Genomic DNA, 72,089 nt, shown 5'->3' with positions numbered 1-72,089 from the left:
ACGTGTTATATATTTCATCGAATCTGCAGACACAACTGACGCAGAAAATTTCCTTCCCGATCTCGACAATAACACGTTAGTTGATGACATACTGTATCATAAAACAACACTAACGAATAAACATGAACCCAACCGGTCAGTGTTTCAGCTCGTAGTCCCTATGGACATAATTCCAGAAGATCTACAATTTTTACACATTTCCCCCATTGCCACACACCCTGGCAAGGAGAAATGTGTTACACAAGCAATATTGCACTATTTCTGGTTAACCATGAGGAAGGATATACACTCTCACATTGATTCTTGCCACTCTTGTGCGACTCACGAAGGTCATATCAGCGGTCATGTTCCAAAAATTTGGTTATACTACACTTTGTAAACTTCCGACACAGTTGCTGTTGATCTCCTTAAGTTACCACTTACACACAGCGAAAACCAGTACCTCTTTTTCTATGTCAACTATTTTTTACGATTCCGTATTCTTTCCCCCCTACCAGACAAGACCGCACAACACGTGGCAAAGACCCTTATTGACAAACTCATATACCCCTTCACTACACCCAAAACTCTGATTTCTGACAACGGGACTGAGGGGCGTGGAAATTCAACTTGTTCGAACGCTCTGCCCCGTATTGGCTGTAACTCCTCGCACTATCTACTCACGAACTTTCAGCCATGGCTGTACATATGGGACTTAGTGCAACATTAAATCAATTCATAACAGGTTTATTAGTTTTATGTGATTAACATGTTCATTCACAATGACTCTGAGTGTTTATTTAGTGTCTGATTCACACAGGTACGTGGGTGAGGGTATGGAGGAAGGCGAGTTTGCTGAGGCCAGGGACGACCTGGCTGCTCTCGAGCGGGACTACGAAGAGGTCGCCCAGGACTCCAACCAGGATGACGAGGAGGAGAACGAGTATTAAGGAGTATAAAGATAAAGCTCATTTGGAGGAGGAGGAGGAGGAGGAGGAGGAGGTTGAAGGATAAGTATATATGCCATAAAAGGGAGATGCTATTGGTCAAGGAACTGTGGGGGATCACAACCTCGAGGTCAGAAGTTGTAAGATCCTCGACGAGCTCGTATGTGAGTTCGAGGTAATGGATGACAAGTGGAAGGAACCAAAGGCGATGGAAACTACATCTGTAAAGAACAAGGTGGGAGGGGTGGTGAGGGACCAAACAAGTTAACGAAAACCAAATAGAAACAAAAAACATGAAGAAGAAAAGACAAAAGGTAAATAAAAAGGAGGAGCCATGTGGCTGGGCAGAACAGGAGGTGGAGTGGGGAAAAAATAAGGCTGTGGTACATATATGGGAGACATGATAGTAAGGCAAGTACTGAAATGAAGCCATTGAGAAAGAGAACTGACGACACAAGATCCCCAGAGTTCAGGAGGAACTGCAGCAGCGTACGGGGAGCAAAGGAGGTGCAATGAAAGATAACATATCCTAAGAGTTCGAGGAATGGCATCCCAGGTCAAAAGGGATCTTCAGTATTTAGTCAACTCCCTAAGCCAAAACTTGATGATGATGCTCAGATTTATTTGTGAGGGCCTGGAGGGTCGTCCTCGGAACACTCACGTCCTGAGGAAAGGACCCACCTACCTTCTGCAAGGCATCCCTCCGTCCCCTGAGAAGCTGTGCAAAAGCAGCATGCCACCTGGTGTCTTATAATACTGTAGACTATAAGAGTATTGTGATAATCGTGGTAAAGTTTTGTTGATAATATTAAGGTCGATGTTAATTGCGGAGTTAAGCATCATATGTGTAGATACTAAGTTGTGTTGGGAATGTCACTCTACCATAACAGAATTGTTTTAAGAGTTTGAAACGAGTAAGACATGACACTGATGTAAGATTCAGTTTACAGCGAGATTTTATTATTATTATTACTTTAAGTCCAAAGAATTCCCCCAGATATACAGGGTACAGATGATTACTTGATAGCACACGAGACTTACAGAAATGTAAATCCTCCTATCTACTTTGAACTTTCCCTTTAGAGTAAGACACACACCCCTGTTTGTTTTTTTTAACCAAAGATTAACTACGTCATTAAGAGCAGCCAAAGAGTCCAACGTCTTCCTAGGAATTCTCGTATTCCAGTAGTCATTTTTGACGTTGCAATCTTTAAAATGAAATGCAGTGTTTAGGAATGTCAGCATCTCACTAACACTCGAGAAACTGGGTCTGTATTAAGCTTAGTCCTATCAAACCAAATAAGGTAAACTGTGACCAACACTTGGAGAATCTTATTAATGTTTAGGCTGTAGAGGAACCTAATATTTGTTTAATATTAGCAGACAAGACAAGTCTCAGGTTGCACGTGTGGTCGAGATGTAGGTTTTGACATAGAATGGTGGCAGCAACTTCAGTTCTGCACCAATAGAGAGGTTACAATTTGACAGAGGCTGCCAACACGTAGTCTTGTAGAAAAAAAAATGATAGTTCCTCAGGTGAACAAAGACACAAAGACATTATCAGCAGTGAAGTTTACGTTTGCTTCTTTCCCTGATTGCTACGACTGATATTTATAATCCCTGTATTTTAGGTTTAAGTGCACTTACTGTACTTCTTAGGAAGGGCTTAGACAAAAAAGACTGTCGCTCAACTTTTGAATATCGCACATGACGGAAAGCAGTGTCATCGGAGAATCACTGATTTCTCTAGAGATTAACATTGCTTTGACTTAGTGGTCATCTTCTCTCGGAACAGGATTTACATGTTCGGGCAGTTGTGCAATGGCGCTCGTGCAATGTTGCGTTGAATCGATGAATAGCGAATGACGAATAAATGTCGAACAGACATTGGTTGTTTTATTATCAACATCATTATCATAAATATTATTGTATGTATGTATATATATATATATATATATATATATATATATATATATATATATATATATATTTATATATATATATATGTGACTTGGATGATGGAGAACATAAACACAAGGGAAGGCACGGAACCCTAAACACTCTAACGTTTCGTTCGCGTAGAGTGTTTAACCCTTTCAATACGGTCCCGCTCTCTAAAGATTCTATTCAGGCCAAGAAACAATTTCTTATACATTTGATGACTTGAATTCCGACCTGAATGGGGTTTCAATCGATGAAGATCACTTTCAGTCAAGGGTCCGTCCCCTGAAATAAATAAAATGGCCTTTCCTCAGTCGGAACAAAGTGTTTGAAGTGCGGCACCGTATTGAAGGGGTTAAGGTTCCGTGCCTTCCCCTTTGTTTATGTTCTCCATCATCCAAACCATTTGTCTAAAATACTTATCAATATATATATATATATATATATATATATATATATATATATATATATATATATATATATAGCTGGTCGGGTGCGAATAAATAAATAAAATAAAAGGATTTACAGCATGTTTCTTATAATTCAAGTTTTCTTTCAACAAGTCACCTCTTACAAGCGTCATCCATTATTCTCAGAGAAAAATTGAATTAGTGAACAAAGACAATGAGAAATTATTAGGTTGAGAAATATAAGAAATAAGATAACAGAAAAAAATAACTAACGTATGAACAAATGGTTGATTAAGATGATAGATTGGCGAAGGAATGGGTGTCACATTCAAGGTGATCGGACAGCTGCAGTTGTCCAGATACACAATTATCCTGGACTCAATTGTCCGGGTACGCAACTGTCCGGGACGCAGTTGTCCGGGTATGCAAATGTCCAGGACGCAATTGTCCGGGAACACAATTGTCCAGAAACACAATTGTCCGGGTACGCAATTGTCCGGGATGCAAATGTCCGGGACGCAATTGTCCGGGAACGCAACTGTCCGGGAACACAATTGTCCGGGACGCAATTGTCCAGAACCACAATTGTCCGGGACGCAATTGTCCGGGAACGCAACTGTCCGGGAACACAATTGTCCGGGACGCAATTGTCCAGAACCACAATTGTCCGGGACGCAATTGTCCGGGTACGCAATTGTCCGGGACGCAAGTGTCCGGGACACAATTGTCCGAGACGCAACTGTTCTAGATCCTGCATTCAAGGGAATGTTGTGTCAGCAGCAACCAGCGCTTCCATCCTTGGGGACAATACCACACCGAAGAGGTGGAGTCATAGAGGAGGTAAAGGCAATTTATCAAGGTTAGTAGCAGAACGTAGGGATAATAATAATAATAAAAAAAATGATTGTTTGTTTGATTGATTATTTTATTTATTTATTTAACAATCAATTAATTAATCAATTAATTAATTTGATCTATTGATTTAATTATTTATATCTATTCATTTATCTATATACTTATTCACTTATTTATATATTCATTTATTTTAGATCAATCTCCATTCTGTGGGAAGTGAAATATCTCTCTCACAACGCCTGAACCGTTCTTCTAAATTCTTCCAGCCGTTACAAGCCATATTCGCCCTTTTTTCTAATCGTACAAAACACAAAGAAAAAACAGAAACCAAAAAGTGAATACGAATGATCAAACTCTTACCAATGTCACTTACCAATTATCAAACTCTTACCAATGTCACTCTGCTTTCTTACGTACTCTTAACAGCTGATAGCGGGTTGCCCAAAAAAAAAAAAAAAAAAAAAAAAAAAAAAATATATATATATATATATATATATATATATCTATATATATATCTATATCTATATATATATATATATATATATGTATGTATGTATATATATCGAGACGCGGACGAAAGAAAAAACAATTGTTCTTGAATGCGACGGCGAAAGAAATACTTTGGAATATCTCAGAGGAATGGCGCATAACCATCAAATGAACTAAAGTTTTTTTTTTCTTTATTTCATTTCTTTATTTTTATCTTTCATAAAAATAGAATCATTGTGTAACCCCAAGAATTTTTTCATCTATTTTATAATGTTATTAGAGTTATGGAGTAAAATACTAAAATGTTCATTTCACATCTTGTTCTTTTATAATAATATGCCGCATGTAGCATAGATAAAAAAGGACTAAAAAATATAAAGACCCGGTAAGATTGAAAATAATCATACATATATAATGTACTTATATTCATGGACGGCGAACAGTCCCTGGCGGCAAAACTTCGGCGGCGAAATGTCGGGGGCGAATCGTTACCAACCCATATATATATATATATATATATATATATTTATATATATATTTATATATATATATATATTTATATATATATAATATATATGTGTGTGTGTGTGTGTGTGTGTGTGTGTGTGTGTGTGTGTGTGTGTGTGTGTGTGTGTGTGTGTGTGTGTGTGTGTGTGTGTGTGTGTGTGTAGAAAAAATAAATTGAACACCTGATTCATAAATGTAAAGATCACCACATGGAAAATGAAAGACAGAAAAGTCGAAAGTTCTCGTCCATATTGACATTTTCAATGTACAGATTGAGACAAATTATACACACAGAAGAAGAGGGACGAGGGAAGGAAATGTCATGATCTGACTTCGACAAGCGAAGCTAACGCTGAGATGGAATGTTTGTGTTCGTACACTGACATTTGTCCTAATAAATTAATCTAGCTTATACATCCTAGGAGCCATACTCAAATTACTATTTATAGTAAAGCTAGATTCAATTATGCTCCTATCCACGACAGATTTATTTGTAATAATCTTCGGCGAGTTGTTCCAGCTAATGCATTACATTTTTGGCCCGTCCTAATGCTATACATATGTTCTTTCTTCCTGCACTCCAAAGATTTTCCAGTTTGCCCAACATAATATTTGTTATTATCTATACAAGGAATGGTATACACACAGCTTCCACAACATACAGATGAATTTTGGACAAATGAGTTACTGACTGTGTTGTTATTCTTGAATGCAATATCTATATTAAACAGTTTAAAAATACGAAGAATTTCAGCAAAATTATTATAGTATGGGAGAACAAGAAGATCCTTACTACAAAATTTTTCTTTGTCTTCTTCCCATTGATAGTTTTCTTGGCCATGCAGAAAGATACTTCGATGAAATATTTTGGATATTTCAAGGAGAAAGTTTTTTCATAAATCTTATTAATTTCATCGTCTAAAAACTTAGGGCTACACATTCTCAAAGCTCTAAGAAACATGGACGATAAGACTGATCGTTTTGTTTTGTCATGGGGTGAGGAGTGATAATGAGCATATGATGAAACATCTCCCTTTCGAATGGCATTACAGAATTGTTGGATGTGTTCACAAGGAGAATCAATATGCTGGTACTAACAGTATATCGACTTACAAATACAATAAAAAAGTAGTTTAAGGAGGTAATGCAAAGGTTGTAAGCACTACTACAGAACCTCCCAACTCCTCCCACAAAGGTCAAAACAACAAGTGATTAAAATCTATTGACTATACGCCGGTTTCACAAACCTTGCATTTCTGGAATTCTTTAGCTTCTCTTTGAGATATCCCATTCTTGCAGACTAGCTTTAAATTTCTTTTCTTTTGACACGTCGTGCACACGGCATCATTGAATTAGGAGTTCTGCAGTGAATTGATGTACCTGTTGCGGCAACATCTGTTCATGTTCTTCACAGTTTGTGCTCGCTCTGTTAAGTGTTCTGAAGAAAAACATTGCCCCAGGGAGGTTATTTTATCCAGCAGCTGCTCAGCCGATATCGTCCTAAGCTCCAGATTCATAACAATATACAGTTGTTCCTGGTATCGAAGGTTTGGCTAAAGTAACGCTTAGGTACTAGTTCAATTAGGCCTGCAAAACATTATCAAGCTGACTTATAAGTATGTTTTGTGTAATGCTGGGAGTCCCAGAGATATATGTGATGACCACCGTCCATGATGAGATGGTTCTTAGTAACAGCTTGACCTGGCCTTACGATTTACCCCGTGAAGTAACTGGCGTGCAGATTGATATCTTGACATTACATCAGATAAATAATGATGTTAAAAAAAAAAAACGGCACAGCCAATTAACATGTAGATTGCTATTTGAATCCAAGACCTGGCTTTTAAGTTCTACAAAAAACATTTCTATTGATGATAGTATGCTATCTCAATTGCAAATTTCTATGGCATAACTCCATTTGCTGTAACTCTTACATTTGCTCCTTACCATATGTTTTGCATTAAGTTTCCTCTTCCACCCCTGGTCCCATCCTTAATCTCTTCTAAAACTTCCAGTAGCGGTTTACACTCCTCTTCACTCTTTATTCTGTTCATGATCTTGGCCTCATCAGTGAATAAGGTAGCATAGCTGCTTACTTCATCATTCATTAACATGTAAAGAACATTACAGGTGCCAGCACTGTGCCGTGTGGTACCCGACAAGTCACTTATCCAATGCAGCATGTAATCCTTCACTTATGTTCATAGTCACTTATATCCAACCCGAAATTCATCCTTCACTACTATTTACCCGAGTCAATATATCACTACAGACACGTAATGCATATTAAATAAAACTAGTTTCTATAAAATATAGTGTTTTATTGAATGATAAGAAAAGTGCAAATTCTGTTTTCACTTCTATTTCTAATGTCTGTAGATATGTTGTTTAGGATTTCAATAACAACATATGGAAAAGTGGTAGCTAGAGTGGATTCTTGGAGCGGCTTGGAGGCGAGGTAAACGGCCGTGCGTTTGCTGTGTTTATTATATATCATGCTATCCGAAGAGAGCATTGTCCTTATATACATCAATCGTGGCAAGGTTGCCGACAAGGTAATTATTTACATAATCGCTGTTTCCAGCGAGACTAAACATTGGAATGGGTTTAAATTGATATACAGAATCAAGGAGAAACATAACACATTGCTGTGTAATGTTTATACATATGTGTCCGAATTTGGACAGGTAGAAAAGAACCTTGAGGAATATTTATTATTGAATGGCAATATCTTGGTTAGCCGTTTGGTGAGAGCTGCGTGCGTCCGCGGTCATGACCTCGATAGAGAACAATAGAGTTGACCGCGGCGCTTGACCCTTGGTGTCCCGTGAGGTCTGGAGTGACATCTTACTCTGATGTGGTGCAGGCGTATGGATGTGCATATGTGCACACGTCCTGTGGTGAGAGCCGGTAGATGAAAGGTAGATAGGTAGATAGGTGCGGTGTTCTAGAAGTTCTAGAAGTTGTCCAACAAATCTTGCATCTATATTATGTTTTCAAACATTACTAGAGATACATAGCAAATCATAATAAAGAATCGGGATCAACTTTCTTCTAAAGTAATTGCAATTCACAGCTTCACATTATTTTATAATTAGACTGTACAAAGCGTTTGGATGACATGGAACCTCTATTAACTTTTTTATCTATTATTAATTGAACGATTGATTGATTTGTTTATTTATTCATTCATTTGTCTATTCTATTTTACAGCCACATATTGATCACCAGGTTTCATATAATTTTTTTTTGTATCCAGTTTTATATCATCTTTTTAATAGACTTCTTCGCAATCACTGGTTTTGTAAAGATACTTTTAGAGACGTTCTGGAGAATTATAATGGGAGAATATGGGGCCACAATGGGCCAAAGTTGTTTCATAGAGTCATGGAAGGACATTGTGGAAAGATTGCAGACATCTACAGTTGCCGGGATGTTCAATTACTCGGTAATGCACATACAGCTGTATTCATTTTGTAGGACATCGGGTGTCCTTGTTCCCCGAACAGAGTCCTGAATCTTGATCAGGAGATTTGTGGGCATAGTTAATGGATGTTGTTAACTTTCTAAATATTGTGTAGACCCTATAAAGCAAACTCAGAGAATGTAGGTTGATAATAATAATAATTATTTATTCTACACAGAACCAGCTGTTCTTTACCCTGTACGGATGTGGAAGGTATTCTTTGAACCTGGAAAAGGAAACGACTGGATGAAGAAGAAACCAAAAAACACTTTGGCCATCCACCTATGGAATAGACGTAGTCATAAAAATTACGCTGTGCATGGAGACAACTCAATTTTTGATTTCGTAGCAAAAGAAAATTGTCCTTTAGTTTACGCAGCTGTAAAGAATATATAAATTCAAATAAATCAAAGAGAGAAGGGACCACGCAGAAAGTATGAAATAGATTATTAGATAAATTCTCAATATCATACATATTACCTTTCAACATTCAGCTGAATTAAACACCTAAAACAAAGTATTATTGTGGCCATGGTGACAATTTTTACTGTTGGGTCACTTAATTCATGTGTGGAATTTCAAATTAATTTACCAAGTGTCAATAGGAAAGAAAACTATTTTTTTATGTTTAACCTACTTTGGTATCATAGGAGATCTCTAAGGCAGTAAATATAAAAAGAAATTGACTCTTGAGCTCAAAATGAGAAATGTTTATGACTAATTTGATCTGTAGCGTTTATGATGTTCGGCAGATTATTTGTTGCCATCAACTAATATGAAGCCGCGTGTGACGTGTAGTTATGGTGAATTGCATCTCGTAGATAATTAATATAATCAATTTCCGTGAACGAATGAGGGTTGTGTGCTCTTGGTTTAATCCATAAGATGATTCCCACTCTTGCTTTCTGTTAATCCCTATAATTATGCCTTCCCTTCCGGTCTCCATAATTTAGAATTCATAGACGAGGTGACAAGGGATTGAAGAAAATAATAATAATAATAATAATAGTAATAATAATAATAATAATAATAATAATAATAATAATAATAATAATAATAATAATAATAAGAAGAAGAAGAAGAAGAAGAAGAAGAACAACAACAACAACAACAAGAACAACAACAATAATAATAATAATAATAACAATAATAAAACAAACTTCTGGTGTTTTATTGACAAATTCCCTCTAAACAATACTTCTAAGCAATGTTCCTTCTATTTTAAATTTGCTTGTGCGCTAACTTTGCCCTCTCAGGAAAGTGTGTGCTCACCAATGCGAGTCACCATCTGCAAATACGCACCTCCACCAAAGCAATTATTGGTTTGACGGTTGGCAAGTTACCATATCTTTAGAGAATCTATAAGTTGGTGTTTGGGTGGAAATTCTTTATTGGATTGATTTTAATATAATTTGAAAACTTTGTGTACGCACATTTTTTTCTTTATGTGCGCTATAAAATGGTTGTAAAACATGCGCATGCGCACAGCTTAGAGGCAATGTGCTTCAAGGCTAATCCTATTTTACTCTCCTCTCCAACCCTCAACCCAGCTCTCTACTGGGAAGTACCTGCAGGAATGGAGTTGTTGAAAGCAGGACCTATTCATTCGCTGATTCACCGATGCCATTTTGTGGGAGTTTTCCACAAAATTGTGTCTGAGAAATTTGCTCACATGGGATGTTTTGTGAGCAAATTATATGTTGCAATGAACTTATTTGTGTATATAATAATTCTTTCTTTTTGTGGGGAAAAATGTGGAAATCCAGATTTCCTTGTGGGAATTTTGTGGAAAAAATCTCACTCATTATTTTGTGGGAACTGGCATAGATCACAGTGGCAGCACTGCGCTGTCTGATCTGCGAATGAGGGACAGCGGGCACGCTGGTCACTGCATAACTCATGGTTTTGCGCCCATAGTCCGTATGCCTCTTCCGTCCTTTCTCCCCATGGCAATTCTCACGCCATTCATGGAACGCGGGAAGTTTCCGTTGGGTGGGTGGATGGGGGGATGGGGCAGGTCTGACTGTTCTTCCGTCCTGTCACCAACTTCCTCTTGCACATTTCCATATATAAGATCAATAAAAAAAACTTAACTATTATGAGGATGATGTAGGGGTGCAAAACCAGGCAACCCATTGATGAAGCATGAAACAAAATAATGTCTAATTTCAGAATAATATTTCTTCTAAAATTTCCGTCCTTTACACACACACACACATACACACACACACACACACATACACACACACACACACACACACACACACACACTTAGAAATAAAGAACACCTACTGCTTCAGCCTCATTAGAATCACCCACAACCTCAGTATTATCCATAAGCAACAACTGGCTCACCTCCCACTTTCCTCTTCCTTCACTCTCCAACTTTTGCTAAGCACTTCTTCCACATACCTTCCTTAGCATCCCATCCATATACATATACTGAAATAATGTTGCGACATCACACAACTCTGACACAGCGAAGAGAAAATGTAAAATATAGAAGAGAATGGAGGGTGACAAGGAAAAATAATAGACGATGCTTGGAGGATGTTCTTATCTTTCATAATTAAGCTTGAGTATATATAGAAGAGGGATCGTCATACAGTAAAGCGTTGGCGGTAAAATAATTCCGGCTGTTGGACCCTGGGATGGATGCGTTTGGCTTCACATTTCCGTCGACACAAGCAGCGACGACATGTTTTTATTGACAAATAAAACTCATTGATTTGCTGCAATTGATTACATTTCAAACTAAGACTATGTTCTGGCCATCATTGTCCACTTCTTGGCAAATAAGATATGCCAACTTGCTTGAATTATTCTATTCTGTTTCATCTTACAAACACATAAACATAAATGATATCCTAACATGATAACATCAACCTCAAGCTACACTACATTCACTTCGTCTCGTGCGCGAATGACGATCTTGTCTGTAAACGATTTAGTGTCATCTTGTACCTGTTGGAGTCCCCATACAACAGGCTGTTTAAACTTTCTAATTTGGCCTTCCATTTCCCCCATTATTGTTTTAAGTGGGTTAATCATTGCCAGGCATTGCCTCCTTACGTGATTTGTTTTTCGCACACGCCACGCCCGGTTTCGTAACGACGGCGAATGAAGCACGCCATTCTATGGAGATCCTATTAATCCCACATCTTACACTACTGCTGCAAACTTATCTCTCAAGTCGTAGTTTAAATGATAATACTACTCCGTAGATTCGGGTGAAAGGTTCATCCATGGACTGTTAGTTTACAGACCAAAGTTCTCGCTCCGTAGGTTTTACTTGTAAATGTAACGTTCACAACATGTGAAAACACAAAACTCGAATTCAACACAATTGTTTTACACCACACTACACTATGCTCACAGACAAATAAACACCACTGACAAGATGAAGGGACTTCCACTGGCTTACTAAATTTACTTAACATCACAATTAATTAAATGATCACACTCCGCGAGGAATTTCAAGTGGTTTCTCCAGGCTGAACGTATAGCCTACTTTTGTCTCATACATACCCCGTGCTATACTCGGTGCATCGAAAACTGGCCATTAGGGCGGAGCACGGAGATTCCCCCTGTGTTGCCACATATAATTATCTTATAATTCTATTTTATTTTAAACTTTATTTTATGATTTTATAATGTTGCCACATATAATTATATTATAATTTTTGTCACACACCACCACTGAGGTATAAATCAAAGCACTGTTTTCTATACAAAGGTTTCGTTTCCTCGATTCGTGGACATGGCATATGTGCGGGAGAGAGCGACGTTGCCACTCTATCCCTTCTCTGGCCACGCCCCCACACTGCATTCAGAAAACATTGCATCCACACGCACGTTCTCGCCATGGATAAATATATATATTATATATATATATATATAGATATATATATATATATATATATATATATATATATATATATATATATACAGAGAGAGAGAGAGAGAGAGAGAGAGAGAGAGAGAGAGAGAGAGAGAGAGAGAGAGAGAGAGGGCGGGCGGGTGGGTGGGTGGGCGAGCCGTGCGGGCCGTCTTATCTGTTGAGATGTGGCAATACCGGGAAATTCCCTAACCCCGCCTTAGTGGCCAGTTCTCGTTGCGTCTACTATAGACAATGTGAACGTATATTCGAGGGCAGACGCATGTATATACGCACATAATCACATGGCCCGGTGGCCGCATAGTGACATCGCCTTTTGTAGTATTATTACCATTATTATTATTATTATCATTATTATCATTATTATTATTATTATTATTATTATTATTATTATTATTATTATTATTATTATTATTATTATTATTATTATTATTATTATTATTACTATTATTATCATTATTATTATTATTATTATTATTATTATTATTATTATTATTATTATTATTATTATTATTATTATTACTATTATTATTACTATTATTATCATTATTATCATTATTATTATTATTGTTATTATTATTATTATTATTATTGTTGTTGTTGTTATTATTATTATTATTATTATTATTATTATTATTATTATTATTATTATTAATGCTATTATTATTGTTATTATTGTTATTGTTATTGTTATTGTTATTATTGTCATTGTTGTTGTTATCATTATTATTATTATTATTACTATTATTACTATTATCATTATTTTTATTATTATTGTTATTATTGCTATTATTATTATTATTATTATTATTATTATTATTATCATTATTATTATTATTATTATTATTATTATTACTATTATTATTATTATTATCATTATTGCTACTACTACTATTATTATCATTATTATTATTATTATTATTATTATTATTATTATTATTATTATTATTATTATTATTATTATTATTATTATTATTATTTTTATTATTATTATTATTAATTAATATTATTGCAACGAACCTAGACGTTTGTTGCAATATTGAGGGAGGGATTCGAATTGTTCTTTTTGCATCGCGGACAATTACTCAGGAGGATGGGACCGCGATTAGTACTTTAGTACGGTGTTTGAGCACGTCCTCTGCCGTCACCTGACCGGGTACCTGAGAGCGGAGAACATGCTGAGAGACTGCCAGTTTAGCTTTCGGCTGGAGCACGGTGCAGACCAAGATCTAAGAATAGACCTTGGTGCAGACGACGTTATTTCCACGATCACTCAATGGCTTCAAAGACCGCCAGACGGTCGCACTGGTAAGGCCTTTTTTGGTTTTAAGGATGTGGAAAAGGCATTCGATACCGTCTGGTATGACGGCCTTAAGTACAAATTGTAACGTAACTTCGACTTTGTCTTGCTGTTCATAAGGTAGGGTGGTTGACTAATGGAATAAACTTAGTAACCATGTAGTAATCGCTGAAACTATCAGTTGCTTTAAGAAACGATTAGACAACTTTATGGGTGGGGATGACAAATGGTGATGGATACGGAGCTGCCTATTGTAGGCCTTATGGTCTCTTGCAGTCTCCTTCATTCTTATATTCATATGTTCTAAGGTTGCTCTGCAACTACCTGCGCGGCAAGACAATACGAATAAAGTGGCGGGGCTGTCTGCCCCGAACTTTGTGCCGAAGGCTGGAGTACCGCAAGGTTCAGTCCTTGCCTCCACTCTATACAATCTATTTACGAATGACCTGCCAGAGCCGGCTTACCCATGCAACTAAGCTCTTACTCTCATATACGGACGGCATTAATCACATTAGCAGGTACAAAAAGCTGCAGGGAGCGTTACACGTAATGCAAAACATACTAGAAGGTGCGCACGCGTGGGAGCTACAGTGGCGCGTCAAGACCAGCGCGTCGAAATGCAAAGCTGTATACTTCCGCTGCAAGAACACCAACAGAACAATCACGAACACTCTTAAAAGAAACACAATCGTCCCAGTGAAAGACCATGCCTGTGTGCTGGGTAGCACACTGGATATTGACCTTACCTCGACCCCACACCTCCGCAGACAGGGAGCGAGAGCTAAGGCTGTGTTGGGAAGGCTAAAGCGCTTCGAAACCTGAACACTATCCACCAAACGTCGATTTTACCTAGCCCTAGTCAGACCGATTCTGTCAGCTGACATGTCCCACTAACAACTACGACAATCAGAAGGTTTCAGAATGCCACACTCAACTTCATCACAGGATTACAATGGAGCGACTTCAGAATCGCCGAGTCCCTACACCAAGATTCCAACATCCGTCCACCCAGCAAACACAAACTTCACATGAGACATCTAAAAAGACTGCACGCCAAACACGAATACCTGATACAACACATCACACCTAGATCACACCGTGCAGACTACTTGTTAGCTGCGCCTCTCCCTCTGGCGGTGTACACGAAAAATCGTGTATAGCCACACATATTTACAACGTATCTTTTTACCAGCTTTGACTGATCGTGACCAGACGTGCCGCGATGTGCTGGGTTCTGTCTGACTAAGTACCACGGACATGAGTCCGTCTATATCCAGCGGCAAGCGTGAGGAAAGGTAGCAGATTCTCAGTAGACGTGCTATGGCTAGCCTGGTTCAGTCCTCGCTGGTTATACAGTACTTTTATTTATCTGTATACATGTTTATATGTATTTTCAATATATATTCACACCTCAACCGAATATATATACTATTATCTGTTCTCCTCTCGCCGGCAAAATGGCTCCACTACGAAAAGTCTGTTTCGTCGGCGGAATCAGGATATTATCGGCTGAAAGAAACCTGCACAGCGAAGCTATAGCGATAATCCCATACCACACTCCTGGTCATATGGCCATTTCCCGAAGGTTGAGTGTGGTTTGAATTTTCCGCCAAAATCATCGGAAATTTAAAATTCCCGGCTCTGTGCAGGCATGCGCATTGTCGACCCCACCTCCCCCTCCCTATTCCCTCCCTTCTTACCCGGCTAGCTCGAGCCGGACGTCGCGTCACTTAGCATCGCGGAACCAGACGAGTCGGTCACTCCACAACCCACCTTCTTTTCATGCCGGTAAGTCTGGTTCCTGCTCGTGCTCGTGTGTTCTCGTAGGGAGCCCTACCTGTTCTCCTGCAGTTTTTCCCCTTCGGTGTTGTGTCCAGACACCTTTGGGACACCCCTTCTATGATTATCATTATTCTATTTTCAGACCAAACGCTTGTGTGTGGAATCCGGCTGCACAGCCAGGATCTCGTCAGACGGCCACCACGACCTCTGCTCCCGCCATGCCCCTTGTTTCTCACAAGCTGGCTTTAACCCCCTAGCCTGCGTTGTGTGCAAAGCGCGGGTTGAGGAGATTCGTGCTGCTCCTCCCAAAACCCGTTCCAAGCTAGCCGCCCTCGAACTTCTTCGGGAGGCATGGCGCAGAGCTCGGAAATTGAAATCCGCTGACGACCCCCCCCCCTGGTGTGGGCGGATCCGGCGTTAGGCGTGGAATTGGGCCTCGTTCGCCCTCGCCATCCGTCTCCCTATGTCTCCGAGACTTCCGTTGGTGGACAACCTGGGCCTCTCGGAGTACAAGGGGACGAGTCTGATGTTACGGAGTATGGTGTCCCCGAGCGTCCTCAGGCCTCTCGGCAGCCCCATACATCCGACCATCAAGGGTCCTTAAAACCCTTACGGCTTGCTTTGTCAAGCACCCCCACGAACTCGTCTTCCTCCCTAGTTCACTCACGTGAACCCGGCAGGAAATCTCGCTCGAAAAAGAGGTCTGCCTCACCGAGGTCCAGGACGCTCAGCTTGTCCCCACCCTCCACAGCCTCTCCCCAACTCACCCTCCCTTCCTCGCTCTCCTTTTCCTCGCCGTAAATCCCACAAGGGCAGGGAGCCGGGGGACGAAACGAGGGGAGAGGGAACTCTGGCTGCCCAAGTGGCTGCCCTCCTTCCGTCCCTGATAGGCCCCGTCCTTGAATCGGCCCTATCACATTATCCGGCCTTTCAGACCGCGCAAATCATAACGCACCCCTCTCCAGAGCAACCTCCTATTGAACCTACGGCTCTAGCCCCCCCTCCCACTCTCCCTCCTGGTCCTTCCCTCCGCCCCTCCGTGCCGGCGACAGGTATAGGACTAGAAGGCCCCTCTCAGGAGGAACCCCCCAATCAGACGTCCGTCGGGTTGGACGGGGTGGAGGACCACTACAGTTCTTCTTTACCTTATCCTCCTACCATGACGGACTCTTGAGTTCACCCCTTCTCATGGTGTGACCTTCCCCGGTCCTGGGAGTACTCGTTTGGAGAAGATCACAAGCTAGTGGCCTGGTCTCCCGACTACTCGCTACTGGAGGGCTGGAGGAGGAGAGATGACGTTATCCTAAAGTGGGCCAACGACGCGGAGGGGGCTAAGGTTCTATATAAGATTCGACCCCTCTCCGCCCCGGCCTCCACGCCCTCCAGGATTTCCACCTCTAACACTCTGGACGCATTAGGTGCTCTCCTGGAGAACCCTCGTTTAAACCCTGATGGGCATATGTTTGTCGACAGGTCGGGGGACTCACCGGCGGTAGCACTCTCCCCAAACGCCTGGTTCCCGCAGGAGAAAGGGGAGAAAGCCTTAGACATCCCTGCTCTCGAGCGGGCCCAAGACCAACCCAAGACGGTTCCTCCTCGACGGCATATCCCTTCATCATTCCCCGTCGTCCTGCCACCACCCTTCGCGCCGGAGGGCCTGCGCGATTGCTTGTGGCACTCGGGCAGGGACCCCGCCCTCCCCCAGCAACTTAGTGAACCGGAGGCTAAGTTGCTGACGACGGAGGCCTCGACCAGACAAGACCTTGCCTCTACCATCTCGACCGTCACGGCAATGGCGATGATGAGGAACTGGCTGACGACGCTCGCCACGAGCTTTGAGGACTTCCCGCGGGAAGAATTGAGGTGAGTGGGATATTTCAATCTATAGAGGGTCCAGACCTGTCCTGGCGAGAGACGCTCGGGTAGCGTCTTCACCCAGGACGGAGCCTCTTGACTAGCGCCCGAGGACGAGGTCGTTCGGAAACGACCTCGGCTTCGCATATGTTATACGTTCTACAATTGAGCGATGTGACTTTATTACACCCTCCGGGGATCGGGATCCTTCTCGCCCTACTAATTTGATTCGCGTGTTTTCTGTATGCAGAGACACCCTGGCGGCACTCTCTACCGTGGCAGAGGGTACAGCCAACATGGCGTCATCAGCCCTACCCCCAGCAGCGAGGGCCTTCACCGCGGCTCGTCTGGCAGCTCGTCAGTCTGCAGCGCGGTCGGCCCCGGAGATAGCTCGCCGGGGCGTGGTGAGAGCAGCTCCCCTTTCCCGTGGTCTGTTCGACCAGGAAGCGACAGACCGCGTCTTCGCTACGGTCCCGACCGTCATCCAGATCCAACAACCCTCCCAACCGGAGATTCCAGGACTTCCTTCGGAGACACGCGATAGTGACCATCTCCGCTAGCACAGTTCTGGACTTCCTGTCTTGGCTAGCTGACACCACCAACAGGGCACCGGAAGGCCGACCCGGGCCATGCCCCCCACGCCCACAACATCAGAGGCCTCGCGGCATCGCTGGCGTTTCTCCGCACCCACTCTGTGGAACGGGTGCAGGACCTCGGGGGCTGGGCATCAGCAACTTCCTTCAGGACACGGTATCTCTACCACTCGATCACCCCTGTCCCATGTGTCGCCATGGGAACGGCTCCACCCCTCTTCGCAAAAGAAGGGGGGGCAAAGGGCGACCGAGGGGTAGGGGAAGGCCCAGGAACCGCTGAGCAAGATACAATATTCTACATAGAATTTATGCACTATGTGAATTGTACAATATTATTTTTATAAAAAATAAATAAATAAATGAATATATATATATATTGATATTGATATCGATATAAGTAAAAAAAAAAAAAAAAAAAAAAAACAGGTCGAAATGGACATGACTTCTCCTATTCAACTTAAGCTAATCTATAGTCATGATGGTCAAGAACTTTACCATGTTGAAATTAATTTCAACGCTCACTGTGACTCAGGTCGAAATGACCATGACTTTTCCTATTCAACTTGAGCTAATCTACAGTCATGATGGTCGAGAATTTTACCATGTTGAAATTAATTTCGACGCTCACCGTGACTCAGGTGGAAATGGACATGACTTTTCCTATTCAACTTGAGCTAATCTACAGTCATGATGGTCGAGAATTTTACCATGTTAAAATTGATTTCGACGCTCACTGTGACTTAGGTCGAAATGACCATGACTTTTCCTATTCAACTTAAGCTAATCTGTAGTCATGATGGTCAAGAATTTTACCATGTTAAACTAATTCAACGCCCACTGTGACTCAGGTCGACATGAACATGACTTTTCCTATTCAACTTAATTTAATCTACAGTCATGATGGTCGAGAATTTTACCATGTTAAAATTAATTTCGACGCTCACTGTGACTTAGGTCGAAATGACCATGACTTTTCCTATTCAACTTAAGCTAATCTGTAGTCATGATGGTCAAGAATTTTACCATGTTAAACTAATTCAACGCCCACTGTGACTCAGGTCGACATGAACATGACTTTTTCTATTCAACTTAATTTAATCTACAGTCATGATGGTCGAGAATTTTACCATGTTAAAATTAATTTCGACGCTCACTGTGACTTAGGTCGAAATGACCATGACTTTTCCTATTCAACTTAAGCTAATCTGTAGTCATGATGGTCAAGAATTTTACCATGTTAAACTAATTCAACGCCCACTGTGACTCAGGTCAACATGAACATGACTTTTCCTATTCAACTTAATTTAATCTACAGTCATGATGGTCGAGAATTTTACCATGTTAAAATTAATTTCGACGCTCACTGTGACTTAGGTCGAAATGACCATGACTTTTCCTATTCAACTTAAGCTAATCTGTAGTCATGATGGTCAAGAATTTTACCATGTTAAACTAATTCAACGCCCACTGTGACTCAGGTCAACATGAACATGACTTTTCCTATTCAACTTAATTTAATCTACAGTCATGATGGTCGAGAATTTTACCATGTTAAAATTAATTTCGACGCTCACTGTGACTTAGGTCGAAATGAACATGACTTTTCCTATTCAACTTAATTTAATCTACAGTCATGATGGTCCAGAATTTTACCATGTCAAAATTTATTTCAACGCTCACTGTGACTCAGTGATGTCACGGTATGATGACGTCATTGTGATAAATTGACGTCACCATGTAGTCCTATGACGTCAATTTGTGTCCCTGTGACGTCACGAGACGATCCTATGGCGCCATGATCAATCCGGTGACGTCACAGTACAATCACATGAGGTCACTAGGTATTAAACATATAGAAGTCCGCTTGTGGGTGACGAGACGTCACAAATTGCCATAGCACACTATTGGATGAAGACGCTCGCCACGGGCTTCGAGAACTTCCCGCGGGAAGACTTGGGGTGAGTTGGATACATACCGAGGGTCCAGGCCCGTCTTCGTGGGAGACGCTCAGGGAACGTCTTCACCCAGGACGAAGCCTCTTGACTAACGCCCACGGACGAGGTCGCTCGGAAACGAACTTGGCCTCGCATACTCCCTTTCGGTTTCTCGCTTACCCCGAGGATCTTCACGAAACTAGTGAGAGTGGTAGGCGTACGTTGGACGGAAGCAAGCGTCTCCACACTCATGTTCCTAGACGGCTAGTGGATGCATTTGCCCACCGGGGAGGGTGCATCGGCCGACATCTCAATGGCTCTGAGTGTGTTGGCGGACGTGGAGTTCGGGGTGGACTGGGACGGGTCTGCCCTTGCTCCCACACAGACTTTATTGGCTCGGGATTGAGTGGGACACAGTCAGCGTCCTTCGGGTGCTCCCCTGCGCCAAAAGAGCGTGCTTCTCTCACACGTCCTCCCTCCTTCGGTGGCGGGGGGGGGGGGCCTCAACTTCGCGACCCCGGCCCTTCCACTGAGCCGCTTGGGGCGCCGACGGCTGGTACGGGAGGTCGACAGGAGCATACTGCTTCTCCCGCGTGACCTGCCCGGGCCGATACCCTCAGCACTCCACAGGTTGTTGCGTCCCTGGCTTCGGTCGGGGGCCCTACGCCGGTCGCTGGAGTTTCTCCGCACCCACTCTGTGGAGCGGGTGCGGGACCTAGGGACTGGACATCGACGACTCCCTTGGGGACACGGTGTCTCTACCACTCAGTCGCCCCTGTCCCATGTGTCGCCATGGAAACGGCTCCACCCCTCTCATCTCAAAAAAGTGGAGGGGGCAAAGGGCGACCGAGGAGTGGGGAGGGGCCAGGAACCGTTGAACAGGATACAAATTTCGTATAATTTACGCATTGTGTGAACAGTGCAATGTTGTGCATGTCACATTCTTCGGCGTGGGTACTTGACGTTTCTGTCTCCCCTCTACTGAGTGATAAAATGAATAAGTCTCCCATAGGAAAGACACACGTAATAACGGTTTGATTCAGGCTTCACCTCTCCTCCCACCTGTCCTCGTCTCATGCATAGCTTCGCTGTGCAGGTTTCTTTCAGCCGATAATATTTCTTTGTCGCGGCTCGTGCCGCTTAAATTCTTCTTATCGGCTTAAGAAACCTGCACAGATTTAGGGTCCCTCCCTCCTCCCACAGGCGAAGCCTTCATTTCTCATTGAAGTGACGCGACGTCCGGCTCGAGCTAGCCGGGTAAGAAGGGAGGGAATAGGGAGGGGGAGGTGGGGTCGACAATGCGCATGCCTGCACAGAGCCGGGAATTTTAAATTTCCGATGATTTTGGCGGAAAATTCAAACCACACTCAACCTTCGGGAAATGGCCATATGACCAGGAGTGTGGTATGGGATTATCGCTATAGCTTCGCTGTGCAGGTTTCTTAAGCCGATAAGAAGAATTTAAGCGGCACGAGCCGCGACAAAGAAATATATCTCGCCCCTTATTTAACCAATTGAATGTACGCCCGTTTAGAGGAAACAACTCTATGCGTGACATACACACACAAACATATCTCAAACAAAAACACGACTACACGCATAATCTTCATAAGCTTCTTCTACTGAAATTAATTTCTTTCTAACTTTCATACTGTATCTTCTCATTTCAGATTACCTCCCTTTAAAAGTCTTTCAATTTTTTTCTGTCCCTACCACTAAGCCTCCTACTCCCTTTCTAACTTTGTTGGTTGGGGTTGTTGTTGAATAAATATCCCTAAAACAACCTCACAGCCTCCAATTCAAAGTCTCCTGCCCACCCCTCCTGAGCCACGACACCACGAAATAAAAATCCCTAAGAATCGCCCGGTGGCAACAGCCCTCTTTCATACACAACTATCTTTTCATTTTCATACAGACATCTCTTCCCCTCCTACAATCACCGATCCCACGCGAGCGGGTGGTCTTTTCTAGGTAGTCCATAGTCCGTAGTACCTCGAAATGGGACTGATAGGCTACTTCATCAACATTCAGAGTACCCAGGCTCAGACACATTGTCCAAGATATAAACAAGAAACCGCAAGAGGTATCTGGTCACAGTGGAACTCCGCCTAAGCTGCATCATACATAAGCAGTGCAAAATGTAAGAATTTAAAGCAGCCCTGTACAACCTGCGGCCCTCAAAGGCTTTCATTGCGGCCTTTTTTCCTAAAAATAAATAAGCTATAATGCGGCCCTCAGAGAGAGGGTAGCATTTCATTTGCTAATTAGTGGTCAGGAATATGTCTGTGTTTAATCATTCTTATGATAATGAACCCAGGTAACCAATGTTAAGTAATTATTTATGTTTGTACATTATAATAATAAGGTACGGTAGCCTTTCATTTGCTCATTTATAGTAAGGAAAATACGTTTGTTTCGGACAATTCTTATTTTTGTGATCCCAATTTAAATAAAATCAGTAACAAACTATTTATCTATCTTTATCAGTATAATATCACATAATGTCTTCGATCGTAGTAAATAACATGAAATAGTAAGGTTATGTGGCCCTCCATACCAACAGAGTAGGCCCTTAGGGAAAAAAGGTCTATATCCATGTTATTGCTAACATGGATATAGACCTAGATAAATGTTGCGAGAAGGGTAGTGTAAGTAGCAGGCATTATAAGGCAGTGTTAAATAATACAGAGGAATATCCATATGGTAGACATAGTTCCCAAATGGATTTAGTCACTATGAGACTCAGACTTGGATATAAATATTACTGGGAGGTGTACAGGGAAGCTGAACCTGAGCCCTGCACTTTATGTGCAAGGCCGGGAGGACATTCACTACAACATTATGTACAGTATTGCCCAAAAATCGATGAATTTAGACCACAGGGACAATGGAACCTCAATGAGCTCATATGCTATTACATAAATAATGATATCTTAACTAAAATTGTTAAAAAACATCCAATGTTTGCTTTCAAATGTTAAATACAACTGTGATATTATAATATAAACATTTATTTTTGATAAAACTGTAACAAACAAATTAAACATAAAATGTATAGGGGTTAGTTGGCAAGACCCAACTCTCTCCCTTGTTGTACATCAACAATAAACTTATTGAATTGAATTGGTTGCACACCTCTGAATTAAAGCACGCCCAATTACTACCATTTCCGTCTTGTTGCGTGTGTTAACACAGCAATGACACTGAAAGCGTTATCTTTTAGAAGCTGGTGCATTAATGTTTAAAAAAATATGGGGAGGATACAGTATTATTTATTAATCTCTAGGCGCTTCTAGCGTGATTTATTACAATTATTATTATTGTGTGGAAGGAACCCTTTACAATAAAACAATGTATTAAAGTCTCACATATTACCTGCAGCTTTTGTTTGTTTACATTGATAACCCTCACATGTCTTCATAAATTCGCTAGTCTCATACTTTTTGTGCATTTTATCTTGATACTACCAATATCTGCGTTATATTAATGAAACAGATATAATTGTGTTTAATGCCATACATTTTAGTATGATGTGAAATATTAATCTTTGAGGTGATATACTACAACTATTGCAAAGAAACAACTAATTCTTTGAATTTAAGTCTCATATATTACGCACGGCTTTTGTTTGTTTACATGGATATGTTGATACAGCAACCATTCACATGGGAAGTTGGAGATGATAGTCGGCATGTGATGTATTATTCGGTATTGAAAAGTGTTTATAAGAAACACTGATATGTGTTTATTGAAAGGGATTTGATGAGTAATCTGATATATAAACTTAGTGTAAGTATCATAATATTAATTTAAGCTTAGACATATGAATGTTCACCCAGCCCCAGGTCTTGCTTCGGTTTTATTCTGGCAGAGTAAAATTAAATGTAAAGATGCGTACAACTTCGATGCAATATGTAACCAAGCCATAGATATATATTGGTTCCGTTATTTACAGTTATTTCTGATATTGTGGTATGGGGTTGCCAACAGAAATCACCCCCACCATTTCTTTGCTTTAAATTTAATAAATTTATTATTTCTAAACAGGTTATACTAAATAACGTTGGAAACTAAATATTTAGAAGTGCACACCTATGCAATTTAGCAAGAGAAAAGTAAATAATTTTGTAACCATGTTATATACATTATTCTTGGTGGATATCAATAACAGAAGTTGCTAAAAGTAAAAGCTATAAAAGTGAAAAGTAGCCACTTTGACTGCTTGAAGCACCATCTTTGTTTTAGTAGATGTGGAGGTTGAAGAAAAAATATGATAAATTCCTCTATTCTAACCTAACTTACCTAACCCAACCTGCATTTAGTAATGTGGTACCTGTAATTCTAGAGGTCATCAGGGTCATCATCATCTTCAACCTCCGAATCTATCAAAAAGATGACATCTAAAGGAGTCGACTCAACTTTGTTTGTGTCTAGCTTTTAGTGACGTTTTGTTATTGAATTCTGCCTAGAAAAATATTTAATATGTTGATGTATTATAATTTTCAAAATTTATATTTAATTTTGTAATGCTATATTGCATAGGTGTGCACTTCTAAGAGAACACATTGGAATCTAATAACAACAACACTATTAAGTTTTAAGATAATTTGTAAACCCAACTCAGGGCATCATGTTTGTCTTAATCAATTTGATCAAATTGCATTTACTTGATTTGGTTAGATGGGTTTATCATCCCACCAGTTCAACATATAGTGACAGCCTCCAATTTTCCTCGGCCTTCACTAAGAATTTTTGGATGTCTGGGGATGTCTTCCAGTTTGGCTAGGAATTTATCCAGCTAGTGTTTGAAAGAGTCCACTGAGCAACCCTTTTTGTCTCAGACCTCTCTTGGGATGCAGTTGAAGAGTCTGGCAGCTCTTCATCAGAAGCTGTTATACTGTAATGGTCCAACTCTGCCATGCTAAACATTGGTGACAGTACAACTTCTGCCTCTGTGTTCAGACACCTGTAACATAATGGGGTTTGTCTGATTTGGCACTCCTCCTCCATTATTTTCCATAAGTATATTATGGTGTACCTATCCTGTCCTCTTTCCAAAGAGTAAAGATTTAGGTACTTTAGCCTTTCTGAGTAACTGTGATCTTTTAAATGTTCTATATTTTTAGTGAATTGCCTCTGGATTTTTTCACAGATTCTATTTTATTAGCACTGGTTGGACTCCATAGTTGGGAACAGTAGTCTAGCCTTGGCAGTACAAGGGATTTCCAAAGTGTTAACATTTTGTGCTTATCCCGGATTTTAAATGTTCTTAGTATCCAGTCAGAAAGTTGATGAAACATTTGTACAAGGACCATGATATGCTCCTTGAAATCTTAGTTACGCGATCAAATTACTCCGAGATCTTGTATGTGCTCTGCCTTATTAATAGGCTTTTGGCTGGGGGCATGGTAGTTCCTGTGACTGGTCTCCTTTCATCTAAAGTTCATGTATTGGAATTTGCTACCATTGAATTGCATGTTGTTAACCTCAGCCCAGTGATATACTTTGTCCATATCTCTCTGTAGAGTCATCTCATCTCTAACTGAATGGTGGGACTGAGTTCATCATATTGCTTACTGCACTCTCTTACCCCTGTACATGTACAAACTACCTTTTTCCTGTAAGAAATTCAGCAACCCATGCATCCAATTCTCTCTCAGTTTTTAGGTCACAGAGTTTGTGGAGTAGAACCCCATGCTTCACTTTGTTGAAGGCCCTGCTGAAATAAAGATAAAACGGTGTTTGTTTTGTCATCAGGGCATGAGATGTTGTTGTTCATTATAGTGTCATAACTGTCAAGCAAGGCTGACAGACAGGATCAATCAGCTCAAAATCCATGTTGGGTCTTGTTCATTAGATTGGACTTCTCAAGATATGTACAGTAGTATTCTTAATAATCCTTTCAAACAGCTTCCCCATGTTGGAAGTCAGAGACACAGAAATATTCACAAATTTCAGATTTTTGGCTGGGCACCCATTTTTAACAGCAAACAAGGAAAAAGATGAAACTGATTACCATCCTAAGCCTTCTAAATACCAGATATTTAGCACTGTTAGAGTATTAATCACGTTCTTAGAATATCTTATTTATTTATTTATCTTTATATTTATTTCTTGTCAATTTCAGGTTTGAGTTCTAGTCAACCCGGACCTTTTTATCTGCAACGATGAAGGAACAGTACCGTGAGACTGATGTTGTTCGGAACATCACAGAAATCCAGTTTGGTATTTTATCTGCGCAGGGTATGCAGCAGGCCAGTCATGTTCACGTTGTGTCATCAGAGCTATACAATGCTAATAGTTCTCGCACACCAGCAAGTCATGGTGTTCTTGACCGTCGAATGGTAAGAAAGATTAAACTTGCAAAGTGCCAGGAAGGCTTAGTTTTGTAATTCTTAGAATTAGCACTGATTCTTTAGTTCTTTGTTGATGTGTAGTGATTGGAGTGTGTATGTATATCTGTGTAGATGTGTTGTGTGGTACAGGTAGTTGGGAACCATCAATATGGAGTGAATTTATCTTTTCATTTGGAGTCGCTTTATACATGAGTATATATAGTAATCCTCCAACATATTCTACCAAAAAGAAAATATAGAAACATCCACAATAATGACAAGAAATGGCTAACAAACTTCTTAGCTGGCTGAGAGTGTAGTGTCCCAGAATGGCCAAAAATTACACAGTGGACACCCCTAGACACCAGCCCAGCCAAGAACCTATACATTAAAAACAGTATCAACACAGAATAGGACTGACCACAGATTCAAGTTGCCACAGATGAAATTACCACAAAGAAGACACCAAACACTTCATTTTACACTGCCTTACCCAGGCAACAACACTCATTTCCTTGAGTGATTTGCAGACAAATCCAGGGGCCATAACAGGATACCTGAGAGCCACGGGTCTCCAGCAAGACAGACTTATAGCAACAAATTTATCGAGTTTTTGATGTTTGTCATTTCTACATAATCATTATTATTACTATGATTATTATTATTACAATTACTGTTTTTTATCTTTCCTATTTATTAACCAAAAGGGCTTTAATTGATTATTTTTACACTAAAAATTAGTCCCATAGTTAACATTTTATTCTGTGTCAGGGTACAAGCCAGAAAGATGCCACATGTGATACATGTTCCAAGAACTTGACAGACTGCATTGGACATTATGGCTTCCTTGACCTTGCACGGCCAGTGTTCCATGTTGGATATTTCAAAAATACCATCTATATTCTTCAGTCTATTTGCAAGGTAAGTTGTAGGAAATGGATATTCCTCTAGGCCAAGTTGTATACTATGAAAACCGGTATAGAGTAGTGGTACTCAAAATGATTTCATGTTACACCCCCAGGGAGATTGGAAATGGAAGAGGGTTTAGAAGTGGTAAAGAATAGATTCACAGATGCAGCAGAAACTAGAGAGAACAATAACAATAAGCATCTCATAATTCTTTTATGGGTAGAGATTTTCCCAAATATAGATAAATGATGTATGTCTCTGGTTCATGGAGAGTTCCTGAAGTATTGACTTTTGTGTAACCATGCTGTCAGTACTCCAGTATGGTGTTAACTCAGATACTCCTAGACGTAAAATGAGAAGAGAAGATGATTCTAAGACACACAAATACTGCACTAGGCTACCTGCACATGAAGTAACTGCATAAGTTTGATGCTGTTATTTCTTTTAGGAAATACTAACACTCCCAATGAACCAATCATGCAGCATTCATTTATGGTGGAAGACAAATGTTCACTCAGAAATAAAGAAATCCTGATCACGTTTAACTGGTGGCTTGTAATGAGTTTGATCAATCTTATTACACTTATTTTAGACTCCATTCACAAACAGCCATTACAACACATTCAACACTTCATATGCATTTTGCATCATTTGTATAACTTTACCTAGCTGGCCAGCATGGTGAGGGACAGAGGTTGTATCATCCCCAGGGTATATGCTGGTGGTCCTGCAGTGGATCCAGAGGGTGAACACTTTACCACTTCCATGACCACCTGGTGATGGGTACTTGCACAAGGTGGTCGTGCAAAAAGGATGATGGAAAGTCATCCACTTGCCACACATCTTCAGGCCCCATCTAATTTCCTTACTTAACTATACCTATGCATTTTTTTTTTTTTTTTTTAAATTATTATTTATATTATTATAATTTTTATTTTTATATTTCCGCTTTACAAAGGAAAGGGGGACAAGTGTGAGTGTAGTAGTTACAGAGGGATCAGCTTGTTGAGTGTAGTTGGGAAGGCTTATGGGAGGGTCTTGATTGAAAGGATTAGGAGAGGAACAGAGGGAGTAATTGGTGAGGAACAGTGGTTTTAGGACAGGTAGGGGATGTGTAGATCAGATTTTTGTGGTAAGACAGATATGTGAGAAAGCTATAGGAAAAGGTAAGGATGTTTTTTGGGCTTTTATGGATCTGGAAAAGGCTAACGACAGGTTAGACAAGAAGGCACTGTGTGAGGTACTGCAGATATATGGGATAGGAGGAAAGCTGTTAAGAGCAGTCAAGAGTTTTTATGAGAGTAGTAGAGCTTGCATTAGGATTAGAAATGGAGAGAGTGAATGGTTTGAGGTAAAGGTGGGACTTTGTCAGGGGTGTGTTATGTCGCCCTGGCTGTTCAATCTTTACATGGATGGGGTGGTGCGAGAGGTGAATGCAAGTGGTAGTGGGTCAGGGGTTGGAGATGATTAAAGAAAATGGAGAAAAGTGGGAGGTGAGCCAGTTGTTGTTTGCCGACAACACTGCGCTTGTAGCAGGATCAGAGGAGGGATTGAGGAAGTTAGTGACAGAGTTTGAGAAGGTGTGTGAAAGAAGGAAACTGAAGATAAATGTGGGCAAAAGTAAGGTCACTCTCTCCCCTTGCTCCCCTCCTACTACTTTGCATAGAAACAGTCCCACACTAATACAATGCAGACATCATCCTAAGGTTTCTTTCCAGAGAGATTGATAGGAAAGCCCTTGGTCCATTGCTAGGTTGCTTTGGGGTCCAAGTTCCTGATCGGTGAAACTTGAGGCAACAGTTGAATTGAAATGACTCTTTGTCTTTGGCATGGTACTGTCTCTAACTGCAGGAGTGCTTGTTACCACTGATCTATCTTCATACCAAAAGACTTCTTCTCCTTTATAAGGGAGATAGCCAGCCAAGGCATACACCCATCCAACGCCTATTTGTTTCCCTTCCATCTTAGGTTCTTGTGGATCAAGGGCCATCCTTGTTCCCTGCCCACTACCTGGGTCAGAAACAATGCAACCAGACTTGGCCAGGCCTGACAATCAAAGCAGGTTTATCCTTACTGCTTCATTTACATGGCAACCCTTCCTCCTCATCCCTTCATGCATAGATAGAGATGAGGAGAAACCCCTTAGGGTTGCATCAATTTATCGTCCATTCATAACCATTCTTCACTCACACCTATCTCATATCCTCACCCTTCACTTCTTAACAGACATCCCCTTTTTACTCAGGGACCCCCTTCGCCTCATCCATCCATCTTAATTTTTGGTCTTCCCCTCAAGTTCACTCCATCTCTACCTTCCACACTCATTTTGCTAGTCTTTCTTCACTCATTCTTTCCATCCACCCAAACCATCACAGTATTCTTTCATCAGTCCAATCTGCCAGCTTCCTTTCCACTCCTACTCTCCACCTCACCTCCTCAGATCTCGTTCTATCCATCCTTGTAACATTCACCATATTTCTCAAACACTTCATCTCAAACTTAAATATCTCCATTCTGCATCCTTTTAAATTCCAAGTGTTTGCCTCTTACAGTGTCACAGGCATAGTCACCCTTTCCTATAGTGTTCTCGTCTTATACATCCTGAGATATCTATTTCTCCTGACACTTTTCATTCTCCCAAGGCATTTACTTGCCTCCCACACTCTACAGTTTACCTCCATCCCCATTCTTCCATTCTCTGCTACATGTAACCCTTTATATTTAAAACTATCCACTTCCTCTCACCTCTCCATTAATACTTACCTCCAGCTTACTGTCACCCTCACCTCACTTGCTTTTTACCACATTTATTTGCGGTGGAGGTCGAGATGATGACGATTTGAACCCCGTTTGGGGCGAGTTGAACTAAGGGCACGGTTCATTAAATTCCATGCTACAAAGTCCGCTGTGAGGGGCATCGTCCTAGCCTCCCGATAGGGGGGAGTTTGTGACATTAAACCAAATTACAATCACTTTCAACTTCCTTGTTTTGCATACCTTCTCAAACTCCATCACTGGACCTTCCACAGACTCAGCCACAGACACAGTCATCAGCAAACAACAACTGGCTTAACCCTCCATTTCTCTTCATTATCACTGTCTCCAATCCCCTGCCTCTCACCCACACATTTACCTGCCATACCACCCCGTATATGTAAGGATTGATCAACCAAGGTGCAGGGATGACCCGTCACCCAGGAGGTGCTAAGATAAGAGGGAGAGTGGAGGGTGGTGGGGGGTGGAGTGTATTTAGGGATGGAATGGGTGGGAATGGTTTTATGCCTTTTTCTTTTTTGCTACCTCCCTTGTAAGGGGGAAAAACCTTGGTATATGTATGTATGTATGTATTGATCAACCATGGTTGCTAAAGACGGCTCTGGTAAAGCCCCACCTTCACGTTGGACCACACCTTTTCTCCATTCCCAACTCTAACACAAGCTCTGTAACTCATGTGAAAGCTCGTAATTGCCCCCAACAGCTTTCCCTGAATTCCATATATCTGCAATACCTCCCACAATGCCTTCCCGTTAACCATGCCATAAACCTTCTCTAGATCTACCTTACCAGAAAAATTTGATCTATGCTTTTTCTAAACCCACTCTTTATGCCATGGGTTTGATCAAATTCTAAAAGAATTTATATGAATATATCTACTAGACAATGTATAGAAGGAAAAGATGGTATGCTATTTGAAGTTAATCCTACTTTTCTGTTTCTTTTAGGTCTGTTCTCATGTTCTACTAAAGCCTAACCAGAAACAATTATTGTGTGAACAAGCGAAACGTACAACTTCGTACCTCAACAAGAAAGCTCTGTACAAGAAAATCAATGAACAGTGTAAGAAGATCAATCAATGCCCCTACTGTCATTCCCCCAATGGCATAGTCAAAAAGTTTCCACCATTGAAGATTGTACATGAAAAGTTTAGATCTGTCAAGAAAGGAGACCCAATACTAACTGAATATTTTGGTATGTATAATTGTTCTGTAAATTTGTAGGAACTGTAACCATGTACTGTAATGAAGTGGGTAAAACCAGTTTTGGCTGTTAAGTGCTGCTGTGGAGGTGCTGTATCTTGCTGTATTCCTTCTGACCTGGGCAGTGGCTTGGGGGAAAAGGATGCCCCTTCATCCAAGAGGAGTTAAGATAAAAGGGAAAACAAATGGTTTATAGATGGGTGTCGGATGGATGAAGGATGGGTGCATGCCTTGGTTGTCACCCTCTTGTATATTTAAAGGAAAAGGTTCATATATATATATATATATATATATGAACCTTTTCCTTTAAATATACAAGAGGGTGACAACCAAGGCATGCACCCATCCTTCATATATATATATATATATAGATGTATATATATATATATATATATATATATTTATATATATATATATGTATGTATATATATATATATATATATATATATATATATATATATATATATATATATATGCAAAATAACCACAGGAGAAGGGAAACTTGTAGACAGTAAGTACTTTTGTATATTACATCTTCAGACTAAATGGCAGAGATACAGAGTTGTGTTTAAATGTAAGTATCAGGTGGCAACCATAGGGGGGGGGGGAAGGAAGGGGAAGGGGGTGACAATACAATGCGAGAAGGGGGGATGACCTTACCTCTATTGACCTGACCAACACATAGGCTCAATCTGGCAGAAAGATCTTGGTGACCATTTGGGTTACCAATTTATCACATTTAAAATGACCATAGCTTAAGTTTATGTTTTTATCAAGTGTGCCTGATATGAAGCAGGATTCTATTATGTTTCTTTCTTGTAGGCTTTTTCCGTTGGCTAAAATTGTTGCCTTAGATCAATCAATATGATGGTTGTATAATGCTTTATGTTGAAATAATGCATTCTTTCCCCCCCTATAGTTGCCACAACTTTGTATCTCTGTCATTTAGTCTGAAGATGTAATATACGAAAGTACTTACTGTCTACAAGTTTCCCTTCTTCTGTGGTTATTTTGCATCTTTGTATCATGGTGATGTGAAATATAAGGTACTTGAGAACTACTTTTGTATGTAAAAACTTAATTTAAATGCTTTACTTGCAGCCCAGTTTGATCAGGCCTTGGAATATAATAAGGATTTAGAGGGACAGTTTTCATCCAGCATCATTGAGTTCCTCAACCCAAGTCAGGTGCTAGAACTGTTTGAAAGAGTAAGTATAACAGAAGCTCCTCTAGGTCTCAATTTCATCCAATTAGGAAGAAATATAGACAACTTGTAAATCATACAAAATAACATTTGCATACAGAAACCAAAGTCCCCCACATAGAATATCACATGAAAATGCTAGGTACACAGTTTTATGCAAGAGCCCTTAACCCTACTTATCCATTTCATTACATTATGCATGCACAATCAACTGAATAAAACTAAAAATATCCCAGGAAGCATCTACAACATTGTAACACCAGCACCACACCACACAACACATCCTTACAAAAACATATTCATATTGCAAAACAAACGCTCCAAGACTGACCAGCAAACACTCTTTTCCGCTAAACCTTATGTTATAATTTAGATCATTATAATGATAGTAATTCTTGTACCTTTGATTATGATTTCAAAATGTGGGTTAGTAAGTAAATCAAGTGGACACGATAAGAAGCTAAAGAAGGAGAGTTACAGAAGAGACCTGAAAAAGAACAGTTTCCCATACAGAGTGATTGATGTCTGGAACAAACCAAACAGTGAAACAGTGAATGCCAGAACTATACACAAGTTCAAGAATAAACTGGATGTGGAGAGATATGAAAATGGGTCACAACAAGCATAGCTCCTATCCCGTAGAATCGTCGTCGGCGGTGGCGGTGCATCGTAGTCCGATGATACCACGCTTCCTCCTATTCATAGTGTCTGAGATGGTTGTTCTCCAATTTTGGTGTAGAGTTTACTATGGCATGACGCTTCTTTCTATTTATGGTGTCTGAGATGGCTGTGTAGTCCAATTCTGGTGTTGAACTTTCTGGGGCATGACGGGCACTGGATGGATGGGGGAGGACGAGGGGCGGCGAGACGAAGTCTTCTGAGTTGCCGTTTTTCCTCGTCTCTCTCCTTTCGCATGGTCTCGAACCTCTCCGTTCCAGCCCGAATTGTGTTGCGCCAGATTGAGCGGTCACTGGAGACCTCTTCCCAGGTCTCTGGCTCAATTGTGGTAGACCTCAGGGTGGCCTTCAGCTGGTCTTTGTACCTTAGGACGGGACGGCCACGGGGGCGTCCTCCTGTGGCCAACTCGCTAAAGAGGATTTGCCGGGGCAGTCTTGTTTCTGGCATCCTAGCGATGTGGCCGGACCAGCGAAGTCGATGCCTCATGATGGTAGACTCCATGCTTTGGCTGTTTGCACGGGAAAGAACTTCATTGTTGGTGATGTGGTCCTTCCACTTAATGCACAACATGGATCGGAGCTTCTGTTGATGGAAGCATTCAAGTTTCTTCAGATCTCTGCAATAAAGTGTCCATGTTTCGCAGCCGTATAGCAGAGTGGAGACAACGACGGCTTCATAAACCCTTAGTTTCGTTCTTCGGGTAAGATCTTTGTTGTCGAAAACCCGTCGACACAGCTTCCCAAAAGCGATATGGGCAGCTGCAATTCGATGTTCTACGTCCTTTTCCGAGTTGCACTTGGAGGTAAGTAAGCTGCCAAGATACGAGAATTGGTCGACTTGCTCCAGCGATGTACCAGAAATAGTGATGTCAAATTCTGGCAGGGCTGTTCTTGGAGCCGGTTGTGCAAGAACTTTGGTCTTCTGTATGTTCACATTCATCCCGAAACGTTGATAAGCTGCAGTGAAGTTGTTGACTGACTGTTGTAGATCATTAGCTGAGTGGCAGAAGGTAGCATTGTCATCTGCATACTGCAGTTCCGTGACTGTTTTGATGGTTGTTAGTTGTTTGGAGCGGAATTTGGCCAGGTTGAACAGCCCACTATCAAGTCGATACCTAATGTCAACGCCTGGGTTGTCAGATGGAATCTCGTACATCATTGCAGCAAGATAGAGGGCAAAGAGTGTTGGAGCCAGGACACAACCTTGTTTCAGCCCACATGTGATCTCAAATTCTTCGGACAACTTTCCTTGATAGAGCACACGTCCAGAGGTGTTTTCATGTAGGGCTCGGACCAGAGAGATGTAGTTGCCCGGACAACCGAAACGTTTGAGAACCCTCCACATGGCAGCTCTTGGTACCCAGTCAAAGGCTTTTTCCAAGTCATAGAAAACTATGAAGAGGGGTTTTTGGTGTTCCCGACTTTTCTCCTGCAGCTGTCTTGCGCAAAAGATCATATCAGTTGTTCCACGGGATGTACGAAAGCCGCATTGTGATTCTGGGAGAATCCGCTCTGCCATTTCCTGGAGACGGCTTAGGAGGATCCTTGCAAATATCTTCCCTGCAATGGAGAGCAGTGAAATCCCTCGATAACTGCTCAATCTGGCGGAAAGATCTTGGTGACCATTTGGGTTACCAATTTATCACATTTAAAATGACCATAGCTTAAGTTTATGTTTTTATCAAGTGTGCCTGATATGAAGCAGGATTCTATTATGTTTCTTTCTTGTAGGCTTTTTCCTTTGGCTAAAATTGTTGCCTTAGACCAATCAATATGATGGTTGTATAATGCTTTATGTTGAAATAATGCATTCTTTCCCCCCCCCCCCTAGTTGCCACAACTTTGTATCTCTGTCATTTAGTCTGAAGATGTAATATACGAAAGTACTTACTGTCTACAAGTTTCCCTTCTTCTGTGGTTATTTTGCATCTTTGTGATAGAAAATATGTACGTGTCACCAAGGCTGTCCTAGGCGCTGATGACTGTTGGACAGACCATCGTCTAGTGGTCTCGCGCCTGACGCTTGCCGTTCGAAGGAAACTGAGAGTCCGTTCCCAAGAACCATCTAGAAGAAAATATGACATCTCAAAGCTTAAAGATCCAGCCTACAGCACCATCTATGAGGAAAGAGTTTGTCAAGACCTCGCCACCATTCCTACCAGCAACAATTTGGAAGAAGAATGGACCTTCATTAGCAATACCCTCAGTAATGCTGCCAAGGACACCATTGGTTACAAAAAGAGGAAGAACCAGGACTGGTTTGACGAAAACGACAATGAGATCAGTCGCCTAATAGATGCTAAACGCATGGCCCGATTGGCCCATGAGCAGGACACCCGATGCCAACGCAAGAAATCATGCTATCATGACCTAAAAAAACTATGCCAGACAAAATTGCGAGAAATTCAGAACCAATGGTGGATACAGAAGGCTGTCGAGCTTCAACAGTATGCCGATAACAGGGACCTTAGGAATTTCTATGCAGGAACAAAAGAACTTTATGGCCCAGTACGTTCCTCAGTAGGCTCCCTGCTTTCTGCAGACTTATCAACCATCTTGACCGATCCGACAGATATCCTAGATCATTGGAGAGATCACTTCTACCAACTGCTGAATCGGCCATCAACAGCTGCAGATGACTTCCTGAAAAATGTCCAACAACATCCAGTCCAGCTCTGGATGAGTGAATCTCCAACATTTCTGGAATTGGAGAAAGCCCGTAGAATACAACTAGGTAAATACTCATAAAGATGCACTTGACTGTTTTGCAGATTCCCTTAATTGACTTACCCCTGCTCTGCATGGACCAAAAATATTCTCATCCCAAAGATTTGATTCTAACAAGGCTGCCAGTTCCACCCAACTGTATCCGGCCATCAGTCATATCTGAACTGAAGTCTGGCACGTGAGTTATGTTATTATTATGTTATGTTATGTTATGTTATTATTTCTGGGAAGAAGAATGACAGAAATTCTTGAAAGCAAAAAAAAAACATGTTTTAGAAGGAAATTTTTAAGAAAGGAAGGGGAGGAGAGTCAAATAGAGAAGAAAAGGTGAAAGGCACAGATGGACAGATCTTAACTGAAGAGGTGGAAAGAGGAAGATGGGCAGAGTATTTTAGAGAGCTGTTGAATGTGGAAGAGGATAGGGAGGGATTGGTGGTAGCAGTGGGAAGCACTAAGAAAAATGATAGTGATAGGAAAGGAAAATGGAGGAGATATAAGAAAGGATGAGGTGCAAGTAGCTCTGAAAATTATGAAAGCAGGTAAGGCACCTTGATTAGATGGGTGCCATCCATGTCTCTGAAAAAGGGAGGTACAGTAATGATAGACTGGCTAATGAGATTGTTTAATGTGTGTCTAAAGGGAGGGTAGATGTGCCAGAGGACTGGAGAAGTGCCTATATAGTTCCGCTTTACAAGGGAAATGGGGAGAAATATGATTGTAGTAGTTTCAGAGGGACCATTTTATTGAGTGTAATTGGGAAGGCTTTTGGTAGGGTTTTAATTGAGGATTAGGAGAAGATCAGGGAGTAATTGGTGAGGAACAATCTGAGTTTAGGGAAGGTAGGGGTTGTATGTGAGGATCAGATTTTTGTGGTAAGGCAGATATGTGAGAATGCTTAAGGAAAAGGTAAGGATGTTTTTTGGGCCTATATAGATTTGGAAAAGGCTTATGACAGGGTAGACAGGAAGGTGCTGTGGGAGGTATTACAGATATATGGGATAAGAAGAAAGCTGTTAAGAGCAGTCAAGATCTTTTACAAGGGTAGTAGAGCCTGTGTTAGAATTAGAAATGGAGAGAGTGAGCAGTTTGAGGGAAAGGTGGGACTTTGAGTTATGTTGCCTTGGCTGTTCAATGTATACATGGAGGGGGTAGTGTAAGAGGTATATGCAAGGGTGATGAGATGGGGATTGGAATTGGCTAAAGAAAATAGTAGAAAAGCCAGTTGTTGTTTGCTGATGACACTGCACTTGTAGCAAGATCAGAAGGGGGATTAAGGAAACTAGTGACAGTTTGGGAAGGTGTGCGAAAGAAGGAAGTTGACGATAAATGTGGGTAAAAGTAAGGTGATAAAATGTACAAGGGTAGAGGATGGTAGCAAATTGGAAGTGAGTATTAAAGGAGAGATACTGGAGGAAGTGGATAGCTTTAGAGATTTGAGAGAGAATGTGGCAGGAAAGGGAGAAGTGGAGATAGAAAGTAAATTGATAGAAGCAAGTAAATGATTTGGGGGGTTAAAAAGTGTAATGAGAAATAGACATTTGGGATTTGTATGAAGGGGTGATTGTGCCAACAGCACTATATGGGGCAGAAACATGGAACATAAGAGAGGAAGAGAGAAGGAGTTTAAATGTGTTTGAGATGAAATGTCTAAGAAGTATGGTAGGGGTTACTAGGTTGGATAGAGTGAGAAACAAGGAGAGTGGGGATGGCAAAGGAGTTGGGAGATAGGGTTGATGAAAGAGTATTGGGATGGTTTGGACATGTGGAAAGAATGAGTGAAGAAAGTTTAGTAAAAGAGGTGTGGAGGGCAGAGGTGGAAGGAGTGAACATGAGGGGGTGACCAAGGATGATATGGATGGATGGATTGACAGGGGTGTTGGGAAAGAGGAGAGTGTCTGTTGAGGAAGGAAGGGAGAAGATAGAAGATAGGTGTGAGTGGAGAATGATTGTGTATGAATGATGCTGTGATTCATGGAAGGGAGTGGGTGGCAGATACGGGAGTGAGGGAGTTTGTAAGAATGATGTTTTGATGCAGCCCAAAGGGATTTCTCCCCCATCTTCTCTTTTTCAGTATGAGGGGACAGAGAGGGGGGATGTGGTCATTGATTAGATGAAGCAGCCTTGCTGTGGATATGCTGTGTCCTGCTGCATTGCATCTGGCCCAGGGCAGTGGGCACGATGCAGGGATGATCCATTATCCAGGAGGAGTCAAGAAAAGAGGGAAGGAGGGTTGGTGAATGGGAGTGAAGTATGTGGGGATGAAATGGGAGTGGATTTATGCCTTTTGACTTTGGTTACCTCCCTTGTAAGGGGGAAAAAGCCCTTGGCATATGTACTTGAAATTGCCGACATGGTAGTTCAGCACAGGTCAAATATATTTTCCGTGATCAATTTTATTGAAATGATTTGGTTCCAAAATTTGTATTCATTATCCTTTCAGCATAGAAATTATTTTGTAGGTTTGGCATTAGGTAATAGTAGATTATTTTGTTCATGGGGCTGAGGGATAGGAAGTGAGGTATCATGGTCAATTGAGACCTCCTTCTGGCCTGTATCTACCTCTTTTGAATGAAATTACCTGGTGTAGGTCGCAGATGCAATGAAGTGTACAAATATATTGAAAGGGTAATTACATACATACATATACCAAGGGATTTTTCTCCTGTACAAAGGAGGATGGTGGTTCGAATCCTGCCAACAGCGAAGTTGAACCAAGGGCATGGATCATTAAATCCCACACTTCAAAGTCCTCTGTGAGGGGCACCATCCTAGCCTTCCAATAGGAGGGAGTTTATGACGTTAAACCATATCATCATCATCACAAAGGAGGTAGCCAAAGTCAAAAGGCATAGATCCACTCCCACCCACTTCATCCCCCATGTACTCATACTCCCATTCACCATCCCTCCCTCCCTCTTTTCTCATCCACTGCCCTGGGTTAGAAGCAATGCAGCAAGACATAGCACACTCACAGCAAGGCCGCTTCATTAAATTGGCAACCCCCGATCTGTCCCCTCATGCAGAAAAAGAGAAGATGGGGAGAAATCTTTTCAAGCTGCGTCAAAATATCATTCACACATACTCCCTCACCCCAGTATATGCCACCCACTCCCTTCTATGCATCACAGCATCATCCACACAACAACCATTCTCCACTCACCCCTATCTTCTGCCTTCTCCCTACCTTCCTCAACAGACATCCCCCTCTTTCCAAATGCCCCTTTTACCTCATTTATCCATCTCATCCTTAGTCACCCCTCATGTTTGTGTAATTAAATTTTGGGTAATTAACTAACACCTTACCTGATATTCTTTTTCCAGAAATGAGGATGATATCACTGTCATGCTAACAGAAATTATCTTTTTGAATGATTTGATAAACAAAAGAAGTTCTGGGAAAGTACAGAGTATCCAGGACTCATGGGAACACCTGCAACTTCATGTAGCATTCCTCATGAATTCTGAAATATCAGTCCCTCATGATATCACTATGGTGAGTACCTCCCCTGTTATAATTTCTGAATTTCTCAGCTATGGATCTCGGTCACAACTTGACAAGTATTTATTTACTTACTAATTAATTATCATCATTAAGTAGATATACATTCAGGAGCTAAGATAAAAGAGAAAGCGAAAGGGTGTTGGATAAGTGTGGGACAGCCTTGGCTGGCTACCTCCCTAAAAGGAGGAAGAGATCCTTTGGTGTATAGATATAGATAAATATATACATAGGCCAACCCCTTTATCTGGGAGAAATGGCCTTTTGGAATATGTATGTACATACGTACACATACATACGTACAAACATGCAAACAGGGGTGAGTAATTCCATTGAGGAAATTTATCATTTTGGTGGTAAGGACAAACTAGAAGAAAAAGATAGGTTCAAGGTGGATGCAACTCTCCCATGGAGGTAAGTGAAACTACAATTGAGTTGAAACTATTGAGAGATTTACTTTCTTTCCATGAGTTAAGGTTACACAACCTAGAGTGAAAATTTGAACAAGAAAAAGAAACAATCCTGGTTCAGGAAGCAGAGGTTGCTAAACTATAAAAGAAACTTTAAAACATGAGAGGAAAAATCTTCTCATTACCATGGAAAAAAACAAGAAGAGGTCAACAGCAAATGAGGATAAAAGGGATACAATAAACTTTTAAGAGATCATGGAGCAACAGAGAAGAGAAACTGATAGGCTAGAAAATTGAATAGTGAAGGTTGTCTAAAGAAAAAAAAAAAAAAGGAGAGAGAGAGAGAGAATCTTGTCAGAGATGCACTTAACAAGCCTAGATGGGTCATACTCAGTGGTTGGCAAGAAGACCATGTCATATCATAGAAGGTACACCAGGAACAGGTGATGCAAATGTTAAGGAAAATTACTGCTATGATTCTGGGGAATGGCTTGGATGTAACATCAGATTGATAACATGTTTAGGTTAGTACGAGAGATGTTGCACATCTAGTGAAAATAAAATTCAAGTTGCAAACCATAGCAAATGAAATAACTGGCAAGTCTTGGAAGTTAGTATGAGAGGAGAAGTTGAAAAAATATTTAGACTTGGAAAGACGCAAATAAAGATGAATGCAAAGACGCAGAAGCTTTTGGAGGAAGCCAAAGTAAAAAAATTTTTAAATGAGGACTGAAGAAGAAAATGACACCTTTTTCGGAGAGTTGCCTCTCAGAATGGGAGGAAATGGTTTATAGAAAACAGGAGGGCACTATTGCATGGGAAGCATTATATGGAAACTTAAGATAGCCTTTGCTAATGTAAATGGTTTACTTTTGGCCAGTTTGGAGATAAAGGACTACTTGAGGATAAACGAAACTGATATTTTGTGTCTAGTAGAGACCAAACTCCCCAATTTTTTTTTATCTACAGTGGTTGAGCAATAGATACATCTGGAATAGAGACATACATATACCAAGGGCTTTTTCCCCCTTGCAAGGAAGGTAGCCAAAGTCAAAAGACATAATTCCACTCCCACCCATTCCACCCCGATTCAACACCCCTCCCTCCCTCTCATCTTGGCTCCTCATGGATGATGGGTCATCCCTGCATCTCACTCATTGCCCTGGGTCAGAAGCAGTGCAGCAAGACAGCATATCCCTTATGGAGAAGAGACAGAGGAATGGGTGGAAGGCTAATGGTGGTTGTGAGAAGTGACAAAGGTGGAAGAAGCAAATCTGAGTGAACACTAGGTAGAAACAATTCACCTGAAAATAAGAACTTTAGGCAGAATAGAAGAGACTTCATTGTGGCATGTCCCCCTCGAGACAAGTGTTTGGAAAGAAGCTGAATATCAAGAAATGTTAGACACAACTCATCTCTTAAAGAAAAGTATTGAACATAATAACAATTTAGTCTGTATTGGAAATTTTGACTGCAGTGAGGTCAACTGGGAGGATTTGGAAGCAAGTGGCAAGGTAGACTCTTGGAAAAATGCCCTGTTAAGTATAGCACTGGAGAACACACTGATCCAAAGGATAAAGGAAGCTACTTGGGTAAGAGATAACATTCCTTCAAGATTAGATCTGCTACTAGCCAAAGAGCCAGACATCATCATCTTCTCGAACTAACATTTCCCTATAGGAAAAATTGACCGTGTAGCAATTCAATTTCAGCTGGAGGATGAGGAAATGGAGCCAAGGAATGAATTACACAAGCAAGAGAGACTCAATTGTGGGAAGGCAGACGACTTAGTATTGAAGAAATTTGTTGAAGAAGCAGACTGGGAAGAATTCATGAATGCCAAGGGAGTAATGGGAAAATGGGAATTCTTTCTTGACATTTACAACCTAGGAGTGAACAAACATATACCAGAAATTAATGAAAGGAAGAAACAGAAATAGGACTGATTCAACAAAAAGTATGAGATTGCAAAGAGTAAATGAATGAATAAATAAATAAAATAAATAAAAAGATGGTGTGCCAATTTTCCAGATGAATTTCCTCTGTTTTAGGGGGAGGTCTCTTCCATGCCATAAGAATTGGCGCAAGGCATGATGGGCCAATTCTGGTGGGCACGATGCACTGAGTGGTTTAGGGCGTCGTTACTTGTGGCGAAGGTCAAGGTGAGGGCGGTTCGAATCCTGCCACCAGCGAAGTTGAACCAAGGGCATAGTTCATTAAATTCCACGCTACAAAGCCCTCTATGAGGGGCACTGTCCTAGCCTCCTGATAGCGGGGAGTGTGTGACATTAAACCATATCATCATCATCATATATATATATATATATATATATATATATATATATATATATATATATATCTATTTATTATTTTATATATATATATATATTTCTAAATAGAAATGTAGTAGCACATTTGTAAATAACACACAGGAACCCACAGTCGGAGAAAGAATAAACTTCGAATAAAGAATAATCCTATATTTCGGCTATCAACTGTAGCCCTCTTCAGGAAAGTACCTTCCTGAAGAGGGCTACAGTTGATAGCCGAAATATAGGATTATTCTTTATTCGAAGTTTATTCTTTCTCCGTCTGTGGGTTCCTGTGTGATATATATATATATATATATATATATATATATATATATATATATATATATATATATATATATATATATATATATATATATATATATGTACATACATATAAAATAATTCACATGATTGATTCAGTTTAATAACACATTCCTCCTCTCATGGTGGTCTATGACAATGCCACCTTTTGGAGGACTTTTTGAAGCAGAAAATATAATGCAGTATGCCTTTGCTATGAACTCAGTCTGGCAGCCTAGATCCACCTCTGCACTCCAGCTTTGCTCTCCAGTAATGATACTCTAAACATATATACACATGTACTGCACATGCATATCGCTGAATGTCTATCATATTTTTAGAATGTGATAAAATATTTTTCAATGGTAATTTGATCGTTGTTTCAGACACGAAAATCAACCCGTGGGTTTGTGCAGCGACTGAAAGGTAAACAAGGCAGATTTCGAGGGAATCTGTCTGGGAAGCGTGTTGACTTCTCCAGCAGGACAGTTATTTCACCAGACCCAAACTTAAGGATAAATGAAGTGAGTTCTATTAAGTAAAGATTTACATTTATGTGATATTCATTGAATTTTTTTTTATGATGAAAATCATTGTATATTAAAATCAATCAATCAATCCATGTCCCAATTGCAGTAAGGATTAGGGGAAATTATTTCATATTCTGTGGATTCTAATGCAAAATTTGTATATTACAGTAAAATATTCAGGGCTCCTTAGACCTTTATATATATATATATATATATATGTATATATATATATATATATATATATATATATATATATATATATATATATATATATATATATATATATATATATATATATATATATATATAATTATTTTGTCAGGCTTGTGGGTGGCATGTCCAGACTAGTATTGCTGCCCCCCTAAATATGCTGCACCAGGGCATATGCACCAACCTCCCACAGTGCCTCTCTGTCTACCATGTCACAAGCCTTTTCCAAATCCATACAGGTCCAAAAAACATCCTTACCTTTTCCTAAAACTTTCTCACATATCTGCCTTACCACAGAAATCTGATCCACACATACTATACAGCACATTATGGAGGACTGCATTGTACAAAATCGTGCATACCAACAACACCAAATACACTCAGTAAGGGATTTGTAGGAAAACACTTTTCCAGCCATGGTGTTCCTCAGGGAGATGGGACTGCTTGGCCAGACAGTCTAGGGAACAACAACATGTGCTTGGTAAACATACATGAACGTTGTGTATGTTAAAGACAGATTTAACATTTTTAGAAGCTCTGCCAAGGGATTCAAACCCTGACTTTTTGATTATATACGCACAGGTCAGGGTTCAAATCCCTTGGCAGAGCTTCTAATAATGTTCAATACATGAATGCACTACTTGAGTGTTCAAGATGAGAAGTGTTAGGCACTGCTATTGATTGTTACCACTGATTTCCTTCATAAAAGTCAGGCATGTGTATCCACCATACCAAGACATTGTCTTTGCATAAATGTACAATAGTAGAAGTATTGTACATTGGACTATAATTAGCCCCATTAACCCTCCTGACATGTAGTCCAACACAGATGCATTTTGACTTAAGAAGTGTGTCAGGTAACAGAGCACCTCTTTGTCCCTAAGGTGCTGTGATGGGAGGGATGGTTGAATGGGTTTTGTTTGTTTTTGATGTAGATGTGTACTCTTGTATGACCATTCCTTACAAAGGGGAATTGACCATCTTTACACATAGACATAATTGATCTTCATGCTATACTTTTTCAGGTAGGTGTTCCAACTGAAGTAGCCAAGCTCCTGACATATCCAGAAAGGGTGACATCCCATAACATTGCCCTAATGCGTCAGTTGGTCAAGAATGGGCCTGATGTCCATCCAGGAGCAGTTTTTGTGGAACCAAGGTCCACTCCTGGTATCAAGAAGTCCCTTAGATATGTCAAGAGGGAACGAATGGCTGTGGAACTAAAGCAAGGGGATCTTGTTGAAAGGTTTGTTTCTTTCAGTAGTGTCTTGATGATAATTATACTAAGTACATATATCGTTAAGGTGAAGGGAGTCTGGGGTAAAAGGGAAAGTCTGTTGAGCTGATATGGGAGAGGGCAAGAGATAGATGTGAGTGGAGAGTGATCATGAATGGGTGATAAATTGATGCAGCCCAAAAGTATTTCTTCATGTCTTCTCGTATTATTTGTGAACAGATGAGAAGGGAGGGTTGCAATGTAATGAAGCAGTTTTAGTAAACCAGCTTTGGTTGTTGGACCCTGTTGTGGAGATGCTGTGTCTTGCTGCTTTGCTTCCAAGCCAGGCAGTGAGCAAGGGTCAGGGGTGGCCCATCATCCACAAGGAGTGAAAATGGAAGGATGGGCAAATGGGCATTGGATGTATGCAAGGCAATTGCTGGGTACCTGGCTTATAAGGAGGTAGAAGCCTTTTGGTATAGGCATTGATGAATAGACAAACATCACATTGTTTCTTCATAGAAATGTCCATCCAACCTAGGTGCCTTACCTGCTCTTGTAGGGTTTCCCATGTTATTTGTGTTTGTAGGGAGGGTGAGCACATTATGTTGAGGTGTTCATTGTTGATTGTGTTAGAGTGTTTGCCCCTTTGGGGTTGTTGATGGAGTTGATTGCAGTATGTTTAGGTGAGGGAGTTGTTCAAGTATTTTGTGTCCTCTTTGATCTGCTGTTTGTATGTAAAGCCAGATTAGATGATGTACATTCAGATTACCTGCCCGTATGTGGTTTGTTAATGAGAGACAAAACCTTATGGGATTGATGCAGTGGTAGGGTAGGCTGTTTTCTTCATTTGTGTTTGGATTGTGATTAATTCAGTTGCAGGATCCGAATGACTGTCTGGTATCTCCAGTTCTATTGGAAAAGGGTATGCTGTTGTGTATTAATGCCACTCTTGTGTCTTGTGTTGTCTTCTCTCATTGTTGTGTAATTGGTGAATGAGGGTGTTGTTTGGACCAATGTCTGAATTTTATTAGTGTGGGACTTTTTATGTAAGTGGCTGAAAGTAGATGAAGAACGGGAACAGCCACTGGTTGTCAGCTTTTATTTTGAAAGGTGGGAAAAATACAAAGTTGATAAAGGGAGATCATGGGCCCAGTCCAAAAACTGTACCTCCAAATATCAAATGAGAGTGAGGAAGTTATCTGTGGAATATAAATATGAAAAATTTTCTTTGTCACTAATTTATAGATGTAGGAGGAGGGAAGCAGTAACCAATTGTTGTTGGTAGTCCATATACAGAAAGATGGAAAAGGTTAAGTTGAAGTTGATACGAGATCTTGGGCCTGGAAAAGGTAAAGTTGAAGTTGATACGATATCTTGGGCCTGGTCCAGCCTATCTCAGTTCATCTTTTCCATATGATGTGGTACTTTCAGAATCATTGATAGAGTGGATATGAAAATGGGATTGAGGAAGCATGACATTTTGTGAGGGAGAAAATTAATCCCAGCCTCACCCTTTCTTTTGGTTTCTGAGTGTAGGATGACCTTCAAATGATGGTTCCTCCATTTCAGGAAGAGATGTTTCAAATGGAAATTAATAAGAAAGAGAGCATAGAAGCTGTGTTTTGATATACAGTTTATACAGAAGAAAATCTAGTTTAGATCCTGAGATGGGAATTGTGTTAATTATATTTTACAGGCATCTCATCGATGGTGACATTGTCCTCTACAACCGCCAACCTTCGCTTCACAAGATGAGCATCATGTCCCACAGAGTCAGAGTCTTACCTGGGAGAACTTTCCGCTTCAATGAGTGTGTCTGTACCCCATACAATGCAGACTTTGATGGTGATGAGATGAACCTTCATGTGCCACAGACAGAAGAAGCCCGTTCAGAAGCCTTAGTTCTTATGGGGGTCAGTAAGGATGTAAAAGCATAAGATTTAGAAAAAAATACTCAACATTTTATTAGCTTTTTCTCTTTCTTCCTGTTCATACACATTTCTTCCTTTTCGTTATTTTCATTTTTGTTGGTAGTAGATGATGATGTAACATACCACCTACCCCTTTCAGCACTTGTAATGTCCAATGTTTTTCTCACCAATTTTTGATCCATACCTACAGGCTCAGTCATACTTGTTGCATCTCTACTGTTATGCTTCCATGTTTGACTATATATCAGTTTCTTCTTGAAACACATGCCACCAATAGTCCAGTCCCTTGCGTACACATCAATCAGGCCGTCTCCATTCTTACTCACCACAGACAACCCAAAGTGGTTAGTCACTCCTTCATTGCTCATCAATCAATCATTTTTGCATTTATATCCATCATCAGAATAACATTCTTCCATACTTTAAATGATTCATTGCTTTAACTCAGCTTCAGCCAGAAAATATGTCTCCACTTTTGCTCTAGTGCCTGTGATGTGTGGACACCAAAAGTATGAATTTCATACCACCCATACCCTCACAATTATCATATATTAATTTTCTTGTGTTCATAGGGCCAGTCCTACACAACCTTACTGTACAATATAGCCACATCCTTTTACCCTGTCCTCCCAGATATATACCATTTCATTTCTTCTTTCTTTTACTCACTCTTCCCTTGTACTTTTATTTCAGTTAGTCTGTTGTTCCTGGTCTCTCTTGCAGAAGACCTCCAGGAAACCAACTACTGCTTCCAGTCAGGACCATAAATCACTTTGAGAAGAGATCATGTTTTTGACTACGGATTGTTAGTGTGGGGCATACTAGTACAAGATGTTTTGTGTTTTCTCTATGGTGGTTGCATCTGGGACAGTTTGAATCTGTGACCAGGCCTTTTTTTTGTTGGTACTGTCGTAATGACAGATGGTGTACTGAGCAGAGGAGTGCCAATGTGGTTCATGTCTGGTGTGGAAAGGATTTCTCTGTGAAACTTATATCATGGGGTTTTAGTTGGAGTTGTTGCCAGAACCCTAAACAACATTCACCCGACACACTTCATCTCACAAGCACCACCAACAAAGTACATACATACATATTCCAAGGTTTTTTCCCCCTTACAAGGGAGGTAGCCAAAAAGAAAAAGGCATAACATCATTCCCACCCATGACCCTTGACCCTTCACCTACACTCCCTCCTCTCCTGATATCACCTTTTGCTCCCCCTGCCTAACCCCAACAACATCATGGAGAGTGGTCGGAGCCCTTGGTTCTGACCACCTTCCAATCATCATCACCACCAAAACAAGATGCACCCCAGCTGGCCACAGACACACTTACACCAATTACAAGAGAGCTAACTGGGAAGCCTTTACTGAAGAGACAGAACAACATTTTGAAACACTTAACAGTACACCAATCACAAACATAAACAATGCTGTGCACGCTTTTAATACAATCATACAAAACGCAGACAAGAGATACATCCCTAGAGGCAACAGAAAATCACACAACCCCAACTTCACACCAGAAATCCAAGGCCTCATCAGACAACGTGACACACTTAAACACGATACCCCCACACCTATCCCTCAAAACATAGCAGACCAAATACAAACACTAAACACTGTGATTGCCAATAAAATACATGAACAAAAAACACAAAATTGGCAAAACTTTATCAATACACTTGATCACAAAACAAACACCAGCAAATTGTACAAAACACTCAACAGCATTACACTATCCAACACTAACACTACACGCTCTCACGGAGCAATAATCACAACAACAGATAATCTACCCTCAAACAGACAACAAGCAAACGCACTCATACGTCATTTTGCACAGACGAGCCATCTTACATCTCACCCTGACGACCGACGCACCATTCGACGTAAGAAAGACTTTCCCACAGACTCAGACAATACACCCTTCATAGACAGTCAGACAAAACTCATAATGCATAGTCTCAAGCACTCATCTGCCTGTGGCCCTGATAACATAAGCAACATCCACCTAAAACACATTGGACCACAAGGTATACACGCACTCACAAACATTGCAAACTACAGCTATTCACACAACACTATACCCGACATCTGGAAGCATGGTAAAATAATCACCATTCCAAAACCGAACAAAGACCCAACAATCCCAACATTGCACCGCCCAATCACACTTCTCTGCACCCCCTCTAAAGTCATTGAACGCCTAATACTTAAACTTGTCACACCATATATTCCCCTTGCTGACTCACAACACGGTTTTAGGCCACTACACTCCACAAACACTCTTCTGACAAACCTCACACAAAGAATTTTAGATGGCATCAATTCAGATAGGCCCCACCACAGAACACTTCTTATAACATTGGACATTAGTAAAGCTTTTGATGCTATCCCCCGCCACAACCTAACAAATAAAATATATAACACAGACATGCACAATAACACCAAAAGATGGCTGGCCAATTATCTGGCAGGCAGGAATGCTCATGTGTCATATAATGGCCAATCATCGCACATCAGAAACATTAAGAACGGAGTACCACAGGGCTCAGTTCTATCCCCCACATTATTTAATCTATACATGCATGACTTACCCACGCCAGACACCTCAGAAATACAAATCTCTTCCTACGCAGACGACATAACAATCACATGCACACATCGTAACACAGACAAAGCCGCAGAAATAATCCAGCCTTACCTTGACACACTCAACACATGGTTCATCACAAACAGACTCAAAATAGCTCCAACCAAATCTACAGCAACACTTCTCACCAACTGGACAAAAGAACACAAATACATACCTCATCTCTACATCAACAACACTCTAATACCACACACAAACACACCGAAAATTCTTGGTGTAACATACGATACATCCATGTCTTTCAAACAACACCTCACAAACATAAAAAACAAATGCACACCTAGACTTAACGCACTTAAGTCAATCACTGGAACAACATTTGGACAAAACAAAGAAACTAATATAACAATATACAAACAATGCATACGCTCAGTGATGAATTATGCGAGTCCTGCATGGGCTCCTAATCTCAGTGAGACACACCACAACACCCTTCAAATCATACAAAACAAAGCCCTAAAAACAATTACAGGCTGCACAAATACATCACCTACAGACCATTTACACCATGAAACAAAAGTCCTCAAAGTCAAGGACCACCTCGACATGAGAGGCACACAAACACTTGCCGCAGCCACCACAAACACATCACACCCGCTACACTACATAGCAGAACACCCACACACACCAAGAAACATTAAAACTACACCCAATGACCTTTATTACACACAGATACTCTCTTCTCTTCCTCCACAACCACCAAATACCAGCCTCCGGAAACATATTCATAATCATATCACTCACCGCTCCATTAACACACTGAAAGACAACACACTGCTGCATGCCAGACCCCCTGATATCCACCCTTCTGAATCCTCTCTCCCACGAAAGGACAGAGTCCACTTGGCCAGACTGCGATGCGGTCACCACCCAGCACTTCTAAGCTACCAGAAGAGGCTGGACGACCGTGTTGTGAACAGCTGCCCAGGATGTAACACTTCACCCCATACCATACAACACATAATGGAAGACTGCATTATACACAATCATGCACGCAAACAACACAACATACACTCTATAAAGGATTTGTGGGAAAACCCAGTTTCGGCTGTGGCCTTCCTTGGGGAGACGGGACTGCTCGGACAGACAGTCTAGGGAACGACAACAACAACAACAACACCAACAAGCACAATATAAAACTACACCAGTAGCATACTGCTCATGACAAAGACATAAAATCCACTCCCACCCATTTCATCCCCACATACTTAACTCCCATCCACCCCACTCACTCCATCTTATCTTGGCTCCTCCTGGATGACAGGTCATCCCTGCCTCTTGCCCACTGCACTGAGTCAGAAGCAGTGTCACAAGACACAGCAAGGCCACTTTATTAAATCAGCGACCCCCTCTCTCCATCCTCTCATGCAGAAATGGAGAAGATGGGGAGAAATCCCTTCATGCTGTGTCAATTTATTTTTCACACATACTCCTTCACCCCCCATCCCCACCCACTCCTTTTCATGCATTACAGCATCATCCATGCACACCCATTCTCCACTCACCCCTATCTTCTGTCTTCTACCGTCCTTCCTCAACAGACATTCCTCTCTTTCCCAATGCCCCTTTTACCCCATCCATCCATCTCATCCTTGGTCACTCCCTCATGTTCACTCCTACCTCTGCCTACCACACCTCATTTACAAGTCTTTCTTCATGTATTCTTTCCATGTGTCCAAACCATCCCAATACTCTTTCATCAGCCCTATCTCCCAACTCCCTTTCCAACCCTATTCTCCTTCTCACCTCCTCTTTTCTCACTCTATCCAGCCTCATAATCCCTATCATACTTCTCAGGCACCTCATCTCAAACACATTCAAACTCCTCCTCTCTCCCTCTCTTATGTTCCATGTTTCTGCCCTATACAGTGCTGTTGGCACAGTTACTCATTCATACAACCTCCTCCTTGTAAAGGGGAAAAAGCCCTTTGTATATGTATGTAAGAAAGTCAAGTGGTTAGAGGTGTTGTCTGCACCCTAAATGACACGTATTTACCTAGTTGTATGTACCTAGTTGTAATATACAGGAAGGGAGCTATGCTCGTGGTGACCTTTCTTTGTATCTCTCCGTATCAAGTTTCATCTTAAAATCTTGTATAGTGTTTGCACATACTGTTTTGTTGTCTAATTTGTCCCATGTATTTATTGCTCTGTGTGGGAAGCTGTTCCTTTTCAAGTTTCTTCTATAACTGTCCTTTTTCAGTTTTTTTTCGTGTCCTCTCGTGATCTTGGTTTGAAGCCCATAATGGCTAAAAGTTGTTAATTGTTACGTCACAGAAATTTAAATATAATTCATATAGATGTGTTTACTTGGGTATAGTCAGGTCTGCCAACTTCCTTTACCTTTAAATTTCAGGTCACCTCAAACTTAGTTACACCGCGTCATGGTGCCCTTATCATTGGAGCCACACAGGACTTCTTGACAGGTTCTTACCTTCTAACACAAAAGGACCAGTTCTTTGACTATGAACATGCCTGTCAGCTGATTGGTTCTATTTTAGCAGGGAAAGAGGCATCGTACAGAATTAATCTTCCACCTCCAGCTATTATGAAGGTAAGATATGAACAAATCTGCTGTTGCTGTAAGATACAAGTTTCTCCTAACCTAGCTCTGTAGCAGGCAACATGTTTTCTTTTATTGTGGATGTTGCCATGCTATTTTATTCATCTCTTTGGTACCACTTCAGTAGAAAAGGGATAACTTGAAATTGTGTAAAAAGATTAAATTTGCAAAACTTTCTAATCAAGGAGAAGCCAAGATAAGAGGGAGGGAAGGGGGTGGTAGGAGTGAAGTATGTTGGGGATGGAATGGGTGGGAGTGGTTTCTATGCCTTTTTTTTTTTTTTTTTTTTCTTTCTTTCTTTCTTTCTTTCTTTCTTTCTTTCTTTCTTTCTTTCTTTGCTGCCTCCCTTGTACATACATACATACATATACCAAAGGCTTTTTCCCCCCTACATGGGGGAGAGCCAAAAAGAAAAAGGCATAGAAACCACTCCCACCCACCTCCCTTGTAAGGGGGAAAAAGCCTTTGGTACATGTACATAGGTGTGTGCATAATAGCAAATGGTAAGGATTGAATGTATATCCAACCTAGTTATACACCAAAAGGTCTCCTGTCGGCATGCTCCATCTTTGTAATCCTTTGTAATCTTCCTTGAGTGATTCAAGGATATGTATGGAGGCTGCTGGTTACCTGAAGGCTGCGGGGTTCTCTGCAAGAGAGACCAGGGGCAAGAGATTCATTGATTTTCTCATATTCCCTCCTGAACGTTGTCACTAACTGCACACACAAAAACTCACATCTCCCAGCCCAGTATCATCTTCATTACAAAGGATTACAAAGGCGGAGCATGCCGACAGGAGACCTATTGGTCCATATCTAGGTCAGATGCAAAAAAAAAAAATCAATAATAAATGAATAAATAAAAACTATAATAATGTAAATAACATGCACATTAACCTTAAAGATACTTTCCTCCACCACATGCTTTTCTATCTCATTACTCACTAGCAGAGCTATTCCTTTGTTCTCTTGACCTTTCATCACTCCCAACACCCCATCACATTGCCAAACTCAAACTTGCTCCTCCACTTCAACTTAGTTTCACCAAATGCAAGCACATCCATCTTCCGTCTCCCAAACAAACTTCCAGTTTCTTCTCTTTTATTTTCAGGTATGCTATAATTATGCACAGTTGATGACCCAATTACTAGGGCTTTGTTTGAGGTTCTCCCAGACAACCTTGACTTTTTATAGGATGAACATATAGAGATCACAATGCCTAGTACCACCACTCTGTCCTATTTAGTCATCTTTTACACACACAGGAAACACAGGCAGAATTATTTTCCCTCCCACAGAGGATCTAGAAGTAGAATCATAAAAGAGTGGAGAAGGGTTGGAGAGACAGGTTCAGGGATCAGCATAATGGAGGGTTATCTGTAGTCAAATGTAGGGTGGGGGGGGAAAAAAGAAAAAAAAAGAGAGAGAAAAGATGAATTTATTTATTTAAATATTTTATTGATTTAATTATTTATTTATTATCTTGTTTTTCACTAGATGTATCAATAACAATCCACTTCCATACTTTTATGATTTGCAGCCAAGAAAACTCTGGACAGGGAAACAACTCTTCAGCCTAGTGTTGAGACCCAACAAGAGTTTCCCTGTCATGTGCAACCTGACGACGAGACGGAAAGACTACACCAAAGGGGAGGAATTGTGCACCAATGAAGCTTGGGTCATTGTAAGAAACTCAGAGTTATTAGCAGGAGCCGTGGACAAAGCTCTGCTAGGATCTGGATCTAAGAAGAACATTTTTTATGTCATTCAAAAAGATTTCGGCAAGGTTTTTGCTGCTGATACCATGTGGAGAGTTGCCCGGATTTCCACGCAATTTCTGATGAACCGAGGCTTTTCCATTGGGATTGGCGATGTTATGCCTGGAACTGGACTGCTGAAGAGGAAGCATCAGCTGTTGGATGAAGGGTAAAAGATTTTTCACTCTTGCTATTTATAGTAAATTCAAATGAATTCAAATTCAAATGAAGGGATTTCTCCCCGTCTTCTCCTTTTATGCATGGGGGGACAGAGAGGGGGGTCGCCGATTTAATGAAGCGGCCTTGCTGTGGATGTGCTGTGCCTTGCGACACTGCCTCTGACCCAGGGCAGTGGACAAGGTGCAGGGATGACCTGTCATCCAGGAGGTGCTAAGATGGGAGGGAGGGTGGAAGGGAGTGGAGTGTATTTAGGGATGGAATGGGTGGGAATGATTTTATGCCTTTTTCTTTTTGGCTACCTCCCTTGTAATGGGGAAAAAGCCTTGGTATATGTATGTATGCTATTTATAGGTTATGGACTGCATGAGTTGTATGCATTATACATACAAGGCAGTTGTCCTTCCTTCACTGCTTACACAATCAACCCCACCTCCTCAAAGATGTGCCCTGAAGGTTCCAGCCAATGAGTCACTCATTTCTTTCTTCCAACTATTTCCCTTTCCTTTATTTATCTTTTTTCACGCCAGGAGGTCAATAGCCGCAGCATGTGCCCTCCCTTTTCTCCTATTAGCCGGTGACATAGAAACCAACGTAGGCCCTTCTCTTGCCTCGTATACTCAAAACCCGTAAACTGTGGACACATGTCCATCAAAGGCAACTTGTGCTACTGATGGTTCCACATAGCTTGTAGCTCTTTTACCAACAATCAATTACACAAAGAACTGGGGCTGCTATCAACACACAACAATAATTACACCTACAAAGTGTATTCAGGATGGAATGGGTGGGAATGGTTATTATGCCTTTTTCTTTTTGGCTACCTCCCTTGTAAGGGGGAAAAAGCCTATGGTATATGTATGTATGCACAAATAGTCAACTCAGAAGCACACTCTAAACCAGAGGTTCTTAACCTTTGTTTTGGCCTTTATGCCCCACCTTCACCTTTAAAATCCTGATGACCCCCACCCATGTGGTGATATACAATTCTTATCATCTGAAACTTAAATCCCCCTTCAGCTGAAAAAGCATAAAACCTTGGCTTAAAACCACTTCAAAAGAACAAGGGATCAATGTGTTCAAGAAGTTAAATATAATTCAATTTTGGGATGTATATATGATTTTTTCTCCTTGTACAGGTATGTGAAATGTGATGGTTTCATCAGTCAACTGAAGGAAGGAACCCTACATTGCCAGCCAGGATGTTCAGCTGAGGAAACGCTTGAGCAGCTGATCCTGAAAGAGCTTAGCAACATTCGTGACAAAGCAGGTAAAGCTTGTGTCATGGAGCTGCACAAGACAAATGCAGCACTCATCATGGCCATCTCTGGCTCCAAGGGTTCTTTCATCAACATTTCCCAAATGATTGCGTGTGTTGGGCAGCAGGCTATAGGAGGTAAACGAGTTCCTAATGGGTTTGAGGACAGAGCCCTTCCTCATTTTGAACATCACTCCAAGGTCCCAGCTGCAAAGGGATTCGTCAGTAACTCCTTTTTTTCGGGCATGAACCCAACAGAGTTTGTCTTCCATACAATGGGAGGGCGTGAAGGTTTAGTAGACACAGCTGTCAAGACTTCTGAGACAGGTTACATGCAGCGTCGCTTGGTAAAGTCTCTGGAGGATCTCTACGTAGCTTATGACATGACTGTAAGAAACTCTACTCAAGATATTATCCAGGTGAGATTTTAAGGTTAATATAGTATTAACTGTATGTTGTGTTCATTTAATAGTGTGGCAGGGATCAGTGAGTTGTTTGACCCCATCACTATCTCAGTAATCGTAGATACAATACCCACACCTTACCCAGGAAATTGGAAACAAAATGCTGTATGCTTCAACCTTGTGTTCTCCACTTTTAGCTAATACTTTCTAAATCATAGCTATTTTGTAATTACTCCTGGGAAATGTCCACACATTGCTAAAGAACATGAAGGTAGCTTTTCACAACAAGGTACATTATTTTCACCCTTATTGTTCAACTCTTCATGAAAACAAAAACATCCTACAAACAGCACAACATAAACCATTAAGAATAATAACTATATGCTCTAAAACAGCCCCAATAGAATATTTACACTCAGAAATAAAAATATTTCCCATAGAGCCGTGTATGAGAACAAATACATAATTCTACACAAGAGCCCTTCAACCCTTCCACCACCTGCATCATATCACACAAGTACAGCCCAATGGAAAAAAAATAACACTCAAATAGCTACAATAACTTGCCTTCAACACCCACAGTATGCCCATACAAAAACATGTACACACTCAGATCACAAAACAAGCACTCCACAATAGACTCCCAAATCCTTTACTTCACCAGGCTTTCCCAGATATTACCCTAACTGAGAAATCACTTCAAAGACTAACAACCACACTGGCACAACTATATTTGCTTCATCATTCTGTGTTAAAGTAATATTAACACAGACTTGGCGTGGCTACAGACTCCAACTGCCTGGGATTCAACCACCACACAGAAGGCACTAAATACCTCATTCTACACTGCTTTACTATTACCCTGTCCTGACAAAACACAAAATTTCTTCTCTTAGTAATTTATGGGCCAAACTGGTGGTCATGGCCAGTTACCAGAATTGTGGGTCTCCTGCCAGAGACTTTGAGCAACAGATTAATTGATTTATTGATATTTTCATGTGTCAGCCATGCTGATAAGCCAGGCAGTCTCATTATCCTGTACTAATGACCCACTTGCAGAGAAGAATAGGCAAAAGTAAAAAGATTCATATATTTCGATCACTCTCTGTGATCCTCTGCAGCAGATGTGAAGAGGATCATAGTGATCGAAATATACAGATCTTTTTACTTTCGCCTATTCTTCTCTGAAAGTGGATCATTAGTATAATTTTACCAATGTGCTACAACATTACTTTGTTGTCATTATCCTGTGTTAATCATTATATCTTTTAGATGAATGAACAAGCTTTAATATTAAACCATGTTTGTCCATATTGGAATAAAAATGATCAATCAGAGTACTTTAAAATGCTTGAATGACCCAAATTGTTCTGTTTGAAAGTATACAAGATTTTTTTGTGCAAACATTTCTTGCATCAACAGTTCAAATATGGAGGAGATGGATTGGACCCAACTGAACTAGAGGGAACAACTGGACCAGTGGACCTGGAAAGAGTGTTGGACCACATTCGGGCAAAAAACCAGTTCAAGAATGAGGAACCATTAGCTGGTAGTGATATCGTCCCACTAGCAACTAACTATTTAGCAGAAGATGCATTTAAGGAACTTTCCAAAGAGTTCAAAGATGAAATAACAAAATTTTTGGAAAAATATGCCAAGAGAGTTGACAGGGTTAGTGTTTGTTGTAATTTTTGGAATTGTTTATTCTGGACTTTGAGTGATGCTTTATGTGAATGATATAGTTTAGCTTGTAGTACATATATGATAATTGAGTGCTTTTTCATGTGTAACGCTTGACACTGGAATAACTTTGTTATATCCTATGTGTTCCCAGATAGTTTCATACTGCCAAGAAAAACCCCTTTATGATGAGAGGGTTACCAACTTTGATAGCTAAGGTCTTTCTTATCATGTCTGCCTTTTATTTTTCCATGGAGGAAGTGGATACCCTTAGGTAGTTAGGGTCATATTTGGCAAGAAAGGGAGGAGTGGAGGTGGAGGTAAATTGTAGACAGAGAGAACCAATTAAGTACCTTGGGGGATTAAAAAATGTAATAAAAATAGGCATTTAGGAATGGATGCAAAGAGGAGATTGTATGAAGGGATGATTGTACAGATAGCACCGTATTGGGCACAGACATGGAATTTAAGAGAGGATGAGTTTAAATATGTCTAAAATGAAATGTGTGAGAAGTATGGTAGGAGTTACAAGGTTGGATAGAGTGAGAAATGAGTAAATGATGAAGAGAGCAGGTGTGGAAAAGGAGATGGGTGATAGAGTTGATGAAAGAGTATTGGGATGGGGGTGATAGAGTTGATGAAAGAGTATTGGGATGGTTTGGACACATGGAAAGAATGAGTGAAGAAAGATTAGTAAAAGAAATGTGGAAGGCAGAGGTAGATGGAGAGAACAGGAGGGGACAACTGAGGATGAAATGGATGGATGGAGTAAAAGGGGCATTGAGAAAGGAAGGGAGAAGGCAGGAGATAAGGGTAAGTGGAGAATGGCTGTGTATAGATGATACTGTGATGCAAGGAAGGGATGGAGGTAGGGGGAGGTTAGGTAGTGATTATGTGTGAATGATATTTTTATACAGCCTGAAGGGATTTCTCCCCATCTTCAATTTTTTTTCATGATGGGATGGAGAAAGGGGGGTTGTCGATTAAGTGAAGCAGCCTTGCTTTGATTGTGCTGTATTGCTGCAATGCTTCTGACCCAGAGCAGTGGGCAAGATGCAGGGATGACCCATTATCCGTAAGGAGACAAGATGAGAAGGAGGTAAATGGTGGTGGAGGTAAATGCAAGAGCAATGAGCAGGGGATTGGAGATGGTTAGAGACAGTGGAGAGAAGTGGGAGGTGAGCCAGTTGTTGTTTGCTGATGACACTGCACTTGTGGCAGGGTCAGAAGAGGGATTAAAGGAGTTAGTGATAGAGTTCAGGAAGGTATGTGATAAGAGAAAATTGAAGGTAAATATGGGTAAAAGTAAATTGATGAGATGTATAAGGAGAAAGGATGACAGTGAGTTGGAAGCAATTCTTAGGAGAGAGGCTGAAGGAAGTGGATAGATTTAAGTATTTGGGGGGGTTGTTTGTGGGAGAAAATGGAGGACACTTCATCTCAAACACATTTAAACTTCTCTTTTTTATATCTAAAATTAGAAGTCCCTGACCCATACATTGTTGTAGGCACAATCACCCGTTTGTATAATCTCTTTTCAACCATTCTCAAATGCCTGCTTTCTTTACACTTTTCAATCCTTACATACATACATATACCAAAGGCTTTTTCCCCTACACAGGGGGTAGCCAAAAAGAAAAAGGCATAGAAACCGCTCCCACCCATTCCATTTCTTATATATTCCACTCCCCTCCACCCTCCTCCCTCCCTCCCATCTTGGCACCTCCTGGATGACAAGGGCCACAAGACATTTAATTGTTTTCCTTACTCTACAGTGTACTTCCACTACTACTCCTTCATTTACTGCTTCATTTGATCTTAAATACATACATACATATATCAAAGGATTTTTTCCCCCTTACAAGGGGGGGTAGCCAAAAAACAAAGGCATAAACCACTCCCACCCATTCCATCCATTCCATCCCCAACATACTCCCCTCCCCTCTACCCTTTTCCCTCCCTCTTATCTTGGCACCTCCTGGATGATGGGACATCCCTACATCTTGTCCACTGCATTTGATCTTAAATATTCAAAGCAATCCACTCCCTCCAACCTCTGTCATTTAAGACTTACTTTCAATTTGCTGCCATCCTCTCCCTTGGCACATCACATCACCTTACCTTTACCCACATTTACTTTCAGTTTCTTCCTATTATATACCTTCCTGAACTCCATCACTAACTGTCCTCCTCTGACCCTACCACAAAAGCAGTGTCATCCGAAAACAACAAATAGCTCACATCCCAATTCCTTCCACTATTTCTAACCTTCTCCAATCCCCTACCCACCACCCTCACATTTACCTCCTGTACCACCCAATTCATATACACATTGAACAGTCATAGCAACATGACATAGCTCTGATGTAGTATTACCTTCACCTCAGACCACTTGCTCTTACCATTCCCGATCCTAACACAAGCTTTACTCTTGTAATAACTCTTAACTGTTTTTAATAACTTTCTGACAATCCCATATATCTGCAATACCTCCCACAGTGCTTTCCTGTTGACCCTCTCATAAGCCTTCTCCAAATCTTTGAAGACCCAAAAAAACATCTTTACCTTTTGCCAAACTTCTCGGAAATCTGCCTTATCACAAAAATTTTATCCACACTTTCTTAATCATTCCTAATATTACAGAAAATTCCTTTTGTATACCCCGATTGGTACAGTTGGTAGCATCCTTGTCTTGTGATAAATACTCACACAGCCAGTGGTTTATGTCTCAGGGGCGAAGGTAGTTAATTCATTTGTTAAAGCTTCACTCACTTGTTGGATGGCTCGCCTGAATAAAAGACTTGGTGAAATTAAGACTACATACTACCATGGGAGTTAGTATCAGGAAATAGTGAGGATGATTTCCAGAAGATTCCTTTTGTACCCCCTGCATGGTGGGGAGTAACCAGTCACAGAGCCAGTGGTGTGTGTGTATGTATGTCAAAACTATACTGCTGAAAGCCTACCTATGCCATCAGAAAGGAACAAATGGGTGCAGATTGGGTAGGGGATGGGTAGATGCCTAAACTGGCTACCTCCCTTATAAGGGGAGAATTTTTTTATTGCATATGTATGTGGCCTTGCAGTGGATGTGCTGTGTCTTGCGACACTGCTTCTGACCCAGGGCAGTGGACAGGATGCAGGGATGACAGGAGGTGCCAAGATAAGAGGGAGGGAGGAGAGTGAAGGGGAGTGGAATATATAGGAAATGGAATGGGTGGGAGTGGTTTCTATGCCTTTTTCTTTTTGGCTACTCCCCATGTAGGGGGAAGGAGCCTTTGGTGTATGTATGTATGACATATATGAATAATAGCTTCAAATGTAAGCCAGATTAAAATTTTATTAATCGTCCTTCTAAGTTGAAGGGTTTAAGAGAGAGTGACCCCATGAATATAAGTTTCTCATCATCTTCAACTACATAAAACAGAACTTATGTAATATTCCAACAGTTTAATGGGCTTATCTTTATACTAATGAGCGTATTCATCCATTTCAAGCTGCACTCAAGGCTGGTCCCCACTATTAAATCAGACAAGACTCCACCAGTGATGAAACATCTAGAACGTCTCACCTTCAGCCAACTTGTCCACTTCCTCAATTCATGTCTGGACAGGTACCAGGCGGCCATCATGGAGCCTGGCACTGCAGTAGGTGCCTTGTGTGCCCAGAGTATTGGAGAACCTGGCACTCAAATGACCTTGAAGACTTTTCACTTTGCTGGTGTCGCTGCCATGAACATCACACTTGGAGTACCCAGGTATTGTACTGTGTGTATGGTAATCCTTTGATATTGTTTGATATTCATGATTTTGAATATTTACAATTACCCCTGTATGGGGTATTGACTGGATTTTATTGTGTGGTAAAATTCTGCTCAGTAGCATGCAGCTCATACTTTATGGTCTACATATGCTGACATATGAACAAAGATTAGAAAAACTAAAAATATTAACTCTGGAGCAAAGAAGAGAAAGAGGCGATTCGATATCCATATATAGAATTATGAAAGGGATGGAAATCCTTGACAGGGATGATCTACTTAAATGGGACAATAGAAATACAAGGGGACACAAGAAGAAACTTAAGAAGGACAGTAACAGAAGAGATCTGAAAAAGAATAGCTTTCCACATAGAGTGATAGATACATGGAATAAATTAAAAGAGAAAACAGTGAGTGCTAAAACTATACACGACTTTAAGAAAGAACTGGATGAGGAAAGATACAACTGCGGGTCCCTACGAGCATAGCTCTTCTCCCGCAAAATACAACTAGGTAAATACATGTGGTGCCCCTACAGACCAGAGCCACACATAATTTTATTTTATTTTAGAGGAAATATCTACTTGTAGAGAAATTATGCTACTTTAGTGTACAGCTATTGACCTTCCATTATTCTGTTCCTTCACTCTTCATACTGTCCTGTTCCACTTCTCTGAATATATATTTCTATTTTTGACTACCCCTGTGGTAGGAGAGGAAAGAATACTGCCACCAAGTTTTCCTATTTGGGTCATAAAAGGCGACTAAAACAGATGGGACTAGGCATCCTGCTCTCTGAAACCTAAGGGGTAAATTCCTGCAAGTAAAGGCATAAGAGGGCCTTGGAGGAGTTTTCCAAACAGAACCTTAAGGTTTAGGTTGTTTAATATGCATGGGTGCAGAACAATTGAGAATAAAAGAGAAGAGATAGGTAGTATGTTTGTGAGAAGGAAGATGGATGTGTTGGCATTGAGTGAAACTAAGTTGAAAGGGAAGGGTGAGTTTAAGTTTGGGAGTGTAGTGGGGAAGGTGTCAGGAGTGAGGAGAGGAGGAGGCATAGGTAAGTGTGTGGTGGATTGGAAGGTTTCTTCGAGGTTAATGTGGATGAAGGTGAAACTGGGAAGGGAGATGTGGGTCACTGTAAGTGCCTATGGGCCTGGTAGTGAGAAGAGTGTAGAGGAAAGAGAGGCTCTTTGGATAGAGGGAAAGGACAAAAGGTAGGGAGGTGCATAGATTAAACTGTTTAAATGAGGAAGAAAAGGAGCTGGAGTACAAGAAGTATGGGAGGTGGTGAAGGATAGAGTAGAGGTAGGAGTGGAAGAGGAGTGGGGGTGTTTCAAGGAGGGAGTAAAAAGTGTGCAAAGATAGTGTAGGGAACAAGGAGGATGGGAGGGAGTAGAAGGAAGGGTAGTGAGTGGTGGGATGATGAAATAAAGAAAGTTGTAGAAGAGAAGAAGCGAGCATTCATGGACTGGTTGCAAAGTAGCAGGAAAAATATGAGAGGTACAAAAAAAAAAAAAAAGAAGAGAAGCAAAACATGTAAAGGAGGTAAAAAGGAGGGTAAATGTAAAATGGGGAGAAGTATGACAAAATTTGAAAGTAATAAAAAGATGTTTCAGAAGAAAATTAAGAGAGGAAGGGGAAGGTTGTATATCAGGTGATATCAGTAAATTCCAAGTTGCAGTCAGTGAGTTAATGTGTCATTTTTTGTACCAAGAGTCTCTCTCTCACTCTCTCTCTCTCTCTCTCTTTCTTTCTCTCTTTCACATCTCATCTCAATTTCTTGCCCACTTGATGATACCTACTCAGCAGCATCACTTTCTTTTTTAATTTTGATGGCCATCATGGACAATTCCTGATTCCAAACTGTATTAAACTTCTGCAGTCATTGTTTCCACAATCAGTGCCAGATTATCTGGATAGACAAAAATTTCTCTATCAACTCTTCTTATCACAAAGGGAAAAAAAAAAAGCAATGAAATTGAAGCTAGGGCATTAATCCTTTGTTCGTTTTCTCTCACTTCAGAATTTTGGAAATTATCAATGCTTCTCGCTGTATCTCAACACCAATCATCACTGCCAAGCTTGAACATGATACAGATCCAGAAAAGGCAAGGCAGGTGAAGGGAAGAATAGAAAAGACAATGCTTGGAGAAGTTTGTGAGTATGTGAAGGAAGTTTTTCTACAAGACGACTGCTTCCTCCTTCTGAAACTGGCCATGGAGAGAATACGACTTCTAAAATTAGAGGTTGATGCAAACTCTATCAAGTATTCCATATATACCTCAAAACTCAAGGTATTGATATTACTGCAGTTATTATTTTCTCTCAACTTGTGTTAGGGTACGGAATGGTGACAATCATTGGTTTGAAGGGAAGGTGTTATGTACTATATATATTTTTTATTATTATTTGTTATTGTTTATTATTATTATTGTTGTTAATATTGGGTGTCTGATTTAAACAAAATCACTATATATTTCTAGAGTGAGGCTTCTATTCTGTTATGTTGAGCCATTTTTCTATATTATTCAAATAGGCTTGGGCGTTTTTTACTGTTATTATATATTTACTGAGCTGGGTTATTATTGTCAGATCATGTACATATTAAAGAACATTAGTGTTCAGTTCTCATTCTGAAATTGGAAGAGATTGACATACATACATACATATACCAAAGGCTTTTTCCCCTTACATGGAGGCTAGCCAAAAAGAAAAAGGCATAGAAACCACTCCCCCTCCATTCCATTTCCTATATATTCCACTCCCCTCCACCCTCCTCCATCCCTCTTATCTTGGCACCTCCTGGATGACGGGTCATCCCTGCATCCTGTCCACTGCCCTGGGTCAGAAGCAGTGTTGCAAGACACAGCACATCCACAGCAAGGCTGCTTCATAAATTCGGCGACCCCCCCTCTCCGTCCCCTCATGCAGAAAAGGAGAAGACAGGGAGAAATCCCTTCAGGCTGCGTCAAAAATTTTTCTCATACATACTTCCTCACCAAGGCATTTACTTGCTTCTCTCAATCTACATTCTACCTCCATCCCCACTCCTCCCTTTCCTGCCACATTCACACCCAAGGTTATTTAGTGAAGCTGTTGCTGGAGTTAACTATGTTTAGGTTGGGGAGTTTCAGATATTTTGTGTCGTCTTTGATCTGCTGTTTGACTTGAATTGAGATCACCTGCCAGCATGTGTTGTTGGAGTTGTTGTTGTTGTCGTTCCCTAGACTGTCTGTCCGAGCAGTCCCGTCTCCCCAAGGAATGCCACTGCTGTTGTTGGAGTTGTGTGATGAAGCCTTATGGGGTTGACGGGAGAGCAATAAAGGTAGCTGGCTGGTTTTAGAAGTTTGAGTCAGTGACAAGGAGAACATAAACAGATGTGTCACACTAAATTGGATCTATAGATGAGTAAGGGAGAGAGTAGGTAGGACATTTGATCCCAACAAACGAGGAACTAGTTGGTTTTGTGTCATAGAGTTTGTGATATTTTGTCCCTGAGGATTTCTGGGATGGGAGTAATGTGGGATGCCTTAACTTGTGGCAGGGATCCTATGTGTTCACTCCTAGTGCACCACATGTTGCCATTATAAGTCAGGATAGAACCTTTTATATTATAACCCCTGAAGATGAAACCCAGACAGGGTTCAAAACATCAGGAATAAATTACCTGTTTCTGAATCTGGTATATTTTATTCATACCATCATGGTTACAGGACTCCAGGTTTTGTCAATCACACAAACACATATATATATATATGAATGGAATGTGGGTCTGTAACTTGGTATACCTTAGTTTGTAAGGTTAAGGCATGCTAGATTGTTTTCTTCACCATTCCTACACTTCTCATTGTAGGTGAAAGACACAGATGTATGTGTTGAATCAGACACCATCATTACTGTTCGTCCATCCAAGACCAAGGCATCATCCATGTACTACCAGCTGCAACACCTCAAACAGCACATCACCAATGTCATCATCAAGGGTCTTCCATCCGTGAACCGAGCTGTAATTAACATGAATGATGGAGGTGGCACTCCACATTATGAGCTACTGGTGGAAGGTGACAATCTTAGGGAAGTTATTGCAACCTATGGTGTCAAAGGGACAAAGTGTACCTCCAACAATACATATGAAGTCTTTAGCACACTTGGTATTGAGGCAGCAAGGTGAGTTTCATGATTTCCATGGATTTTTGAAATTATTTATTTATTTATTTGTCCTACACTACAGTAGAAATTATGCATCATTCTAATTAACTTTTCAAATTTTCTTCCCAAATGTTAGAAGTTGTGGGTTATTTTTCCACTTCATTAACAAGGGGAGAGAGACAGGAAGTGGATAGCTTTTGATACATGGGGGTGAATGTGGCGGGAAAGGGAGGAGTGGAGGTGGAGGTAGAATGTAGATTGAGAGAAGCAAGTAAATGTCTTGGAGTAATAAAAAGTGTAGTGAGAAATAGACATTAGGCAAAGGATGCTAAGAGGACATTGTATGAGGGGGTGACTGTGCCTTCAGCACTGTATGGGGCAGAAACATGGAACATAAGAGAGGAAAAGTTTAAATGTGTTTGAGATGAAATGTCAGAGAAGTATGATAGGGGTTACTAGGCTGGATGGAGTGAGAAACAAGGAAGTGAGGAGGAGAGCAGGGATGGAAAGGGAATCAGGAGATAGGGTTGATGAAAGAGTATTGGGATGGTTTGGACACATGGAAAGAATGAGTGAAGAAAGTAAAAGAGGTGTGGAAGGCAGAGGTGAATGGAGTGAAGATGAGGGGTCAACCAAGGATGAAATGGATGGATGGGGTAAAAGGGACATCAGGAAAGAGGGGAATGTCTGTTGAGGAAGGAAGGGAGAAGACAAAAGATAGGAGTGAATGGAGAATGGTTGTGTATTGATGATGCTGTGATGCATGGAAGGGAGTGGGTGGGTGATGCGGCTGAGGGAGTATGTGTGAATAATATTTTGATGCATCCCAAAGGGATTTTTCCCAGTCTTATCTTTTTCTGCATGGGAGTGGGGGGTCACCAATTAAATGAAGCAGCCTTGTTGTGGATGTGTTGTGTCATACTGCATTGCTTCTGACCCAGGGCTTTGGGTGAGATTCAGGGATGACCCGTCATCCAGGAGGAACCAAGAAAAAAGGGAGGGAGGGGTAGTGAATGGGAGTGGAGTATGTGGGGATGAAATGGGTGGGAGTGGATTTATACCTTTGACTTGTTACCTCCTTTGTAAAGGGGAAAAAGCCCTTGATATATGTGTGTTTGTATGTATTAACAAGGAGTGACTCAGAGATGAATAATGAGTGAAATAGTATAGCAGTAGTCAAAATAAAAGCAGAAATGACACCTGGTACAGAAGTTAATTGAGAGGGACTACAATCCCTTCATTACCCAGGTGGTGTCAGTAAGATGAAAAGAAGACCCATTTGATTTGCTCTTACTATACTGATGACATAACAGTTACATGCACACACTGTAACACAAAGCCGCAGAAATACTGAAACCATACCTCAACACACTCAACATGTGGTTCACTGCAAATAGACTCAAAATAGCCCCAACCAAATTCACATACACACTTCTTGCTAATTGGAGAACAGAACATAAAAACATACCATGCTTCTTTATCAACAACACTCTCATCACACACTTATACACCCAAAATTCTTGGTGTAACATACAATGCATCCATGTAATTTGAAGAACACATCATAAACATAAAGACAAAATGCACATGTAAAATTAATGCACTCAAATCAATTGTAGGAACAACATTGAGACAAAACAAAGAAACTACCACTACAGTATGCAAGTAATGCAAACACTCAATGATGAATTATGTGAGCCCTGCATGGGCCCTTAATCACACTAAGACACACCTCAATACCTTATACAAAATAAAACCCTAAAGACAATTACAGACTGCACAAATACAACATACAACAACTCTGAAATACTCCACATTCAACAACTCTGAAATACTCTACCCATTTTCACTTTATTACCTTCCCATCCATTAACATGTGTCACTTCCTTGCCAAACATACTTGTATTCAATTCAAAATTTTGTCATACTCATACCCCATTTTACACCTGCTCTTCTCTTTGCCTCCTTCACCGTAAGCTTTGCTTCCTCTCTTCTTTTTGTACCTCTCATTTGCCTCCCAAGTCTTACCTTGTAGCCAATCCACATATGCTTGCATCCTCTTTTCTATTGCCTTCACCCCCTCATCCCGCCATTCATTACCCTTTCTTTTATTCCCTTGCATTCTCCTCCCTACATGCCATCTTTGCACATTTACTCACTTCCTCCTTAAAACACTCATTCTTCTTGTGTTCCTACCTCACCTCTCTGCTTCACCATTTCTCATGACTCTTTCAGTTTCTCCTTGTATACCTTCTCATTTTCCTTCCCATTCAATTTGATAACTCTCTGCACACCTCTACCTCCCACCCTTTCCCTCCTCCACTTTTCCTCAACTGTCAGTTGTATCAACTCTCATGCATATCAGTCACTCCTGAGTAAAAAGTTATCTGATTTCATATTTTCCATATATGAAATCTGATAACTTTATTCAGGAGTGACTGATATGAGGAGGGAAAGGATGGGTAGTTCAGGAGATGGACTATGTCTTGCTACATTGCACTAACCTGGGCATTGGGTAGGAGACAGGGATGACCCATCATCCATGAGGAGCTAAGAGGAGAGGGAAACAAAGGATGGTGGATGGAAGTGGAATAGTTGAGAGTGGGTATATGCCCTTGACTTGGTTACTTCCCTTACCTTGGAGGAGAAAAAAAATCAAATATTGGGCACTCTTCCTTATAGTGTATACATAGTCACTTCATGGATTTTGTCCACCAATTGATCTTTGCATTACTTGAGTATCCAATTGGAAATCCCATCAGTGCATCAAATTACTTTGAGTTGATAGTGTGAATTAAGAAATTACTGAATTGGCATGTGGTATAGTTTGATAGATATCTATTAATAAGGAACATTCTAATTTACAGAGCAACCATCATCAGAGAGATCACAGTAACTATGGAAACCCACGGTTTAAGTGTGGACCATCGCCATATTATGCTGTTGGCTGACCTCATGACCTGCAGAGGGCAAGTTTTAGGCATTACAAGACATGGACTCTCAAAGATGAAAGAATCTGTCCTCATGCTGGCATCAGTAAGTTTGATAATGTTCTCTCTCTAGCCAGTTGGTTGTATTTACCTATGCATTTTCATTCTCCCACTACAGTCCACATGACCTCATCCTCATTGCAGAAGGGATTCATCTTTGTCATAAACCAGTTGTTATTTTTGAGTTTTTTGACCAGAAACCTACAATATTAAGGTAGCCAACACTGGTTCTTGGGCCTTCTTGTAGACAATCTCTTCTAGAAATCAACTCAATAGGAGTCACACTGGCATGTATATGTTGTTGCAATGGCAGTATCGTACCCAATGAAGTTTGTTCATTAATTTTTTTTTACTCTGTGAATCTGATACACCCATCTGGGCTATTGGCTGCATGTTATTGTGGGGGTTAAAAAGCTGCTCAGTAGTATGCTCCTGATACTTTAAGGTCTGTATGGGGTACCCCTATGGACCAGAGCATCACATAATTTTGTCTGTGATAAAAGAAATCTCTATTCATAGAGAAATGATGATACTTTATCATACTGTGGCTGTGGTGGAATGTAAGTTGAGAGTGGAGGATAGGTGGAAAAAGAGGAAAAGGAGGAGTACAAGAAGAAGCTGAGAGAGGATTGGGAGGGAGTGAAGGATAGAGTAGTACTAGGAGTGGAGGAGGAATAGGGATGCTTCAAGGAGGAAGTAACAAGGTGTGCAAAGATGGTGTGTGGAACAAGGAGGACAGGAGGAAATAGAAGGAAGGGTAGTGAGTGGTGGGATGAAGAAGCAAAGAAGGTTGTATAAGAAAAGAAGCAAGCATTCACAGATTGCTTACAAAATAGGATGAGAGAATCATGAAAATAATAGAGAAGTAAAGCATAAAATAAAGGAGGTAAAGGGGAGAGCAAATGTGAAATAGGGGTATGACAGAAAATTTTGAAAGTAATAAAAATGATGATTTGGAAAGAAATTAAGAGAGGAAGAAGGGGCGAATCAAGTAGAGAAGAAAAGGTAAAAGGTGCAGATGAAGTGATAATGGAAGAAATGACAGTGAGAGGAAGATGGGTAGAGTATTTTAGGGAGTTGCTAAATGTAAAGGAGGATAGGGGGAAAGGTAGTTGCAGTGGGAAGTGCTAAGAAAATGACAGTGATGAGTGAAGAAAATGGTGGAGAAATAAAGAAAGATGAGGTGAAGGCAGTTGTTAAGATGATGAGAGCAGGTAAGGCACCTGGGTTAGATGGGTGTCATGCAGAAGGTCTAAAAAAAGGGAGGTATAATGTTGGTGGACTGGCTGGTGAGGTTATTTAATGTTTGTTTAAAAAAGTGTAGAGTGCCGGACGACTGGAGGAGTGCCTGTATAGTTCCACTTTACAAGGGAAAGGGGGACAAGTGTGAGTGTAGTAGTTTCAGAGGGATCAGTTTGTTGAGTGTAGTTGGGAAGGCTTATGGGAGTGTTTTGTTTGAAACCATAAGGAGAGGAACAGAGGGATTGGTGAAGAACAGTGTGGGTTTAGGACAGGTAGGGGTTGCATGGATCAGATTTTTGTGGTAAGACAGATATGTGAGAAAGCTTTAGGAAAAGGTAAGGATTTTTTGGGGCCTTTATAGATTTGGAAAAGGCTTATGACAGAGTATACATGAAGGCACTGTGAGAGGTATTGCAGATATTTGGGATAGGAAGAAAACTGTTAAGAGTAGTCAAGAGTTTTTACAACAGTAGTAGAGCCTGTGTTAGAATCAAAATGGAGAGAGTGAGTGGTTTGAGGTAAAGGTGGGACTTTGCCAGTGATGTGTTATGTTGCCTTGGCTGTTCAATTTATACATGGATGTGGTGGTGTGAGAGGTAAACACAAGGGTAATGGGTCAGGGATTGGAGATGGTTAAAGAAAATGGGAGATAAGCCAGTTATTGTTTGATGATACTGCACTTGTAACAGGATCAGAGGAGGGATTAAGGAAGTTAGTGTCAGAGTTTGGGAAGATGTGCGAAAGAAGGAAGTAGAAGATAAATGTGGGTAAAAGGTGATGAGATGTACAAGGGGAGAATATGGCAGCAGACTGGAAGCGAGTATTAAGGGAGACAGGAGGAAGTGTATAGTTTTAGATACTTTGGTGTGAATGTGGCAGGAAAGGGAGGGGTAGAGGTGGAGGTAGAATGTAGACTAAGAGAAGCAAGTAAATGCCTTGGAGGATTAAAAAGTGTAATGAGAAATAGACATTTGGGAATGGATGCTAAGAGGTATGAAGGAGTGATTATGCCAACAGCACTGTATGGGGCAGAAACATGGAACATAAGAAAGGAGGAGTTTGAATGTGTTTGAGGTGCCTGAGAAATATGATAGGGGTTACTAGGCTGGATAGAGTGAGAAACGAGGAGGTGAGGAGGAGAATGGGAGTGGAAAGGGAGTTGGGAGATAGGGTTGATGAAAGAGTATTGGAATGGTTTGGACACATGGAAAGAATGAGTGAAGAAAGAGTAGTAAAAGAGGTGTAGAAGGAGTGAACATGAAGGGGCAATCAAGGATGAGATGGATAGATGAAGTAAAAGGGGTATTGGTAAAGAGGGGAATGTCTGTTGAGGAAGGCCAGGAGAGGACAGAAGATAAGATGCTGTGATGTATGAGGGTGGGTGGGGGATGGGGGTGGGGGAGTATGTGTGAGAAATAAATTTACACAGCCCAAAGGGATTTCTCCTTGTCTTCTCCATTTCTGCTTGAGGGGTCACAGATTTAATGAAGTGGCCTTGCTGTGGATGTGCTATATCTTGCAACACTGCTTCTGACCCTAGGCAGTGGACAAGATGCAGGGATAACCCGTCATCCAGGAGGTGCCAAGATAAGAGGAGGGTGGATGGGAGTGGAGTATGTGGGGATGGAATGGGTGAGAATGGATTTTATGCCTTTGTTTTATGGCTACCTCCCTTGTAAGGGGGAAAAAGCCTTTGGTATATATATGAATGTATGTTTTTTTTTTGTTTTTTTGTTTTTTTTTTTCACTCCACAATTTTTAACTGAATTTTGTAATGCAGTCTATATGCCAAAGGTCTCTTCCTTTTTATAAAAAAGGTACCCTATAATGTAATAATTTGAACAATTTTCCAGAAGTTTTACTGAAACTAATCCTATTAATTCTTTCCAGTTTGAGAAAACAGCTGATCATCTTTTTGATGCTGCCTACCATGGGCAGAATAACCCCATTAGTGGTGTAAGTGATTGCATCATCATGGGCAAGCCAATGAACATCGGCACTGGAGTCTTCAAGCTGCTGCACCGTCACACCAGAGATCCCCGTCCCAGAACACGAAGTCTTGTTTTTGATGTCCCTGATAAACACATTAACTTAGCCAACTGTGGATGGACTTGAAACAGATTGCAAGTGACTAATTATTGGTAATGTGTTGTAGAAAGAAATTTGTATTTTTATGTTTGCCATAAACGTGATCTAGATATGAATGAACTAGTGTGAATGCACCTTTCTAGAACTGAAATTTTTTTCTTTTCTCTGGAGAAGTTTAGTAATTCATATCTTGAAGGATGTTGAGTTCAGAAATCTTTGTCATTATTTTGCATTCATTCTGTGAATGCATCATTTTTTTTGACAACCCACTGGCTGTGGAACAACATGAATGAAGATTCTGAAATAAGCAGACAGTTGTTGAATGCATTTCATTTGTTCAAATATATTAGTTTGGTGAAAAGTTTTACTTCATTCTGGATGGTAAATTTCAGTGTGTGAAATAAACAACAGGGTCACTGATAATCAATGTGGAGAAGTATTTAGCTTTATCTACTTTAGTAGCAAAGGGATGAGGTGCTTGGAGGAACTGAATTAAAAGGTTTGATACCTGACAACTTAAATTGTATAAACTACATCAGGTGAATAAATTTGTCTGGTTGAGTATAAGAGCCAATTCATGAAGAATATTATCAGGTTTATGAGGTCAAGAGAAAATGGATTATATTTTGGTCAGCAGAGAAAAAATATATGAGACTGATCACAAACGTACAATAAACACAAACTGAGATAAGGATTACTTTTTATTATGTACCAAAGGCCCTTTCCCCCTTAATAAAGTGGTGGCTGAGTCAAAACACTCACTCACATGATAGACAAATTCAGTAGTCCCTCATTATTGACTGGAGTTTGGTACTGAAGATATCAGTCGATATGCAAAAACATTGATACCAATTTTCACATGATAAATATCAGCTGGTTTAAATGTTTTGTTATGTATTACATTGTTTTATATTCTATTGTTATATTCAACTTAATTCACCATGCTTATTAGAAATATATTTAAGTCATTGGAAAGCAATGACTATATGTACAGTATTATTATTTGTTAACAAAATAAAATGAGTTGAAAAACCTTGAATTCTGTCCTCTTGTTATGAAACTCATCTCCCCTCTATCTTCTCCAGGGTTGCCATATTAGACTGGCTGAAATTAGCAATTTGAACGGCTAAAAGTTGTGAATATTAAGTAATAGTAGCCCATTATTTATG

General features: G+C 40.6%; 2 protein-coding genes across 2 annotated transcripts in view; both read left to right on the top strand.

The window, feature by feature from the left end:
• Nucleotides 1-2,813, top strand: part of LOC143034588 (tubulin alpha-2 chain) — a 106,041-nt gene extending 103,228 nt beyond the window's left edge. Inside the window, exon 11 of the mRNA XM_076200867.1 lies at nucleotides 800-2,813. Within this exon, the coding sequence (XP_076056982.1) occupies nucleotides 800-929 (130 nt within the window). The 3' untranslated portion in view covers nucleotides 930-2,813. The remainder of the gene's footprint in view (nucleotides 1-799) is intronic.
• Nucleotides 2,814-23,496: 20,683 nt separating this feature from the next.
• Nucleotides 23,497-71,036, top strand: Polr3A (RNA polymerase III subunit A). Its single transcript, XM_076200864.1, has 19 exons — nucleotides 23,497-23,744; nucleotides 26,083-26,299; nucleotides 27,062-27,211; nucleotides 30,922-31,168; nucleotides 32,278-32,384; nucleotides 35,829-35,962; nucleotides 39,106-39,277; nucleotides 42,692-42,829; nucleotides 44,071-44,291; nucleotides 45,961-46,177; nucleotides 51,206-51,403; nucleotides 52,953-53,338; nucleotides 54,486-55,023; nucleotides 56,431-56,679; nucleotides 60,186-60,445; nucleotides 62,475-62,745; nucleotides 64,305-64,618; nucleotides 67,468-67,636; nucleotides 70,723-71,036. The coding sequence occupies exons 2-19, from the start codon at nucleotides 26,123-26,125 to the stop codon at nucleotides 70,945-70,947; spliced, it is 4,173 nt and encodes a 1,390-aa protein (XP_076056979.1). The 5' UTR covers nucleotides 23,497-23,744; nucleotides 26,083-26,122; the 3' UTR covers nucleotides 70,948-71,036.
• The last annotated feature ends 1,053 nt before the right edge of the window (nucleotides 71,037-72,089 follow it).

This window comes from Oratosquilla oratoria, chromosome 17 (assembly GCF_046742065.1).
Source record: "Oratosquilla oratoria isolate Oo_2021 chromosome 17, ASM4674206v1, whole genome shotgun sequence".
NCBI classification, from domain to species: Eukaryota; Metazoa; Arthropoda; class Malacostraca; order Stomatopoda; family Squillidae; genus Oratosquilla; species Oratosquilla oratoria.
The sequence above is the reverse complement of the archived record's forward strand: the minus strand, read 5'-3'. Positions and strand labels throughout refer to the sequence as shown.

Bases quoted from the DNA above. Each gene is read 5' to 3' on its own strand.
- Polr3A (XM_076200864.1), top strand. From the start codon at position 26,123: ATGAAGGAACAGTACCGTGAGACTGATGTTGTTCGGAACATCACAGAA. The intron at 32,385-35,828 runs GTAAGTATAACA...ACTGTTTTGCAG, and splicing joins TGCTAGAACTGTTTGAAAGA to ATTCCCTTAATTGACTTACC. The intron at 60,446-62,474 runs GTATTGTACTGT...CTCTCACTTCAG, and splicing joins ATCACACTTGGAGTACCCAG to AATTTTGGAAATTATCAATG.